The 66856-nt window shown below is 31.9% G+C and overlaps 4 protein-coding genes and 1 long non-coding RNA gene across 6 annotated transcripts; 3 read left to right on the plus strand and 2 right to left on the minus strand.

Moving 5' to 3' along the window:
* Positions 1–13360: 13360 nt before the first annotated feature.
* LOC143056541 (uncharacterized) lies at positions 13361–15064 on the minus strand. Its single transcript, XR_012972395.1, has 3 exons — positions 14788–15064; positions 14146–14236; positions 13361–13456 (listed from the first exon to the last, which is right to left on the minus strand). It is a non-coding gene; the product is annotated as an uncharacterized LOC143056541 (long non-coding RNA).
* Positions 15065–20355: 5291 nt separating this feature from the next.
* Positions 20356–25727, plus strand: LOC143056559 (uncharacterized). Its single transcript, XM_076229662.1, has 5 exons — positions 20356–20500; positions 22271–22579; positions 23191–23349; positions 24233–24886; positions 25435–25727. Exons 1-5 carry the CDS (start codon positions 20455–20457, stop codon positions 25461–25463), a joined length of 1197 nt encoding a protein of 398 aa, XP_076085777.1. The 5' UTR covers positions 20356–20454; the 3' UTR covers positions 25464–25727.
* An 11738-nt stretch (positions 25728–37465) lies between these two features.
* On the plus strand, positions 37466–50510 carry LOC143057604 (cdc42 homolog). 2 transcript variants are annotated; one of them, XM_076230936.1, is made up of 5 exons: positions 37466–37617; positions 43091–43206; positions 44080–44262; positions 45853–46050; positions 46695–50510. In XM_076230936.1, exons 2-5 carry the CDS (start codon positions 43102–43104, stop codon positions 46782–46784), a joined length of 576 nt encoding a protein of 191 aa, XP_076087051.1. In that variant the 5' UTR covers positions 37466–37617; positions 43091–43101; the 3' UTR covers positions 46785–50510. The 2 variants fall into 2 exon arrangements, with proteins under 2 accessions (XP_076087051.1, XP_076087050.1); XM_076230935.1 differs by having other exon boundaries at positions 37514–37564.
* Positions 50511–50796: 286 nt separating this feature from the next.
* On the minus strand, positions 50797–52840 carry LOC143057605 (LITAF domain-containing protein-like). The gene is made up of 3 exons (XM_076230937.1): positions 52684–52840; positions 51978–52161; positions 50797–51529 (listed from the first exon to the last, which is right to left on the minus strand). The coding sequence occupies exons 1-3, from the start codon at positions 52751–52753 to the stop codon at positions 51415–51417; spliced, it is 369 nt and encodes a 122-aa protein (XP_076087052.1). The 5' UTR covers positions 52754–52840; the 3' UTR covers positions 50797–51414.
* A 4073-nt stretch (positions 52841–56913) lies between these two features.
* Positions 56914–60745, plus strand: LOC143057606 (uncharacterized). Its single transcript, XM_076230938.1, has 2 exons — positions 56914–56947; positions 58623–60745. Exon 2 carries the CDS (start codon positions 58632–58634, stop codon positions 60681–60683), a length of 2052 nt encoding a protein of 683 aa, XP_076087053.1. The 5' UTR covers positions 56914–56947; positions 58623–58631; the 3' UTR covers positions 60684–60745.
* Positions 60746–66856: the final 6111 nt, after the last annotated feature.

Here is a 66856-nt window from a genome sequence, read left to right on the forward strand (position 1 = left end):
AGTGTAAGTCTATCTCATAGGCAAATACATGAGTACAACTGAACTGAAAGCCTGCGCAATTCAAATTTCAACTAATAAATAGACCATGTTGCCAAGACCAAAATAAAAATCAGCACATGCATATCTAATGGATTTAGTGTACAGACCACACAAACATCAACAATAAAAAAGTATACCTTCTTTTTTCCAAAGATATATGTTGTGGTATGTTATTTTTATGTATGTTTTAGTTTTAAATATTTAAATGAGGATGTCCTGAACGAAAAATCTATTAAACTCGAAGCTTTCAATTTCCTATGTATATCCGTTAAGGAAGTCATTATTTTTATTTACAAAAATCTTCTTATAAAGAAAATAATTTACGAAATTTTCTTTTCCCGAAAGTTTTTCATCAACAAAAAGATCAGTTACATAATATTTGTAATTCAGTGTTATCTTCCTTAACTAAATGACAACATTGAAAACATTGGTGGTCATAAAAAAAACCATTGTTTTGATTACCACAAATTTCTTAAAACCTCTTCTTTATGTATGTGCCTGTCCCAGTCAGGAGCCTGCAATTTAGTTGTTGGAGTTTGTTGATGTGCTACATATCTATTTATCGTTCATTTTTTGTACATAGATTAGGCCGTTAGTTTTTCTCGTTTGAATTGTTTTACATTTGTTATTTTTGGGGTCTTTTATAGCTGACTATGCAGTATGGGTGTTGCTTATTATTGAAGGCCGAACGGTGACCTACAGTTGTTAATTTCTGTGTCATTTGGTCTCTTGTGGAGAGTTGTCTCATTGGCAATCATACCACATCTTCTTTTTTTATATTTTGTTTGTTTTACACGATAGCTATCACTTAAGAGAATACTTTATAATGACTTTTTTTAACTCCGTGTTATGATTCTTCTACTCTCACCACTACTTTCCAGCATCATCCGATTGAAAAAAGTTTAAAAACTAGATCAAATAACACAATACTAAATGATAACAATATAATGAATGTAAAATGGAAACTTAAATTAAAACTGTTAAACTAGGAAATGTTCTAACACATCTAACTCTATAACAAGTCTCTAACAAGTACTACCAATTTAAATTGGTAAATTTTAAATTAACCAGACTTTTAAAAATTGTGAGGAAGTGTTTCCCGTCGGGTTTATTTTTTTCTTGAGAGGTAGTATTATTCAAACAGTTTTGTCGACCCGATGTGGCCTTTGATAATATCATGGGAATTGGTAATATATCTAGAACCGATTTCGTTAACATTTTGGATATAGTTTCTAAAACTGTTCGTAAAAACCGTTCTCACGGCCGTAGAACAAATCGCAATCAAAGAAAATTTCGGACTAATCATACCAATATTTCGGACCTAATTTCTATTTCAAAAAACAACGGAAGACATTATCTGTTAACAAAACTCTGTTCATTACCGGTTAATAAGTTAAATAAAATTTTGGAGGATTGCAACACAATTTCATATAGCAGTCCTAAGTATGAAATTGTTCAAATTATTATGGCATATTGTTATTCTAAACTAGTTCCCAAAATTGATCGCCCTGAAGATCATAAAAAACATTTTATTAAAAAAAAGTATGTCAATAAAGGTTTTGATTTTGTAAATATTGCCGGTATATTTAACGACCATTCTGTTAAAGAACAAATTCCTGGATATTTTGACAATACTGAGCTACCTCTTATTTGTTATATTTACAAGAAATCTAACCGGAAATTTGTGTTTAATTATAGTCAACTGTGTAAAGATGTTAATATCAATGAAAATACACCTACTTCATGTAATTGTAGTACCTCCGAATATATTTATGGACCCATTTCCCATGTTATAACAGGAGATCTTAACATCGTTCAAGACCGAGAGTTAAAATCATTCCTCAGTAAAGGACCTAAATATCGTCAATTAATTGGAATGAGTGTCGTAATATCATCCACGACTCACTCCATGCTTACTGTATGAAATGGATAAAACGGGAAAAAGCTGAAAAAAATCATTGGACTCTTTTTTTAATTCAGTAATGAAGACAGTTGATATACGTATTCAACATTTTAAAGAACATTTTACTATTAACAATAACCACAAAAAAACCTATTTCTCATATCAAACTTAAACTAAAAGAACTAGCCATGAAATTTCTTTTTGTCCCGGCCGATAAAGTTGCTAATAACATTATTATTGTTTGACGTAAATTTTACATTGAGCTTCTGAAAAAAGAAATCACCAATTCACCAACATTCCAACTGACTCGATTTTCAGAAAATGACATCTGTAACAAACATAAACTTTTAGCTACCGCTTTACAAGCAGAGCCAAATACAATGAAAGTCCCAACTATGTACTGGCTTCCGAAGCTACACAAAACACCTTACAAATATAGATTTATATCGTCTTCAAGCCATTGTTCCACTACTAAATTGTCTATTCTTCTTACCAGCACACTTGGTACAATTAAAAATCTGATAATAAATTATTCAAATAAGGCCTTCGAAAATAGTGGAATTAATTACTTTTGGAGTGTCAAGAACTCGGTGGAAGTACTTGATAAATTGCATGCTTATATTGATGATTTTGAATCTGTTCAAAGTTTTGATTTGTCTACCCTGTATACCACACTGCCTCACATTCTCGTTAAGAAAAAAATCACACACCTAATTAAATGGGCATTTAAAAAGTCAGAATGTGAATATATATGTTCAAACTCTTTTAGGTCATTTTTAGTAGCAATAAACAAAAAAACTATGTCAATTGGACATGCTTTGATACTTTATATGCCCTTGAATTTTTACTAGATAACATTTTTGTTCGCTTTGGGAATTCCGTATATCGTCAGATTATCGGAATTCCAATGGGGACTAACTGTGCACCACTTATTGCGGACCTGTTTTTGTATTGCTATGAGTTACAATTTATGACAAAAATAAGCAAAGACCCATCGAAACAACATCTGATAAACAAATTTAATAATACTTTTAGATATTTGGATGATATTTTGGCTCTCAATAATGACGACTTCAGTATGTATATTTAAGAAATTTATCCTGCTGAACTTACTTTAAATAAAGCTAATACTAACAATGACCACTGTCCTTTCCTCGATCTTGATATCTATATCACTAACGGAAAGCTGAATACTAAAATTTATGATAAAAGAGATGATTTTTCATTTCCTATAGTTAATTATCCATTTTTAGATGGTGACGTTCCCTTGTCACCATCTTACGGTGTTTATATATCTCAACTTGTACAATTCGCTCGTGTATGTAACAATGTTTTAGATTTTAACGAGAGAAATTTATGTATTACTGAAAAATTATTACACCAGGGTTTTCGATATCACAAACTAGTCAAAACATTTACTAAATTTTATCATCGGTATATAGCTCAACTTGCAGACTTCTTATACGTTCAGGTATTTCACATCCAATTTTTTATGGAAATATTCTTTATAAAGCACAAAGGTGTCAGTATTCACCTCAAAAACTAACAAAACCTTTGAATAGACTTATTAAATAGGGATATAGTTACGATACTGTTGTCAGGTCATTAAAGATTGCATATTTTGGCGTTAATATTGATTCACTTATAGGGTCTTTGCATCGAAACTAAACACATTTATTCAAAAACCAGTTGTTGGCATGACACGGGTTATGTTCTTCTCATATATGTTATGATGGTATGATACTAAACCCTTAACGGGAAGGATTGTGCCTGATGTTCATATGATGAAATCATAATCTTTCAGTCAGTTTAATTGAAGTCTGGAGCTGGCATGTCAGTTTACTGCTAGTAGTCTGTTGTTATTTATGTATTATTGTCATTTTGTTTATTTTCTTTGGTCACATCTTCTGACATCAGACTCGGACTTCTCTTGGACTGAATTTTAATGTGCGTATTGTTATGCGTTTACTTTTCTACATTGGCTAGAGGTATAAGGGGAGGGTTGAGATCTCACAAACATGTTTAACCCCGCCGCATTTTTGCGCCTGTCCCAAGTCAGGAGCCTCTGGCCTTTGTTAGTCTTGTATTATTTTAATTTTAGTTTCTTGTGTACAATTTGGAAATTAGTATGGCGTTCATTATCACTGCACTAGTATATATTTGTTTAGGGGCCAGCTGAAGGACGCCTCCGGGTGCGGGAATTTCTCGCTACATTGAAGACCTGTTGGTGATCTTCTGCTGTTGTTTTTTTCTATGGTCGGGTTGTTGTCTCTTTGGCACATTCCCCATTTCCATTCTCAATTTTATGATGCCCCACCTACGATAGTAGAGGGGCATTATGTTTTCTGGTCTGTGGCTCCGTTCGTCCGTCCGTCTGTGGTTCCGTTCGTGCGTCCAGGTTGAAGTTTTTGGTCAAGGTAGTTTTTGATGAAGCTGAAGTCCAATCATCTTGAAACTTAGTACACTTGTTGCTTATGAGATGATCTTTCTAATTTTTAAGCCAAATTAGACTTTTGACCCCAATTTCACGGTCCACTGAACATAGAAAATGAAAGTGGGAGTTTCAGGTTAAAGTTTTTGGTCAAGGTAGTTTTTGATGAAGCTGAAGTCCCAACAACTTGAAACTTAGTACACTTGTTGCTTATGATATGATCTTTCTAATTTTAATGCCAAATTAGATAATTACCCAATTTCACGGTCCATGGAACATGGAAAAGGATAGTGCGAGTGGGGCATCCGTGTACTTTGGACACATTCTTGTTTCCAAATTGTGTGCCGTTTCTATTTTATTGTTCAAAATAATGGTCTTCCTGTTGGAATCTGAGTGTTTTGTTCGTTGTGTATATTATTTTAACGAACTGGTCTAGGTAGGCAACAAAGGAGGTTTATATGCACACAATAAACTGGATTACCCCAATTATGTGTTGAGTCTATATATACTAAGTCTGGTTGGCTGGTCTATTTTGTTGTTGTTGGTATATCGTTTTTTCATCGGAAGAGTCAGTTTTTGATTGCTGGTTGGATCTATTGTACTATACACGGTATTTTGCGTTATTACTCTTATCGGGGTTTTTTTTACACAATTGAACCAAGAGTTACAATTAGTTAAGTCGAAGTCATTACGTAGAAACTTTTAAGGCCGCCATTTTGATTTGGCCGATATGCATTTACTTGCCACAAACATCACGAATGTTGATTGTAGGGGATAAGACAACAGAGGCAAATCCAAGGGGCAGGGGTACAATTGTATTGAAATATATATACTGTTTACAAATATCATTCGAAACGTTGACAGAGGGCAAGGGGCATCCTCGTTTTTTTTTTCTTTTTTTAAATCCTGGATGAACACCTGTCATCATGAAGCTTTACCATTCAGAAGCAATCGAATACAATCCTTTTTTATTATTATTAAGTGTTGTTCAATATTTTGTTTTCCGTATATAGCTATTTGTAGACCGCTGTTTCTCATTGTCGTTTTTCTATTATAATTATTATATAGGCCTAATTAAGTGATTCTAACCCAGTTTTGTCGTCAACATTTAGAAATTTAGTCTGAAAATAAAAGTATTTTGTCATTAATAACTTTATCAAACCTCGGCATGCAATTTTAAGAAGTTTTGACAGAAAGGATCTTTTTTGTAAAATTGCATCTGGATTATCATTATAAAAACGTGACTTTGTTTTTTTTTTTTTTTCCGTATTTAATTAACGTAAAAATGGACCTTGTCTATAACTTTGTCCAAAGTAACTAAATTTCGCAAATTGTTTAGGCTTTGACAGAAGTTGTTCGTTACTAAGATATAGCAAATCTGTCAAAGTTTGAAAATATGTGTTCGTGTTGTTCGGTCACTCGTTGAATATAACTTTTAATATTTTTTGAAGTTAGCATTTGGATACATTCACGAGGGGGGGGGGCAAGAGGGGGTCCCAATAACAGCAAAACAGCAAATTGATTTGACTCATAACAGATAACAAGGAATTAAAATGGACAAAAACAGATAACAGTAAATGAAATATTGAAATAATTCGGTCTTTGACAAATCAGTATTTCTTATTACGGATATAATCCTTTGTAATGCATTCCATTTTTTATGACTATGTTTTTAGTATTAATTTATGTATCTAGAATGTGTTTAAATTACTACTCAATAAATTATAATATTTTTTATACGCTCGTTTACGGAACGTATTATGGTATACTGTTGCCCGTCTGTTGTCAACATGTCGGACATTAACTCAAAAACTCTTTAACCATTTGCATTAAACTTTGGGAAATTGGTTATATCTATTGACGTGAGCTCCCTTTTTTTTTTTCTTTTTTTTATATAAATTTTAGATTTTAAGTTTCTGGGTAATGGGTTTTTATTCAATAAAATTGGTGGTTTTTTTTTCAGTTTTCTGATAATATCTCAAAAATGCTTTCACAAAGCAAGGAATTTTGGTGAATTGTTTATATCTTATTAACATGAGGTAACTTTCAATTTTTATAAATTTTAGATTTTACGTTTCCGATAATTACCCAATTTCACGGTCCATGGAACATGGAAAAGGATAGTGCGAGTGGGGCATCCGTGTACTTTGGTTGGAACTTTCATTGTACAATGCATTTGGTTCTGCTTTGAAAAGAATCACAGAGCTGAGTCTATGTACCATATTATATAAAAGGTTAAATGGTTGTTAGAACCTAGTCCTTAATTGAGATCCTTGTCAGATATTCCTGGCCAAATGTTTTCCTTTTTAGCTCACCTGGCCCGAAGGGCCAAGTGACCTTTTCCCATCACTTTGAGTCCGGCGTCCGTCGTCGTCCGTCGTCGTCCTGTGTTAACTTTTACAAAAATCTTCTCCTCTGAAACTACTGGGCCAAATTAAACCAAACTTGGCCACAATCATCATTGGGGTATCTAGTTTTAAAAATGTGTCCGGTGACCCCGCCAACCAACCAAAATGGCCGCCGTGGCTAAAACAGAACATAGGGGTAAAATGCAGTTTTTGGCTTATAACTCAAAAACCAAAGCATTCAGAGATAGAGATAAACTGTAAACAGCAATAATGTTCAGCAAAGTAAGATTTACAAATAAGTCAAACTGACCGAAATGGCCAGTTGACCCCTTTAGGAGTTATTGCCCTTTGTAGTCAATTTTTAACCATTTTTCGTAAATCTTAGTAATCTTTTACAAAAATCTTCTCTGAAATACTTGGCCAAATTAATCCAAACTTGGCCACAATCATCTTTGGGGTATCTAGTTTAAAAAAATGTGTCCAGTGACCCGGCCATCCAACCAAAATGGCCGCCATGGCTAAAAATAGAACATAGGGGTTAAATGCAGTTTTTGGCTTATAACTCAAAAACCAAAGCATTAAGAGCAAATATGACAAGAGTTATTTGTTTATCAGGTCAAGATCTATCTGCCCTGAAATTTTCAGATGAATCAGACAACCCGTTGTTGGGTTGCTGCCCATAAATTGGTAATTTAAAGGAAATTTTACTGTTTTTGGTTATTATCTTGAATATTATTATAGATAGAGATAAACTGTAAACAGCAATAATGTTCAGCAAAGTAAGATTTACAAATAAGTCAACTGATCGAAATGGTCTGTTGACCCCTTTAGGAGTTATTGCCCTTTATAGTCAATTTTTAACCATTTTTCGTAAATCTTAGTAATCTTTTACAAAAATCTTCTCTGAAACTACTGGGCCAAATTAATCCAAACTTGGCCACAATCATCTTTGGAGTATCTAGTTTAAAATATGTGTCCGGTGACCCGGCCTTCTAACCAAGATGGCCGCCATGGCTAAAAATAGAACGTAGGGGTAAAATGCAGTTTTTGGTTTATAACTCAAAAACCAAAGCATTAAGAGCAAATCTGACAGGATAAAATTGTTTATCAGGTCAAGATCTATCTGCCCGGAAATTTTAAGATGAATCAGACAACCCATTGTTGGGTTGATGCCCCTAAATTGGTAATTTTAAGGAAATTTTACTGTTTTTGGTTATTATCTTGAATATTATTATAGATAGAGATAAACTGTAAACAACAATAATGTTCAGCAAAGTAAGATTTACAAATAAGTCACACTGACCGAAATGGTCAGTTGACCCCTTTAGGAGTTATTGCCCTTTATAGTCAATTTTTAACCATTTTTCGTAAATCTTAGTAATCTTTTACAAAAATCTTCTCCTCTGAAACTACTGGGCCAAATTAATCCAAACTTGGCCACAATCATTTTGGGGTATCTAGTTTAAAAAATGTGTCCGGTGACCCGGCCATCCAACCAAAATGGCCGCCATGGCTAAAATAGAACATAGGGGTTAAATGCAGTTTTTGGCTTATAACTCAAAAACCAAAGCATTTAGAGCAAATCTGACAGGGTATATTTGTTTATCAGGTCAAGTTCTATCTGCCCTGAAATTTTCAGATGAATCGGACAACCCGTTGTTGGGTTGCTGCCCATACATTTGTAATTAAAAGGAAATTTTACTGTTTTTGGTTATTATCTTGAATATTATTATAGATAGAGATAAACTGTAAACAGCAATAATGTTCAGCAAAATAAGATTTACAAATAAGTCAACTGACTGAAATGGTCAGTTGAGCCCTTTAGGAGTTATTGCCCTTTATAGTCAATTTTTAACCATTTTTCGTAAATCTTAGTAATCTTTTACAAAAATCTTCTCCTCTGAAACTACTGGGCCAAATTAATCCAAACTTGGCCACAATCATCTTTGGGGTATCTAGTTTAAAAAATGTGTCCGGTGACCCGGCCATCCAACCAAGATGGCCGCCATGGCTAAAAATAGAACGTAGGGGTAAAATGCAGTTTTTGGTTTATAACTCAAAAACCAAAGCATTAAGAGCAAATCTGACGTGGGTAAAATTGTTTATCAGGTCAAGATCTATCTGCCCGGAAATTTTAAGATGAATCGGACAACCCGTTGTTGGGTTGCTGCCCCTAAATTGGTAATTTTAAGGAAATTTTACTGTTTTGGGTTATAATCTTGAATATTATTATAGATAGATATAAACTGTAAACAGCAACAATGTACAGCAAAGTAAGATTTACAAATAAGTCAACATGACTGAAATGTTCAATTGACCCCCTAAGGAGTTATTGTCCTTTACAGTCAATGTTTAACAATTTTCATAAAATTTGTAAATTTTTACTAACATTTTCCACTGAAACTACTGGGCCAAGTTCATTATAGATAGAGATAATTGTAAGCAGCAAGAATGTTCAGTAAAGTAAGATGTACAAACACATCACCATCACCAAAACACAATTTTGTCATGAATCCATCTGCTTCCTTTGTTTAATATTCACATAGACCAAGGTGAGCGACACAGGCTCTTTAGAGCCTCTAGTTGTCATATTAAGAATTGTTTTAATTTAATATGTTCGTACGGAAAACAAGGAACATTATTCTCATACAAAAAATTAAGATAATTCTAAATACACATTCATAAAAAAAAATGGAATTTATTACAAAGGATCATCATAAGATATACTTGAATTGTCCTGGACCTCACTTCTGTGATGGGTATATGTTAATGGAATCCTTCTATGAATACGGGACAAACATATTAGTAGTGGTAGACCCCAATGGCCAATGATCTTCAATTTATACCGAATATTGACTGTCAAAAAAAATGTTAACATTCCAATTTTCAATAACAGTTAACAGCAAATACATTGTCACAATAACAGATAACAAAAAAAACTAAAAGCCCAATAACAATTAACAAAGAATAAGACAATAACAGCTAACAGCAAATATATTTTCAAAATAACAGATAACAAAGAATTAAATTGCCCCATAACAGCATAACAGTTAAACCCCTTGCCCCCCCCCCCCCCCTCATTCACTAGGGATGATTTTCTTAGACATCAATAGCCTTGTCTAATTACATTCGTGGAATATTTGTTTCTTAATAATAAATAGATTTTGTTTTGTAGTAAACAATTGGAAACACTCCACGGTCATTACCCTTTAAATCTTGTCTGAAATGTCTGGAAACTTTTACAGTAGATTCTTTATAATCAAGAGATGCCATCTAGGGTAATACAAAAAATCAATTTACTTATTTTACCTATCAATGGATATTCTTTGTATGTCAAAGTCTACCTTTTCACAGATAATAGCGGATATGTTCTAATGTCGTAACTGCAATCCCGTCCCCTTTTTATGAATGTGACCTAACGAATTATACTTGTTACCGGGTGTGTAGTAACATGAGTCACATACTAGACAAATGTGCAACGTGAGCACCTGAGATCGACCCCAAGTTTTTGGTGAGGTTCGTGTTGCTTATGGTTTAGTTTTCTATGTTGTGTTTTGTGTGTATTTGGTTTTCTGTTTTCTTTTTCTTTTTTGGTGTGGTCGGTTTATTTTCGACTCTTATTAGTTCGAATGTGCCCCTGGTATCGTTCGCCTCTCTTTAAGGTAAATTAAGTCAGCAGAGTTTATAGATTTTTTTTTAACTTGAATAAATTTGTAAAACTTTGGAAAGTTTACGAAACATGGCCAGAAGTTTCATCATTATCAAGCGATAGCACCATGACCAATTTTCCATTTATGTTTTTTATCCATTTTTTGGCAATCAGAATAACAGTTGTACATGGACTAAAGCAATTGCAGGTAAGACCCAGTAATCCGCGGATCACTCTACAAGTTTCTTTTTGTTATTATTATATAGGAGTTTTGAACATCTCAAACATTAAAGCACGCCTCCAGATTCGTGATTTTCTCGCTGTATTGAAGACCCATTGGTGACATTCGGCTGTGTTCTACTCTTTGGTAGGGTTGTTGTCTCTTTGACACATTCCCCATTTCCATTCTATATTTTTTTGACCTTCAATGAATTTGTAGTCTAATCTAAATATAATAGTTTATTGTCTTACTTTTATTTCAAATAACCTTGTGACTGCTGTTATCTATTAAGTATTGTGGTCTAATAATAGCTCTCTAGATTACTTCTATATTTGGATCCGAGGTACGAATATAGAAATAGCATTATACGTTTATCGATTCCAAATTCCTTACGTCTCTTACGACAAAAGTACCAACTAAGAGTGGAATTAATGGTTTCATATTGTATGTGTTTAACTCTATATATAAATCTATATTCTGTTTATAGTAATTTGTAAATAATATGCATTCCAATTACGACCATTGCACACATGTTATATATACAAAATAGGAAATTAAAACAATTGTCATATGGAATTTATAAAATGCTAACAACTATTATTATTGTCGCAGTTGGAATGATAATCATTTCATGTTTTGCTAATCTAGGACAAGATTAGTTATGTATCCTTTACTTTAAATGTTACAATGTTCTTTCATAAACACTTTACATATATATTAAAAAAAAAGAAGATGTGGTGTGATTGCCCATGAGACAGCTCTTCACAAGAAACCAAACGACACAGAAATAAAGAGCTTTAAGTCACAGTACGGCCTTCGACAAGGGGTTAAACATGATAGCAGGATTCCAACCATCCCCTTACCTGTGACAGTGGTGTAACAGTAAAACATAAGAACGAACTATAAAAATCAGTTGAAAAAGGCTTATATCATCAGATGGATACAAATAGGGTTATAGTTTTAACGGATATTCCGATGTTTTTAACAAAAGTATCATGATACTCACTCAAAGCATCCCGATACAATGCAACTCACATTAGCTTCACGAAGGAAGTCAAAAGCATCACGTTGGAAGCCAACAGCATCACGATTGAAGGAAAAAACATCATGATGAAAGTCAATAGCATCAAGATGGAAGTCGAAAGCATCAAGCTGGAAGTCAATAGCATCAAGATGGAAGCCAAAAGCATCATGATGGAAGTCAAAAGCATAAAGATGGAAGTCAAAAGCATCAAGATGAAGGTCAATAACATCACGATGGAAGTCAAAAGCAACAAAATGGAAGTCAATAACATCACGATGCAAGTCAATAACATCACGATGGAAGTCAACAGCCTCAAGATGGAAGTCAAAAGCATAATGACGGAAGTTAAAAGCATCATGATTGAAGTCAAAAGCAGCGTGATGGAAGTTAAAAGCATAACGATGGAAGTCAATAGCATCACGATGTGAGTCAAGAGCATATCGATGAAAGTTGAAAGCATCATGATGGAACTCAAAAGAATCATGATGGAATTTTTAAAGCATAGCAATGGAAGTTAAAAGCATCGAAATGGAAGTTAAAAGCATCGTGATGAAAGTTCAAAGCATCATGATGGAAGTTAAAAGCATCATGATATCTTGATATATATGATTTCTATCCATAAAAATACTGTTATTTTTTTGTTATTGTTTTAATTTTTGACAAGTTAAGATGCTCGGTATTAGTCGAGACAACAAATCAACGACACGAAAGAAAGACAACTGTTGGTAAACACTGGAATTAAATCTTTAAATATTGTTTTTTTTTCGGTATATATATTTGATTGACTAAAACCCACCTTACTATTGTTGACATACACCTATAAACGTTCTGACAATACATACTGAACTGAGTTGTACTGTGCGTTAGTTGTGTGTTTGTTTTTTTTTTATACATTGGCTAAAGGTTTATGTTTGCGCCTGTCCCAAGTCAGGAGCTTCTGGCCTTTGTAAGTCTTGTATGATTTTTAATTTTACTTTTCTTGTGTATATTTCGGAGTTCAGTATGACGTCCATTATCACTGAACTTCAATACATTTTTGTTTATGGGTCAGCTGAAGCACGCTGTCGGGTGCTGGATTTTCTCGCTGCATTAAAGACCCATTTGTGGAATTCGGCTGTTGTCTGCTCTTGTTCTTGTTGTTGTCTTTTGACACATTCCACATTTCCATTCTCAATTTTATATATTTTGCCATTGCAAAAGAACATGTTTTACTCTGATAACGTCCTTTGAATGTTGGGTGTCAGTAATTTATATTCTAGTCTAAGATGAATGATGTTTACCAGTTGATATTGGTTTCGAACTGGCTGTCGGTACTTGATTTCGTTAGCGTTTATGTAAGAATCTTACCGCTTTGTATCAGTCTGAGGAGTTAAACAACTTGATTTTCAACTGATTTTTATAGACGTGTATTCTTGTTTTGTGCTGCAGGTTAGAGGAGTTTTTATCACCCACAAACATATTAAACCCCGCAACAATTAGCATTTGCCTGTTCGAAGTAAGGAGTCTGTAATACAGTGATTATCGTTTGTTGCTTTGTATCTTTTTTCGTCCTTTAGTTTTTTGTTTTATTTATGAATCAGGTCGTTAGTTCTCTCATTTGAACTGTTTTACATTTGTCATGTAGCTTGCTATTCGCTATGAGATTTTTTCATTCTTGAAGGCTGTATGGTGACCTATAGTTGCTAGCTTCTTTTTAAATAGAAGCAACTACTTATTCAAAGGCAAAAGTCATTAATAATCAACATATTATATACGTTTTCAAAAGTTTTATTTTCATTTTTCCCCTCCCGCCATTTTCCATGAAGTCGTCTACTGACAGGGTTATTTCTTCGTCAACATTATCTAAAAATAGAAAGTATTAATTAGTTACAAAGAAATTAAAAAATGCATTACTAAACTTTCTTTTGATAAAAAATATATAATTATATAGACGGGCTACATTTAATGTGGTTTTCCATAGAAAAATGCTTCAATCAAATAGCTGCAATTGAATGATAATTTTCCTATTTTAATGATGTATGTAACACATAAATGTAGCACAAATCCCATAAGGGGTCTTAAGAGTACCAAAAACGGTATTTTACGTTGGTATGCATAATAACTCTTAGTCTAGTTATCAATTTTGTACTTTAATTTTGATGGTCAGCTTGGAATGACCATACATACTCAATATCACGTTTGAGCTCTTAACAAAGTTTATTAAAATCATATATTATATATGAATGTGACCGAATTCCTTCTTACCTAGATATGCAAGGTTATTGGATAACTTAGTCAATAAATATTTTAAGTTTTCCATAATCGAAATATAATTTGGACATTCAACGAAACAAATTGTAAAGGTCTGGTCGTATTTTTTTTTATATATATATAAATAAATATTTATTTACTCAGTCTAAAATGATATGTATCTATTGTCATTTATTCTTTTTAATTACTTATAATTTTCTTCATAATCATACTTAGATTAAACCCCTAAACGTATTGTCATGGTGTCTAAAAGTGCTTAGCAATACCAATAATATACTTACCAGTCTAGTCAGAAATTGTGGGGTCAAATCTAACCGGCGATTCTGTTTCCAGTGAAGTTGAACAGGTTGAGGAAGTAGAGTCCACCAAGAACTGAAATTATAATAATAAATTAATATTTGTAAATTTGTATGCTTACGTGTATAGATATCTTTTTCTATGTTCGCCACGCTAGTTTAAAAAATCACGAAACTTAAAATTTTACAAGTTCTAATAGATATGTTATTTGCAGAACCAAAAAAAAATCAGTTTTAAGTATGAATGAAGAGCTTGGATGAAACAATTTCATGGCATAATCATAAAAAATGTTTTTCCTAAAAACAAAACAATAAAGTATGGAGTATAGCATTTTACAAGGGATTTTCGTCGTCTTTTTTTTTTTTTTTTATGGTTAACCAAATTATTCTTCAAATGATTCATAAGGCTATTTTGATAAAATTAGAAAAAAAAATGCTTCAAATTACACCAATTCAGTTTGTGAAAACAACATAAACATTGTTTGAGCCTCAAGAGAAAGTCTTGTTTCACATGAGAGTTCGTTATTATAAATCAATCGATAGTTTAGTTTCACGGGAAAGCTCATTTGTATAAGTAGAGAATGTGCATTATAAAAAAAGTTCTAATGTAAAATTATTAAAACTTACGATAGTTGAAAAGTTTAGCCTGTTTGACTGCTTGCTGGCTGTTGGCTGCATAAGCTGCATACTGGGCAACGTTTCTTTGTCCATATCCCATTTGTTGTCCATATCCCAGTTGTTGTCCATATCCGTATTGTTGCCCATATCCATATTGTTGCCCATATACGGATGCAATGGCAACAATGCATGGCAAGACAATAAGGAGAATAGCTTTGTTCATCTTGATGATTTTTTTTAACAAAATCTGACTTTTCACAAAATTATCTGAAAAAAATAAAAAAATAGAATTGTAATTAAATATCGGCTAGGAACTAACTGATACGTGTTTCGGATGTCCTTTTTAATCTAACCATGTCATTTAAACTTATTTGAATTTATACTACTTTTAATAATTGTTCCTGCTGTTAATTGATTTGTCACATGTCTTCGTTTACGATTTTATAATTAAATACTGGTGGTGTATTACAAGGTTGTCGTATCCGACCTCCATTGTTTTGGTAATGCAAACGAAAGTGCATGTTAGGCAGCTTTAATTGACATGATTTAACACAAAATATTATTGAGTTTTATACTTGTTGAAGTTTAGTGAAAAATACATTAATTTGCCTCTGGTTATTTTTTCAAATGTAGTTTTCAGATAAGAACATATAGCATTTCAAAATTGAAAGTTAAACTTTCCCTGAAGACTATTTTAAAGGTGATTTTTCCTCGCTTTTAACTAGCCATTAAAATTATATGCAAGATTAATTAAGAATGTTTTAATTTATAAACTATAATTTAGAAAATTTAAAATATCGGACAATTTACATTTGTACTTCGTATTATATATTATATTATAAATATCGAAAACATTAAATGCATTTATTAAAAACTAGTAATTTCAATATTTCAATATTGCATTACATTTACAAATAATAATTTCTAGTATATCCATTCACATTGGTAAAACAAGGATTTGTATAGTAAGACAAACATTACTATAAAAATCCTTGGTAAAAACTAATATTTTTTAAATTGATGCGAAAATGTATGAAAGATTTTTTAATTTTTAAGATATATGAACTTCTAATGTATTACTGTGTTTATACTCACTTACCTTGAGAGAAAGTAATGTTCCTAATTTTTTTCTCTCATTTATACTATCAACCCGATATGATTTCTAATATTGCGCAATAAAATATTACATATGACTTCCTGGGCAAGAGAACATTTTGTTAAGAAGTGTTACATATCATCATTAGAATAAAGGTAATATTATAAAATGTTTACCTTTTGGTATCGTGAACGCTTTTTTACAGGAAGTATATTTTTTTTATAATAATTTTTTTCTCTAAAAATCATTTTGAAATAAGGTAAACAGCAACACGAAAATGATATATTCAGATGACTTTTGTCAAGTTTTTCGTTGCTGATAATGTCGGGGATAATATATTTTTACTGTTGTAGCGGGGGAAAGTTTATATATCTTTATAAGAAAAAGTATATTTTTATTGGAAAAAGTATATTTTTACAAAACGATGTGTGTTTTTTTATTAAGCGTATTAATAAAAAAAAAACTGTTAGTCCCTTTCGTGTAAATGTAAACACACAAGCATCGTACTGCTTTCTTTCTATTCTCTCTAAACATGTATGCCCGCATAATTATGTACCTCATTTAACTTTAACGTACTGCATTTGTTTACCTCAACTATTGTAATTTTATTTATAGTGTATGCTTCTCTGTAAACTTGTATTTAGTTTTTAGAGAATAAATTTAAGCATCGATTTATATTTACAGTCAATTATCAATTAATTCGTTGTGTATTTATCATAATCATCATAATTATATTTGCAGAAATACTTATAGAATATGTGAATTTTTTTATTAGGATGCTTTGTCTCATGTTTCAGCGGATGGTATTGAAAAGATAACGGTCTGATTAACGCTTAAAATTGTTATTCTATTCCACAATAAGTTTAACTGAGAGAAAAGTGTTTGTTATTTGCGATATAAAAACATGAAGCTTTTATTTCTACTTTAAATTCAAATTAAATCTAATGTTTTTACTCCTTTTTTACCATACATATCCTTTTGCATTTTTTAAAGACCTAGTTGTTAATTTCTACCTTAAAAATTTAATATTGTTGAGCATTGTTGGATACACGACTTTAATACTATACTGATCATGATTAGAGCTACAAAAGAAAGAAAAAAAACGTATTACATTGATTAAGATATCTTGAAGAGAAAACAATAAGGCAATATAATTCAAATTAAACGTAGTTTCTCTGCATTTTCTATTATGTTTCAATATGCAGTTTTTAAATTAGATTAATCAATACCAGAGCCAGAGATCGGGATTCTGCGGGATGACGGTTTACTGGTGTACGTTGAGATGGGGAGGGGTTTTTCGTCTTTCTCGATACGTACAAGTTTAGTTATTTACTTTAATATTTAAGACACTTTCATATAGAGAAAAGGTTTTATGTCTAAATGATTGTAATATTTCCCCTTTAATTTCGATAGAAACAAATATTTTTTGAAGACATTAAAACAGGGGTCTGGGGCGCAAACTTTTACATTGAAATCTTCTTATATATAGGAATCCTAATAAATCCGGCTGTATTTTACATCTTCAGAGGTCGTTTACTAGGAGCGTATTTGTGTGTTATCAATAAAGGTCGTTCACTAGGAAAGCCAGAACCCAAAAGTTCCAAAATGTTAGGGTGAAGAGGTGAAATTTTACTATGTGTCATTAACTTTACGAAAGTTTCATTCCTAGGAGATATGTTCTAAAGATTGTAATGCTAGCACTAGACTTGATCCTTAAATACTCCAAACAATTATTCAGTAGAAAAAAAAAGCTTACAGGGATGAACCTAGTTATCATATACGTCGCTTTCCACACCTTCGGTTAACACTCGTAGGTCCCTTAAATATAAATACATGTATGTATTATGATCTAGTAGTTGGACAACTATCAAATCATAATATTATTGGATCAGTGAAGATTAGCCAATTTCATTGATAAATGTATTCGTTTGGCAAATGAGATAGTAAATATAGATTATCACTTTTTTAAATGTTGTTTGGTGGTGATTTTTAAGCATTTGACGAGCGATTGATGAACAGAGAAACGAACTATAATATAACAAAGGCAATGTTCCTGACTCGGTACAGCTGGTGTGGTTCAGAGACGTGTCTCGTTTTTTATATAGATTTTCCTGTTTGAATTGTTTTACACTAGTCATTTTTTTTGTGTATTTTGTGGACCTTTATAACTTGCTGTTCGGTGTGAGACAAGGCTCCGTGTTAAAGGCCGTAAAATAGACCAATTCGCAAAGTCAGATATAACTATGCTGGCCATCAATGTAACAGTATGCAAATTAGAACAAAGAATTATAATCAGGGAGTCAGAAAGAGCGACACCATATCCAAAAAATAACTCTCCCGAGTTGGTCATTTCTGCTTTTTTCCAAATTATAGTCTGCTTTGCGGAAAAAGTACCAAAAAACTTATCTAAATAGGGGTAAAACCATCGTGCATTAGAAAACCATAAGTTGATGAAAGCCCTATAAACCTATTAACTATTTATTACACGACTTTAAACTAAAAGCAGATAATATTTTCTAAACTATGCACCTGTCCTAATATAAGTAAGGAGCCTGTTGTTCAGTGGTTGTCATTTGTAAGTGTAGATCATAGTAGATTCTTGTTTTTTTTATGATAGCTTGTCCTGTTTGAATTGTTTTACACTAGTCATTTTGGTGTCCTTTATAGCTTGCTGTTCGGTGTGAGCCAATGCTCCGTGTTGAAGGCCGAACTATGACCTATAATTGTTAACTTTTTATGCACATCAGTCATTATTATATGTGATTGGAATGGAGAGTTGTCTCACTAGCACTCTTCTTATCTATATTGCCATTACAACTCTTTTTTGAGTTTGTTATTCCATCCATTTTCCCATTTTCTATTAAAAAAAACGGACAAGTAAGTAAGTAAGTAAGTAAGTAAGTAAGTAAGTAAGTAAGTAAGTAAGTAAGTAAGTAAGTAAGTAAGTAAGTAAGTAAGTAAGTATTCAGATATTTAACAACTTTTTGATCGTCACCAAGTTTGGCTAAAATTCGCAAAATGTCTTAAGGGACTTATCATTTTTTTTATCTGGGAGGTTGGGCTGGTCAAAATACAGGGGGGAATCAATGTTTTTTTCTGTATGTGGAAAAGGGAGGTTCATATTTTTTTTATGAATTCAAAGTGGGGGAATCAACATTTTTTACACATTGAAATAAGTATTTCGCATACTTCAAGAGACAAAATGTCAAGAATAACATAACAACAGTCAAATCGAAATATATCTTTAACACCATTCATATACAATTAAGTAAGACATCATTAATAGTTTGAGAGAAACCAAGTATAAATCAAAATAAAATCTACAGTGATGTGTGCAAAATTTGTCCAAAAAAACGAATCACCCCCGCATCATGAAGGAATATAGCTTATAGCATTAAATTATCAAATAAATGATTAGAATATTATTCTAATCTGCCAACAGACAGTTGAATATTGATACACAAGATGATTCTGAGATGATGAACACAACTAATGTATCTTTTTGTTTTAATTATAAGATGCCTTTGGTCCATTTTTACCTCTAACTCCCTCAAAATATTTGTACTTTTTAGGTCAATAAATCAAAAAATTTTAGGTTACTATCACACATTTATGTATAAAATGTGACAATAAATGAGTAATTGAATTGTTTTAGCGGAGAGCATGAATTATCCATATAAAAGTTAAGCGACTCAATTGAGGTTTCAATATAAAGGCCTTACGTAAAAAAAAGTTTATGCAGCGTTTAAGAAAGGGACATATAATAGATTCCTCTTAGTAAATAATGTGTTGTTACCGTTTCAAAATAATAAAAAAAAAAACAAAAAAAGCACTGGCTTGCTCTACCTTCTTATATTGATGGAAGAGCCATATTTCAAGACAATTTTCCCTCAAATATGTTTTAGGACTCAATCCACTGAGAATATTTCATTTTCAAAAATTTCGTGACATAGCATGGGGAGGGGGGTTTCGGAGGGGTCTCGATCTCGAATTCCCGAGCTTAAAAGCATGAAATCCCAAGGTACTGAATTTAAAGAATTCGAAAACCCGACATCCCGAAATTCAAAAAAAGAATTCCTGGATCCAAAAAGGATCAATCCCGAGCTTAAAAACACCTTATCCCGACGTCCTGAAAAAGGTCATGCTCCCCTCAAACATGATAAGTTTTTGCATGTTAAAAATTTGGATTGTTTAATAGAGGGGGGATCAAATTTTTCAAATGTTTTTCTTTGGGGGAATCAAATAAAAATAGTGAAATATTACAGGGGGTGGTTAAGAAATTGTTTATGCTTGATTTCAAAATGACCAGCCCCCTCGCTCCCAGGTAAAAAATGATAAGTCCCTAAAGAGGAAGATGCTTTAGAAAAAAGACGGACGACGGATGCCTTGTTATAAATAGAATTTTAGCAAAGGTCCACAAGGCCAACCTGAATCAGGTGAGGTAAATCGTTTTTGCAGTATGAAACATCGTACGATTTATTGGGTTAGATTAGATACATACATATGTAAAAGTGATCCTATGTAAAAGTGATAACCTTTATTGAAATTGTTGTTTCCGAACTGACCATATTTACGGAGACATGGAGTTTTCTATATTTTGCATTGCCAAGGTTATCTATCTTTGTGGTAAGAAATTGTATTTTTTCTATTAATAATTTCTTTGTTATCTTTATCATGATCTATAAAACTTTATAAAAAAATATCTAATATATATGATTGCAAATTATAACTTTGAATATAAGTAAAACTAAGTACGATATGGGTCACTAAATGTGTACATTCATCCAAGTGTATGCTTAACAAAATATCTCCCGCAGCGAACAACATGTTCAAAACTGTATATAATGTACTTTGGTACTATAAATGGTGCATGATCATGATGATGTTGTATGCAGTATTCTAAATTTTAAAAGTTTTAAAAAAAAATAGCAACGTAGTGTTAATAAATTGCATTGTGCATAAAAATAAATAATTTTCAAAATGTTTCATTCTGTTCCTCTTAATTAATTTTGGATATAATAAAGGCATCCGATTTTTAATTTTTGTTTACTAGTAATTTTTTGGGGTACCCTGTTAAAGCACATACCAATATAAAATTGAGTTATGCCGCTTTTTCCAACGATTATCACATTAAATGATAATCTAACAAAAATGGGGGAAAAACACAATTTTTAAATTTTAGTCGCCTCAGTCAGGAATATGACAGTAGTTGTCCATAATGGTCGTTTGATATGTTTTATTATTTGATTTTGTCATTTGATTAGGGACTTTCCGTTTTGAATTTTCCTCGGAGTTCAGTAATTTTGTGATTTTAATTTTTTTTTCAGTATATCTTTCAAAATTAATAAGACTGTTAAAATAAGATACATCATTTATCATGAACGAACGATCATTCGAACGGGATAGGAAAAACTGATTTAAGCCAAACAAAAGCACGCCAGTAAAAATAGTCAATACTGAGTATTATTGGTTGTAGACCATTTATATACAATATTGTAAATCATGGTTACGCGTTTTGGAAAAAAAAATGCATTGAAGGACATCGTTAATCAAAATGAAAAAAGATATCATGGTTGTATTTTTAAAAAAGGCTTCGGTCTTATTTATGTAGATCCATATTCGTTATCTTGCAGGGAAACTCAAAACATTTGTCAAACTTCATCAAATTTGTAGTGTGAACCATGTCTAGATATTTATCATTTTGTAACCTGATGAACAACACCATATACAGCTGTTTAATGCTCAAATAACATACACATGACGCATTGTATTGTAAATGTTTAGTAAAGATTGAAATATGTTTAGTAAAGATGGAAATATGTTTAGTAAAGATGGAAATATGTTTAGTAAATATTGAAATATGTTTAGTAAAGATGGGAATATGTTTAGTAAAGATGGGAATATGTTTAGTAAAGATGGAAATATGATTAGTAAAGATGGGAATATGTTTAGTAAAGATGGAAATATGTTTAGTAAAGATGGAAATATGTTTAGTGAAGATTGAAATATGTTTAGTAAAGATGGAAATAGGTTTAGTAAAGATGGGAATATGTTTAGTAAAGATGGGAATATGTTTAGTAAAGATGGAAATATGATTAGTAAAGATGGGAATATGTTTAGTAAAGATGGAAATATGTTTAGTAAAGATGGAAATATGTTTAGTGAAGATGGAAATATGTTTAGTAAAGATGGAAATATGTTAAGTAAAGATTGAAATATGTTTAGTAAAGATGGAAATATGTTAAGTAAAGATTGAAATATGTTTAGTAAAGATTGAAACTATAAGAAGGACCATTGAGTAATAAATTCATGTAAAATTGTCCATAACACTAAATGCGAAACGCATTATTAAAAAATAGTTATATAGTTTTGTATTATTATTATATTTTTGGGCAGGAATTTTCAAGTTATCATGGAGTATGCCCTTGTCATATTCGACATACAGCTGTCCTTCGAATATCAACACTGGCAATAGACATTTAGTATTTGAGAAAGTCTGCTACGAGTTTGTTTTGAACCGGAAGGAGTATTGGGATGGCGCGAGACATGATTGTAACAACAGAGGTGGTGATCTGGCTCTGGTAAAAAGTTACGATGTCCAATATTATCTGCAGACGACACTACAGAAATTAAATGTTGGTAAACAGGCAGTTTGGATTGGACTAAACGATAGGCACCGTGAAAAACACTTCGTATGGGTGGATGGTATGTTTTGATATATATATAAGACTTCAAAATAAAAAATAATGTATAGGCCGTTACCTTAGACTATTAGAAAGACATGGAGGCAATAAAAAAATCTAAGATGGCAAAATTGAATTAAAAAACAATCGTCAAAAAAGAGATTTAGTCGTATTTTTCTTAAAAAAAACAACCAATGTGTGCTTTTATCAAAATTTGTTTAATGTAACCCCTAATATGTAGTCTAAAAGGCCAGACTAAAAACTAAGCAAATAAAATCAGGATCCCGAATCCAAAAAATAGTAAGAAAATAGAAAAGAAATAAACTGAATTCTGAATCTGCATGTTAAATGACTTAAATAAAGATACGGAAGTTTGATTGGTGGTACAAACTGAATGACTGAAATACGTTCTCTTGCTTGGTCTATTATTTTCAAAAGAGAAAAAAACAGAATTAGTCCCAAAGATGTGATAAAATGTAAATGATAAACTAGCTATAGGTAGAAAGGCATGGGATTTTAAAATATGTATGAAAAATGCATATGGGTTGTACGGAAATAGTGTTATTATTTCAACCTTAAAATAAATGCGTTTTTCATTCCAACATAACAATTAAGTGTATGATTTTATTTTAGGATCGCCCCTATCCTACAGTCATTGGGCAGTACATGAAGGCAACGGAATCTTACACCTTACACAAGATTGTGTACAAATACACATGGGAGACCACGGCTTGTGGCATGATAGGGAATGCCACTTATGGCCTAATAAATTCTCTTACATTTGTCAGTTTCGTAAGTATTATATTAATCGTCAATGTACATTATTTATATTTGACACCTTATTTAAAAATAAATGTCACGTCTGCAAATTCTCATAAATTTGTGTCTAGTTATAATGTTATAATTGTTTAGATAAGAGCTCTCGAGTGTTCTTCCACTCGCTTTTCGCTATAAAAAACAAACAAGATTTTTTTGGTTTTCTGTGTCGCCGGGTTGCTGTCATATTGCTGTATACCCTTAACCTCCTTTATTCATGCTGCATGTGGGTTTTTTATATTAGCTTTTCCAATTGAAAAACGATCAAAAGCTCCGTTTTCATTTCATTGTTGTTTTTGTTTTGTTTCGAAAACTAGAAGTGTTTTCATTTTTCATTACATTATTGACAACAGATTAAAAAACAGTCTTTGCTTTTAGGTACGAAATAAAGTGAAAATGAAACTGCTATCTCATCTCCTACTTTTATCCATTCGGAACTTCAACCAATGACGTGACTTTCTTTCAAAACATCAGTGGAGGATCCAGAAATTTTCATACGTGGGGCCCACTGACTGACCTAAGAGGGGGCCCTCGAGTCACGATTCAGTGATTCCCTATATAAGCAACCAATTTTTTTCCCAAAAAGGGGGGGGGCGTGCCCCCTGCCCCCCCCCCCTTAAATCCGCCTCTGAACATGGGATACGAACAATGCAACTATATCAATGGTCAATGATAATCTGAATTTGTAAATACATATAGTATGAATTCAATGTCAATAATCTTTATATTATATACATTTGGGTTGCTTATTTGCACAACATTGAGGACAAAATGTCATTGTGGCGAGTAGTTTCAAAAACCAATTTTACTCTTGATATCAATATGTAAGTATAATAATTATTCGTATTTTTCATTTTAGCTACGGTAGAAACCGTACACACAGTTAAACCCAAAATGCCAACGACAACAATCCCATCGACTACTATTCCGACCAAATCATCGAGTACGACAAAACCATCGACGACAACACTTCCGCCTACGACAAAAACACTTCCGCCGACAACAACAACACTTTCGCCTACGACAACAAGACTTTCTACCACAACAACGTCAAAACCAGAAACCGAATACCCTTCTACAACAACACAACTACCCGAGAAAGAATATCCGACTACAACAGAACAATTAGCGGAACGAGAGTATCCTATAACAACAGAACATTTATCCGAGAAAGAATATCCTATTACAACACATTTGCCAGAGAGAGAATATCCTAAAACAACAACACATTTGCCAGAGAGAGAATATCCTATTACTACAACACATTTTCCTATTCTTTCAACACAATATCCAATTCCAACGACAATTTTACCCGACCGAGAATATCCTCTAACAACAACGCCAGAACCTAATCGAGAATATCCTGTTACAACAACTCATTTACCCAATCGAGAATACCCTATGACAACCAAACATGTACCCGACAGAGAATATCCTATTACAACAACACAGTTACCATCCATGCCTGATAAGGAAAACCAAACAAAAAATAGTGGGAACGGACATTTTCTCAGTAAGTTTCAAGCCAATATTCTGCCCTGATAAAAATATAAAAATAAGAAGATATTATGTCACATGACATTAAATGACAAAGACGTGTAGCAACTACAAAGATGTTTTTACAAACTTACTTTTGGAATTTCGGCCGATTTTTTGTAACAAAATGTTTTTGCCATTTTTACGTTCTAAATTGCAGGTTTGATTTCGGTTTTTAACAAATGCCTAGCGGCAAATATTTGTAGCATATTCGAGACGAGTATTCGTCTTGAAATTTTTTAATATATTCCATGTTTTTTACACGTCTTCTAGGTTTTCCATGACAGCTCGTTTTATTCAAAACTTTAGTAGACTGGAATGACCAAAAACTAATATGGAGATATATGTTATTATTAAGACCACAGATGTCTTTAAGTTTATTGTGTTGTTAAGGTTGTTGTCTCATATAACTTTCCGCTTTAACTACTTTTATTGCTTTCTATGTAGACGATTTTTTTTTATATTTATTGATTAGGTCTGTTCTTAATGAAGTAAAATAGTCTTTCTCTTATTACTCTCTTTCAGCTCCGGCACCAGAAGATGTTAATGTATAAAGTTGGATTCGGACGTGATATAGATTGTATGTTCAGAAGCAGGTCACTTTCTTGGTTTAGATCGACGCCTTCGGCTTGTAGGTGTTATAACTACTTTATTCGTCTCAACTCGGCCGATTCCGTAACCTCATTTTACGGATAGAAGGAGAGTACCGAGGATTGCCGAATGATAACTACTTTTTGATCTGTCGAATTGTATGATATTGTATATTTATTTATTATTTTAGAGCTGTTATTTCTGTATTGAATATAAATTTAAACGTATGTGTTTTGATATCTTTGACTTTCAAGAATCTACGTACTACCATGAAGATGGTTGTTTACACAATTATAAGGACTGAATGTAATATTTTTTTCTGTCTATGAAGAAATAACATCCGAACTGTAGTGCACAAAGATTATTACATTGGTTGCAATGAATTACATTGATTTCCCAGTTAAATAAAAACCGATAATTTCACACGTGAAATAAACGTGGTTATTTCACTCACTGACGTCATACAACAATAGGCGTTGGCAAGACATTGATAACGGCGTATCAAAACAAATTGTAAATGCGTAGAAAAAAGATATAGTTCCTTACATGTTTTACATTAATTTCTTTAAAAAAAAAAGACATTTGCCAATGTGATAAAAAAAAAAATAACTAATTAAAGAATTCAAATATCGAAAAATATTCAACTCGTGACCGAACAACACTGATAATTAACTCATGCGCTACGCGCATTCGTGATTTAATGTGTTGTTCGGTCACTCGTTGAATAAATTAAATAAATTGAATAAACTCGGGTATAAATTATGTTAAAGTGTGCACCACTTTTTTATGTTATTTCGAATAGACAGAAAAAATATTACAGTTATTTCTTATAATTTAATTCTAAATTCCATTTTGAAACGGAGTAAACCATGAAAAAACGTTGATGACGTCATGGTCAAATGACTAAATTATGTCTATGAGCTGATAAACAAAACAGCGTCAGCCAATCAGAAGACGCGTTACATCCACAATTAAATTATTCAACCATAGCCATAGACAAAACGACGTAAGCAATTCGAGCGAATCCCATATATCATAACAGTACGCTATTAAGGCCCTGACAGCAAATTATAGAATAATTCAAAAGAGAAACAATCGGCTTGATTTATCATTAAACAATAAACGAAAAACAAAATATGACAGAAAGCAACCAACAACAAAGACTGATTTACAGGCCCCTGACTTGAGACCGTCACATACAGAATGAGGAATAGTTAAACATGTTTGCGAGCGTTCAATCCAGTGGCGGATCAAGAATTTTTCATAATCGGGGTCCCACTGACTGCCTAAGAGGGTGCCCGCTCCGGTCATGCTTCAGTGTAAAAGCTATTAAAGGGGCTTGACTTATCAGGTCAGCCTGAAGTGCAAACAAATACTTATAAAAAGACAAACTGAGACACCAAGTACCGATAAAAAATAATGCATATTCTTAACGAGAACAAAATGAATAATAAATCAAATCATGTTGGTCAATAAACAAAGTTTGAGGGCCTAGAAAATTGATCGACTGAAATGAGGGGCAGGGCATTAACATTGAGGATAAAATTGGCTTTGCAGTAGGTCAAAGACCTTCCCTGGAAATAGTTGTTTAAACGGATTGATTAATAGTCCACATTCTGGAGTCAATTTCACAAAAATACTAAGATTGATCGAAAACATACTAAATCGTTCATGACTTACGATCAATCTTAATCGGAAAGTTTTTTTTTTGTGAAACTGACTTCTGAACTGCCGTGAATTTATACATCCAACAAGATTTTTTTTTAAGAACGGTATCCATTAGACCATATTTCTACTCTCCTATTGAAAATTACGGATTAGAATTGCATTTTCAAAAATGGCACAATTCTTATTCCATCACTTTCATTTCCTGTTTCTGCCCAAAATAAAACACAAAATAAAGACTTAGTAGAAATTACTATTCAAGGGCAGTAACTCCTATAGATTAAGGTTACTGACAATTTCTATCTTGTTGACCAATTTGTAGACACTGTCTTGAAGAACAATTAAAATTTATTTTTGTCTAAACAACAAAAAATGGTAAGCATTCGTAATTTGAAGGCTATGTTGATTTGATTTTTTTGGGGGGGGGGGAGGGGGGATCTTAATAGAAAAAACAAGGATATACAGCAAAAAAAAACACAAAGGCTTTTATTGCTGATCTTCATCTCAAAATCATAGTGAGACCTTCAACACGGAGCAAAAACAACACTCACCTCACTGCAAGATTGCAACGGCCGCTATATATAGCAACGGCATGAGCAGAATCCTTAGCAAAAATAATTTGTATATCTATACTATTAAACGAGAAGACCTCATTTTGGGTGTCGCTTCTCTTCTTTCCACAATAAAGTAATCATCATGCCTCTGTGTCCTTTAGGTACAGTGCATAGTAGTATTTGTCATCCATTTTTATGATTATTCAGATTGAGTTATTTTGGGAGAAAAACAAGAAAAAACGCATCCGGATATTGAGTCCGTCATTGGGCGAAATTTTAAGTTATATTAGACTTCCGGTTTGCGTTTTTCTGTATTTGAACATACATATACTACTAAAGTATATTTTCTATCTGCTATCTTTTTCAAGTTTACTATCCACGGCGGTCATCATCTATACTATTAAACGAGAAGACCTCATTTTGGGTGTCGCTTCTCTTCTTTCCACAATAAAGTAATCATCATGCCTCTGTGTCCTTTAGGTACAGTGCATAGTAGTATTTGTCATCCATTTTTATGATTATTCAGATTGAGTTATTTTGGGAGAAAAACAAGAAAAAACGCATCCGGATATTGAGTCCGTCATTGGGCGAAATTTTAAGTTATATTAGACTTCCGGTTTGCGTTTTTCTGTATTTGAACATACATAAACTACTAAAGTATATTTTCTATCTGCTATCTTTTTCAAGTTTACTATCCACGGCGGTCACAGAGTAAACTTAAAAGAGAGAGAGTCTGTATAATATAGAAATGACCGCCGTGGATCGATTAGTAACCTGTGAATTGAAAGTAAAAAGCAAATACACTTTATTTATAGTAATGAATGTTCATTATATACAGTTAAGCGCTAAAAGTATGCATGTGTTGTTAATGTTAATACAAATAACAAAAATGGGAACTTTTCAAAAATAAAGGAGGAGCAGGGCTAAGAAAACAATTGTCCTGTCCCAAAAGCACCTGACTTTTGATACCTTTTATGAAATTCTCCATCAATTAAATCTTTTACAAAAATTCATTATAACAACAACAAAAAAAGAAGGTGTGGTATGATTGCCAATGAGACAACTCTCCACAAGAGACCAAAATGACACAGAAATTAACAACTATAGGTCACTGTACGGCTTTCAACAATGAGCAAAGCCCATACCGCTATAAAAGGCCCCGAAACGCAATGTAAAACAATTCAAACGAGAAAACTAACAGCCTTATATATGTACAAACAAATGAACGAAATAAAAATATGTAAGGCTTAGACATAAACAAACGACAACCACTGAATCACAGGCTCCTGACTTGAATGTTCTTAATATACTAAATGTATGTTCATATTGAAATTAATAGAAAACAAAAAAAATGGGAATTTGGCAAATAAAGGAGGGATAAAAAAAAACACACATTTTCCTGTCCCCAAGTACCTATGCCTTTTGATACTTTGCCTGAAATTCTCCAGTTATTACATCTTTTGCAAAATTCTTCCTACAACACTTTACATACTTTCAACCATGCTCTGATTGCCCGCGATTTCGCGGGTGTTTTCTAGTAGACTTTGTAAAATGAAACATCACTGAATCGGGCCCATTAGAAAAATAACATACTCAAAAGAAGTACATATTTATACAACAAAATAGTTACTACGCATAGGTGTAAATCTGTTGAAAATATTTTTAGTCATTACGGTATTTTTGTCTTGTCTTGCTATTTCTTGTTGTTCTCGTTGTTTTTTTTAATTTCTATAGTTTCGCAAAAGATGGACACACATCATCATTACAGGGGTTACTTCTTTTTAGGACCGACACATAATTGGCTATGTTAACCTATAAGAGATCTTGTCTTGTAGAGGCTAAAAAATGTTAGTACGTAAATTTTTCGTAGGATTTTGGGGTGTAAGTGGTAAGGGAATTTGTGCTAGACTTACATAACTTGCATAACGATCATCTCAATGGTTTACTGGGGCAAAAAACAGGATTTTTTCTTCGCCCCTTCGGCAGTTAAACCCTTCCTACAGTCTGTTGCATTGTATGCACTTGGTGGATTAAAGCGCAGTCATGTCCGGTCAATAAATCCTATGCCTGCCAAAGGGTAGGGTGTCAAGATCTCCGTATGTTTAAAATCCCTTGCAATAATTATACGAAGCGTCCGAAGGTAGCCTATAGCATTTAAAAAGTCAGAATGTGAATATATATGTTCAAACTCTTTTAGGTCATTTTTTAGTAGCAATAAACAAAAAAACTATGTCAATTGGACATGCTTTGATACTATATCTGCTCTTGAATTTTTACTAGATAACATTTTTGTTCGCTTTGGAGATTCCGTATATCGTCAGGTTATCGGAATTCCAATGGGGACTAACTGTGCACCACTTATTGCGGACCTGTTTTTGTATTGCTATGAGTTACAATTTATGACAAAAATCAGCAAAGACCCATCGAAACAACATCTGATACACAAATTTAATAATACTTTTAGATATCTGGATGATATTTTAGCTCTCAATAATGACGACTTCAGTATGTATATTAAAGAAATTTATCCTGTTGAACTTACTTTAAATAAAGCTAATACTAACAATGACCACTGCCCTTTCCTCGATCTTGATATATATATCATAAACGGAAAGCTTAATACTAAAATGTATGATAAAAGAGATGATTTCTCATTTCCTATCGTTAATTATCCATTTTTAGATGGTGACGTTCCCTTGTCACCATCTTACGGAGTTTATATATCTCAACTTGTACGATTCTCTCGTGTATGTAACAATGTTTTAGATTTTAACGAGAGAAATTTATGTATTACTGAAAAATTATTACACCAGGGTTTTCGATATCACAAATTAGTCAAAACATTTACTAAATTTTATCATCGGTATAAGGACATCATTCGTAAATATAGCTCAACATGCAGACTTCTTATACGTTCAGGTATTTCACATCCAATATTTTATGGAAATATTCTTTATAAAGCACAAAAATGTCAGTATTCGCCTCAGAAGCTAACAAAACCTTTAAATAGACTTATTAAGAAGGGATATAGTTACGATACTGTTGTCAGGTCATTAAAGATTGCATATTTTGGCGTTAATATTGATTCACTTATAGGGTCTTTGCATCGGAACTAAACACATTTATTCTTAATAAACCAGTTGTTGGTATGACACGGGTTATGTTCTTCTCATATATGTTATGATGGTATGATACTAAACCCCTCACAGGGAGGATTGTGCCTGATATTCATATGATGAAGACATAATTTTTCAATCAGTTTAATTGAGGTCCGGAGCTGGCATTTCAGTTAACTGCTAGTAGTCTGATGTTATTTATGTATTATTGTCATTTTGTTTATTTTCTTTGGTTACATCTTCTGACATCAGACTCGGACTTCTCTTGAACTGTATTTTAATGTGCGTATTGTTATGCGTTTACTTTTCTGCATTGGCTAGAGGGTATAGGGGGAGGGTTGAGATCTCACAAACATGTTTAACCCCGCCGCATTTTTGCGTCTGTCCCAAGTCAGGAGCCTCTGGCCTTTGTTAGTCTTGTATCATTTTAACTTTTAGTTTCTTGTGTACAATTTGGAGTTTAGTATGGTGTTCATTATCACTGAACCAGTATATATTTGTTTAGGGGCCAACTGAAGGACGCCTCCGGGTGCGAGAATATCTCGTTGCATTGAAGACCTGTTGGTGACCTTCTGCTGTTGTCTGCTCTATGGTCGGGTTGTTGTCTCTTTGGCACATTCCCCATTTCCATTCTCAATTTTATTGCAAGGCAAACATTTGGCTTTATCCAACATACCCTTAATTCCAAGTTTATGGCAATCCAAATCTATATATAGCCCTTTATCCCGGTCGACCTACCTTGTTTTTTTTTTATTTGTAAATATCTGAACATGCTTGAAATAACTGCTACTGGACAATAGCCAAGCAATAAGAGAAAAAAGACCATAGTCCTATGCTGACTTATCTGTAGAAGTCAGATTCCTGCAAGATACAGCATTGAACAAAGGCGGTCAACTGATTATTCACTTCAATTGTTAATTATCTGGGTATCCTTTCTGTTATTTTTGTAATTGTTGCGTTTTAGTTGTTTTCATTGGCTTACATTTTTTCCATCTATCCATAAAAAAAATGTACTCGTCTTACATTCAACGGGAGATAACTCAAAAAAATCAATGAAAATACTTATGGTGAACTGATGCACTTCACTTCATCAGAGACATAATTTGTATTTCTATGTCTCCGACTTCATGATGGATATAATTAAAAAACAAAACAACTTATAGTAACGGATGGGATACTTAAGCAGACAACATTATGTAATACAGGGGCGGGTCCAGCCATCTTAAAAAGGGGGTTCCTAACCAAAGACAAGGGGGGCAACTACATTCAAATGCATTGAGCGTCCACAAAAAGGCATTGTCAAGAATCAGTCCGGTCGACATTGCGCATGCGTGAATTCAGATACCCTACATGGAGACAATCGTTATATAAGTTATATGGAAAATAATCTTTAACAGACGATATTCAATTTTCTTCTCAGTTCTTTTCTTAGCTGTTGTGATCACCATAATCCTTAATGTGTCATCTTTTTAATGATATAAATTATTTTAAAATAATGTTTAAACTTCATGCAACAAATTTAGATTTTTCATACGGCTTACATTTGCCGTTATTCTTACAGAAAATGTCATTTTTAGCGGGAAAAGTGGTCAGCTTTGAAAAAATAAATAAAATACTTTTACTGATGACATTCCTTAGCTGTTGTGACCAAGAGAAAGATGAAAAGTTATAGTTTAATGTGGTGTAGTTTATTTTTAAATTGGTTATTGTCTCCTTGCACCAAATTTGATTTAAAAGTAGGCGATTTTAAGTTTTTATTCTATCAATTTCTATTTGACAACAGGTTACATTGCTTGTGTAAACAGATAGTAGCCTGTTAAACAATATTGTTTATACAGTCCTGCTGAGACATAATAATTCATGTGATATAGTGTAAACGACGTTTTGTATTAACTTGGTTAATAGGGCTGAAGGAATTACAAAACAATAAATAATATGAAATTCACGTTTTTATTATTGAAGTTAATTATATATTCAAAGTTTTTGTTTGTGTTTGTTACCACGTGCTTATAACCGATATTAAATAAAGTATGAGAATGCAATCGTAATCTAAAAGTTAACGCATTGTACTAAATAGATGCACGTTCAACTGCGTGTTTTATCAATACACAATCACATTTTTTTTTAATTAATGGGATTAAATAGTTTCTTTTTATTCATATTTGGTATAAAAAAAAAAGTTCAGCAGTAGCTGTATGATTGCAGATAGCCTGGGATCCGGCCCTATCAAGCTGCGCGTATACTGACAAGATTAGCCAGGACCCCAGGCTAGATTGCAGATTGTCAATGAGACAACTCCCCAGTGACTAGTTGCATTTTAACTGGTCCTTTTGGCTCTTTTTCATAACAATACTCGTATAACCTTTTTTAAGGCTATTTTCTCACGATTTGATTACACAATCATAAAGGAGAACAATTCCATCTCGTCGCACTTTAAAACAGCATATAGAACACACCACTGAATTCGACCACTTGATACGGCAAGTTAAAATCAGATAATAGATTTTTCTTTTAAACCAAGTTTCTGTTATTAATTTCTTAAACTAAATATACGAATAATGTGTGCGCACAATACATTAGAAAGTTAGCACCTTTCAAGACACGTTTTACCATGATGATATAAATTTACATTCGCCGTCAAAAAGAAACTTGTTGATGACTAAAATAATCGTATCTAAATACAACAGTATTCTTGTATAAAATGAAAATAAACTGCTGTTTATAGAATTACCTAGTCATTTTATTTTATCCCAAGCTCTTCAACTGAATTAAAATTCATTGAACCGAAACAATATTAAATAAAAAGTCAATAATTTCTTCACAAAACGACAAGATAAAGATTGTTAGCTTTGAACAGGTACTTGTATGACAATTAACATGTCAGCTTCATGCTATATACCTGTGGATACTCGAGGTGGATATATGGTGGAAACGATGCTGGAAGCTTGTATTATTTTATTAAAAACAGGAAAGGGTCAATAAATATGACATTTCCGAGATTTTATTTTCAGACATGATTTAAGTTTGTTGTCATAACGTAGATACAAACAAAATGTAGAATCTGCTTTTGAAATTACGCTTTCTCACTATCTTCGTGCAACCGTATAAGTTACTGTATGGCTTGTATCAATTAGCTAAACCCATATCGTATAGTAGCTTTATAACTTCAATAGAATTGAGAATGGAAACGGGAAATGTGTTATAAAAAGAGACAACAACCCGACAAAAGAAAACAACCCATAGTCACCAATGGGTCTTTAACGCAAAATGGGGGGGGGGGGGGGGGATATTCAATACAATAATGTTATAACTATATATAGTTTAGCGAAAAGAACGTCACACAAAACTACGTAACATATAAATAAACCAAAATTGAAAAAAAACACACACACACATAAGACTAACAGAATTTCTGTGTCATATTTTCTCTTGTGGATAGCAAGAAACGACAACCTCATAATTACAAGTAATTTGTTCCTGACTTTATAAAACAGAACTAGAAACCGTGGCATTCGGCGGGGTTAAACATGTTTGTGAGTGCTCAAATTTACCTGTGGTATAAAAGCACAACACAAGACCAAACTGTTAAAATTAGTAGGAAAATGCTTCCCTGTACATTGGGCACGAAACTTATCTACAGAATACCAAATAATCTAAAGTACCGATTTGAGGATAAGTTATCTACCAAGACACATCGAACATACATATGAAAATTAAAAAATGTGATTGCCAATACCACTGTCCACCAAAGTTCAAACGAAAAAAAGTAAAATCACAAAAATACTGAACTCCGAGGAAAATTCAAAACGAAAAGTCCGTAATCAAATGGCAACATCAAATGATAAAACACATCAAACGAATGGATACATGTAACAACTGTCATATTCCTGACTTGGTATAGGTGGTCGTATCCGACTATAGACAACCGTACGGTCTTCAACATTGAGGAAAAACATACCGTACGTATAGTCTGATATAAAAGGCCCCAACATTAAAAAAATATGGAATTATTCAATTGAGAAAACTAACGGCATCATTTATAACAAAAGAATTTACGAAAAACAAATCAGAAATCGCGGAATTGTGCTGTTATCCTCACTCAAAAAAGTAAAAACACAAAAATACTGAACTCCGAGGAAAATTCAAAAAGGAAAATCCAAAATCAAAAGGCAAAATCAAAAGTCCAAACACATCAAACGAATGGATAACAACTGTCATATTCCTGACTTGGTATAGGCATTTTCTAATGTAGAAAATGGTGGATTGAACCTGGTTTTATAGCTAGCTAAACCTCTCACTTGTATGACAGTCGCATCAAATTCCATTACATTGTCAACGATGCATGAACAAAACAAACATACTCAAAGAGTAAAAATGTCAAAAATAGGGGTACAGCAGTCAATATTGTGTTATCATCTTAATATCACTATAAAAACAACAAATGTAACAAAGAAGCATCAAAGTGACGGTGTAAATTTAATAATTATTAACTGTCAATGAATTTTACAATTGAATTAAACGACAGAATTCCGAATTCTCGAGGAATCTGTTATATATATACACATAAGAATGATAATAAAAAAATGAATCGTAAGACAACGACCTTTCGGCCAATTGTGTTAGTTGAACTAAAATTTCAAATACATATTAGTTAGTTTGATGATCAAATCATTTTGAATAAGAAAATCTAATTTATTTATATGCATTTTTCATTTACCAATTTGGGTCAAACGTCTTGCGCCGTTTTAATGTTTCAACTAGGACTAATACACTAATTCAGTAGTCCCCGGTTTCAACAAAGATCGGAACTCCGGCCTTCAATTAATTTTACAGATTGCACCAAAATACAGAAAACATGAATCAAAATTATTTTAGCGATAACATCTGGTAACTGAAGTTATCTTTACAGACCAGCGGGTGGTCAACCCCTTAATTTTGCGTCTTATCGCACATGTCAAATTATCTAGTAACCCCATGTGGAGCGAGGATGGATTATCGTCCTTGTCGATACAAATAATTGTTATCAAATTGAGTTATCTCCCTTAAACCGGACAGATTCTTGGCAATGGGGGGTTCCGACCCCACCCCCTGGATCCGCCATTGTAATAGATTGAGTGTTTGATGCAATGAAAATCAGATCCGCTGTTAGTTTTAAGTACGATACTCTCCACCCTAACCTTAGAGGAGCGTACGTAGCGTATAACAACATTGGATAGTTTTGATATTTCCAAATTTGATAACAAAATTAAAAATAATAAAAAAAAAAGCAAGCTGTATTACGAAACTGAACACTGCTAGCGCTGTGAAGCATGCATAATTGTTTACGCTTGTAACTTTTGATCTGCATACTATTACTATACTAATATGCATTTCGGGCAAGATTCAATCATATTTTTTCATCCCGGAGCAGGCTAATTATACCTAAAACGGCCCCAAAGATCCTGCTTGGTCGCTCACCTGGCAGCTTCCTATACACTACAATGCATACCATGAATGATCTAGTGGTTATGAATGACCGAAGGGTTTCCTTTTGGTATTCATTCTCATAGTATCTATATATATATGCTCCTTGATTAGCAGCTGTGCTCGGAAACAAAAGTCTTAATTGCAACCATTTGAACCTGATGAACGGTCAAACTACCTTTTGACTAGCTAACGTAACTTGTAAAGATTCAAAGCGATTCTGAGTTTGCATGGTATATTTTTAGGGTTTGTGCCCGTTCATTATTGAAAACGTAATGACAACCTTCAATAGTCTCCTTTGTTTTATCGAAACTTAGGACCATCCGAAACTTAGGACCCTCCTAAGCATTTGACAGTGGTTAACAACAGAACATTAGAAACAACTAAACATAGGTTGAATAGGCTTTGACTCATCGAAAATCAGATAAAGCAAAACTCATCGAAAATCGAATAACTATAGCAATTACAAAAAAAAGTCACAGAGTTCTAATCTAAGACTACTCGCAGTTACTGAGGGCTAGTTGAAATCCCGATTTCCACTAATAAATGCATAAGATTTCGGGCATGTCAATCTTCATGTACACACATATAAGGGTTTAATGATATAAATTTGATTTAAAAAAAAGACATCATTCAACTGCATGTATACATGACCTTGTCATATGGCGAAAGATAAGCGAATATTTATACAGAATGTATGATTTATTTTTATACAGAATGTATGATTTATTATTTTATTTAGGCCATCGTTGATAATTAAATACACACGAGTAGACAAAAAATACGGCGGAAAATTATCCGGTCACTGAATACAGAGACATACATGTGTAATATATGTCTCTGCTGAATATTAAAAAAATATGTCTATACAATTTACACACAAACAAACAAATACGCTATCATAACTGTGTCCATATGATTTTCTGATTGATTAGTTAATAATTAATCACAGAACAATTGACTTTAAAAAGATAATAAAACGGTTTTAATCTCTGACTGTATAGATCGATCTATTCTGAAAAAAATAGTCTATATCAAAACTCTTATTCTATTTTCTTTCTCTATTAGTCCCAGTTTTATCCAAGAATAGAACCATAAAAATAGGCCAGAAATGTGATTCGTCGTTATATTTGGATTTAAACTTGGGACATATATCAGCTGAATATTTGTGTATTGCCGATCATTTGAATGTTGACAGGTGCTACGTTACTAGTGTATTTATTGGAGCTATTTTAAGAAGAAAATCACGTCATAGACGCATGCGCTGTAAGTTTTTCCGGTTAAAATTGGATTAACTGAACACCCCGGAAATTAGTATTGTAGGTATTATTTGAATGATTATCAACAAAAGATCTAAGTATGAAGTTAGATAGTTTTTGAGGCATCAATCCAAAGGACTCTTTTGGGATTTATCTGTCCCATTTAACTCTGAGATTCTTTATCCAATGAATTCTTGCTCGGAGTCTGTCAAAAATAATGGCGGCATGGCTTCCGGTGCCTGTAAATGTTAATGTTCTCCTCTTTAATCCTCGTCATTCTAACTTATAACGTTTCATTTGAAGGAAGTTTTTCCCTTGAACAGTTATCAAAGTAAACTGTGCATTTTATTTGGTAAATAAATGAATGAAAACTCGACTTTTTCAAACCAAAAAGGGGGCTTGGGAGTGCCTTGTTTATCATGTATCTCTGTACAGACACAACAGTGTACTTTGTCTCTATAATAAATACAAGAGCCTGTTAAAGTCATCCTATTTGCTGTTTTAAATGTGTGTACACTTAAAACTTAACGTAACTGAACATCTTGTTTTTGTAAACAATAAAAAAAAAAAAAGGAGAAATCAATCATCAGGGTTCAGGGGTGTGGAAATACTATCTGACTCCTACATTTGAACAACCAGACAAGTAATTATGGTTGTCTGGGTTGCCCGTCAACAAGTAAAAAAAGTTACAAGTCAAAGTTCAAATCCAACAAAATTAAAGTTAAAATGTATAGAAATGGTATAAAGATATTTAATTTATGTTAAAGAAACCAATGATCAGCAAGTAAAAATATATATTTAAGTCAAAATATCAATGTTCATGATGATAACTATTAAATAACACCGGAAATACATGTAGATTGATTCCAAAAAAATAAAAATAAGTACATTTGTATGAGAACCAGAGTCGCATAACATTGCATTGGCTTTGTCTATTGAAACAGTTGGTTTCGTTTTATCCGGTATCAGGTCTGTTCGCACCCAATACATTTTCGCACCTCACACGTTTGCACATTGGCACCCAAGGTCTGGTCGCTCCCTACACGTTCACACCCTATTTAAAATCTAATTCCAGTTAAATAATTAGAAAATCATGATTGTTAATTGTTTTAAATTGCTGTGATATATAAATACTGCATGTATTTAGTTTGGTACGAGTAAAACATTGAAGATTTTAAATGAAAACCACAAAAGATAAGTGTTTTTAACTGCTTGGCTCCTTTGATCTGAAACAATAATTTAAAACAATAAATTATAGCATTTTACTAACCAAAACATGATTAAGATTTATTCAACACAACAGTCGACGGAATCTCACTTTATTTAGAAACAATGATAATTTTTTTTCAACAATTCACTATCCAAAACATGATTAAGATTTATTCAACATGAAAAAAAACGTCTCATTTTATTTTGAGACAATGACAACACATATACTTAAAGGAATACACTTGCCAAAACTTGATTACAAAGTTATTACATACAAAACCAATAAGAATCGGGTGCGAACGTGTAGGGTGCGAAAGTGAAAGGGTTACGAACATGAATGGGTGCTAACGGACCCGGATTCGTTTTATCCATCATTCACCCGAAGTGTCATTTCTTTACATTTTGAATCAAGATTCAGATTGATAAATACTTAATATTAAATAAAACACCAGGCAAGCAAGACAAAAAGAATGACGCAGGGCTTTCCATTGAAGCCAGTAGCCGGCGGAAATCCGCCGTTTGCGGTAGATTCCAGTACCGGCTACTTCACTGACAAAAATATAAATTCAAAAAGACAAAAATATCTTTTTCAAATGTTTACAGGCAGCCGAGAGACGTCTTGTCGCAAAGTCGCGGTCACGATAAACAAGGATGAAAATCAGTGTTTACCTTGGGCTAAATATAGTTCACATGAATTCAGGTCACTGATTGGTTGTCTATTTAAAGTCAGAATGCATCGGTTCTTTTCAAAGATAACAAGAGAGACGTTCCGGTGGTCATTGAACGATAACAATAGAGACGTTCCGATGGTCATTAACTCGTTGGCTTTTTTTTTTGGCTTTTAAAACGTGAAGACAATCAGATAGGATGACAATCTTATGTTATGGAATAATAGTCAAATTAAAGAAAGTGTAGTAGATCATATTGTTCAGAATCTGGAAAACAGTATCTTTAAAAAAGTTTTGAAGTTCATTTACAAAACCCTCGTGGTGTTCAGAGAATCAAGGTCAAAAACGAAAGTAGAATATTGTCGACTCGACCTCAAATAAATAACATTTCCAAATGATTTATGTATCCGACTTATTGAACAGTATACAAAAAAAGCGAAAATCAGAGGATATATCAATTTTCTGTCAATGCTTGAGAAACAATTGTATGATTTAAATACGCGTAACAGTCTTTATAGAGAAAAGGGGGTCATTTCTTTACAAATGCACGTAGTTATGCAAAATAAATCCATCAAGATTTCTAACAAACCGAATTATTACATAAATAAAACTATAAAAGTAAATGAATTTTAAGCATACATGTGTAAGGTAATAAAATAAAAAACTATAACAAAAAAAAAAAGAAATTTCTTTGAGATTTTTTTTTTTTCTTTAATTTCATACTTAAAAAATGGTCATTTGAAAGATGAAATTAGGTGCCAGGAGATTGCGAGAATGCAGGATTTTGCTCTATTTATGCCAGAGCTTCTGGGGGCCTTGAGCGGCCCCCAGACCCCTGCCGTAAGGCACCAAGCTTACAGCTTGGTGGGCGTCCGGCTTTGCCGAACGCATGTTACAGCCGGGTATTATTTTAATTGAGCCTTCTACTTCAATTTCAATGGAAAGCCCTGACGACGAGTCAAGTAGAAAACATGAGATGCAAACAAAGAACAACAAGGGTTTAAAAAATAAATATGGAAGCGAGAATTTCAGACATGGTGAATATCAGATTGTCCCCTGGAAGGAAATTCAGAAAATAAATTATTTTTCTGTCTTATTTATAGATCAAAAGTAGTCAACCTTATTTGTTGTCTAAGTGGTAAATATAAGGGACACTTTAATTACCCATCAACTACATGTATATGGAAAAAAAAAAGCGTGTCAGTTGAGAGAAACAATGCGTTAATTTTTAATTATTTAGTTTTCCTTTCTTCACTCACCATTGCTCACTGTCCTCCAAATTAAGTATATGCTGGCTACAATTTTTATTCAAAAACTGCAAAATTGTCCTTTACATGTCATTTCATTTGGTTGGTTTGCTGTTGGGTGTCTGTTCCATTGATGTTATAAACCCATTTCCTACCTTCCTAAATTTTTACACATATAAACAAATTCATTTCATATTTTTGTGATGCAAAACAGTACTAAAAATCACATATTAGCTAACACTAAAATACTTCAATATATTTTAAGACTATCAGGGCAAGTAACTTTTAATCCGGACAAGTAAAATTTAGTTTTACTTGCCCAGAGACAAGTTCTCACAACAGATATTTCCACACCCCTGGGCCACACTTAAAAATATTTTGGTTTGCCCAAACCCTACCTAACATGGAGACAGTGGGTAGGTCGGTAGGAATTTTCTTTTCTAGGGGGGCAAAGAGAAATTTAAGTATCAGATTTATTAGTCTTCATGCCTATCTGAATAAAAAAAAATATTTTCACATCAGGACAATAAAAGATTGTGAGTAGACAGCTATTTTCTGGGTAGGTAGGGTTAGGGCAAACAAACCTATTCATTTTTATGGCCCTCAGGTTTCTGAAAAACCTTGTCGCTATTTGGAAATATGTCCTGTTTGAACTTTTTGACATCATACGATAGTCACTTTTCCATTGTGGCGTCAGATGTTTTCTATGAAGACTTCAAAATTTTATGTGAACTTTTGTGATATCCATGCCAGTAGGAACCAATCGATGGTTAATTATCGATAATATAATTTTAAGATGCATGTGAACATGTAAACAATCAGCTGTTTGTTTACATAGACATGATAGACATATTTAGTATGACTTCTTTAGCTATTTGGACAGTGGAGATCTCAGATGGTGGATTATATATAATTAGAGTTAATTTTCACAAGACTTTTTTACTTTTAATGCCTATCATGCCTATATGCAACTAATTTTGCCAGAATATCCAACATACATGTTTAATATACATTGTACATGTACATTGTAGCTTGATTTTGCTGTACAAATTTAATCAGGCTAAACAAAAAAAAGTGTGAAAACAAGAACAAAAATTATAAATTAAAAACTACTTTTCAAAAGTACAAAATGTATGTTACCAGGGTGAAATTATATATAATTACAAAATGTACCAGCTAGTTGGACAGACACAAAAAACGTATTTTAATCGATTTTGAAGATGCTTTAACATGTTTAAGCCTTTTAAAGCGAAATAAATAATGTGGTATGAGCATGAAAAGCATACGACCTCAAAAGGTTGCCAAATGTGACTTTTTAGAAGTTTTGCTGACTGTGTGCCAAATTCTGTGGATAGGTGTAAAAAAAAAACATTTTGATATTGGATAGAATTAACTAATTTTAAAATGGATGTTTTTGATTTTTGATATTCATGTATACTGTCAGTTCTATCAGATAAAGGTAAATTGGGGAAAAAACTAACGACAAATGATTAAAAATGGAAAATTAAAAGTTCAGTTACAATGACTGAATGTACATGTAGTACACGAGAACCCAAGTTATGTGTCATAACTTTAGCAAACATACACAAGTCTTGGTAATGGTTCAATCATTTTCAGATTCATACACCGAAATATTAAATATTTACTAACTGTTATTCATTTTAAAAAAAACCTACAGTATAAGCATGATAAGTAAGAAGGTGTGGAATGAGTAGCTAGTGCCAATGAGACAACTGTCAATCCAAGTTACAATGCATGTATTAAAAGTTACAAATTATCATGATTATAGGTCAAATTAGGTATGCTTTGGTTATTTATAGATTGTTGCTTATTGTCAGAAATAACATGAATAAGAGGACATAAAAAAGTCATAAATGTATGAAAATGATTCTAAGGAAGAAATGTGGTAAAAGTCATATAAACCAAGTGTGGGAAAACATTGTTTATACACATGTTACAGCATGTGGAATAGGGAAGTAAATTCCAGGGTAACTAAAGTCTAAATTTGACAATTACTACAACTCAACAAATGCTTCTATTTAATTATTATGATTATTTAAGAACATGTGTTGTAAGAATTAACAAACATTGGAAGGTAAAACTATAAATAGACAACAACATCCTGGATTACTACAAGGAAATGCTTTGTTCTGGTCTACATGTTTATGGTGGTGTCTTCAGATACAATTTAACATGGATTGGGTTTTAAACCTAGTCATTCTTTAAGACTTGTCTACAGTACATGTTTAACCTCTTATGGTAGCTTCTTCAAATACATGGGTAGGATTTAAAACATAAAATCTATACCTAGTCATTCCTTTAAGTATACATTTGATGTATAAAATCTATATACAAAAAAAATATAGAATACTTTGCTCTAGTTAATATTGTTTATTATTCTTTTTTCAGATATTTCCACCATGCAGACAATCAAGTGTGTGGTTGTGGGAGACGGTGCTGTAGGAAAGACATGTTTATTAATATCTTATACAACTAATAAATTCCCTTCAGAATATGTACCAACAGTAAGTTTATAAATTCAAAACATTTTATTTCACATTTGCAGAGCAAAATGGTATTACTTAACTTTTTAATTTGTGGTGTAAGTCCCAAATTTGCTTTGTGTACAATTAGTTAAATTTTGTATACAATGCCAATTTAATAGGACAAAAATGCTGACAATGCAAGAAAGTCAACATGATGTTGTGAATATTGTGAATCAAAATTCTATATAACTATAACAAATTTACATGATTTATATAAAACATTGATAAAAGTAAAAATGAATTTAGTGTCTTTTTCAATTTTATACAATACACAGATTTTCAATTGATTGTTATTTTGGGTGTAATTCTGCTGAGAATGACCAATATATGTTGAGTGGTCTAGCGCGCCGAATACAGTGCAGGCGATTTGGTGTCACGATATCTCAGTAGCATGAGTTCGAATCCCGGCGAGGGAAGAACAAAAAATTTGCAAAAGCAAATTTACAGATCTAACATTGTTGGGTGAATGTTTAGACAAGTTATATACATGTATATATTTATATATATAAAAGATACAGACTGTAACTCTTGAACAGTTTGTGGATAAATATATATATTATTAAAACAAGTTTTTTGCAATATTTCTGTGTACACGTACATGATGTAATTTATATTCTAAAGAAATGATTTGTAAAATATGAACATATACATGTACATGTAGATCAATAGAGAGAGATCTAGAGAGAGAAAAAAATGACTTATACTTTTGTCAACATAAATTTATATTATGTTTGACAATCACATGCTTTAGTCATTGCAAACTCACCCATCATTCATTATTATTACTCTTGGCTAAAGTTTCTTCTGAAACCAATGAAACTTGTTTTGCTAACCCACTTGTATTTTTTGCAGGTATTTGATAATTATGCAGTAACTGTTATGATAGGTGGAGAACCCTATACCTTAGGTTTATTTGATACAGCCGGACAAGAAGATTACGACAGATTACGTCCATTGAGTTATCCACAAACAGATGTCTTCCTTGTTTGTTTCTCTGTAGTCTCACCAGCATCATTTGAAAATGTGAAAGAAAAGGTAATATATAGACACATATATAGTAGTTATCAAAGGTACCAGGATTATAATTCAATACGCCAGACAAGCTTTTTGTCTACATAAGACTCATCAGTAAAGTCAGATCAAAATAGTTGTAAAGCCAAACAAGTACAAAGTTGAAGAGCATTGAGGACCCGCAATTCCAAAAAGTTGTGCCAAATAGGTCTAAGGTAATCCATTCCTGGGATAAGAAAATCCTTAGTTTTTCGAAATAAATAAATTTGTCAACAGGAAATATATATACACATGAAACACTTGTCAACATGGCCAGCAAAATACTGATATGGGGAAGGTACAATGATTTGACATAAAACAGAAGTGGAGGGACCTGTTAATGATTGAATTTCTATGAAGAATCTCCAAATAGTGGATTTTAAATTTGCATTTATTGTCAAAAAGAAATGTACTTTAAATTAATTGTGTTACAAATTGCTACATTAACTGTATCAATTATTATTTCTTATGAAGGAATGATAATTCAAATGGATAACTACAAATATATTTAGTCTAGTTTGTAAAATTTTAACAAATAATAGTACATGTTCTTCTCATTGTTTTTTTTATTTCATGAAGTATTTGATACAAACACTATTTCTACTATTCAAAACTAATTTTAAAAATGTTTTACACCAAATAACATTTTTTTTCATGCATGTGTGCATGAATTGAAAAATATTACTTTTTAAAACCCCTATAATTCATTAAAATAAGTACAGTGATATAAGAGACATACTGTATGTTTAGAAAGGAATGCATTCACATTTAATTTCCCTTGGGGAAAATAAGAAATTATTTGTCTTGAAAAAAGTAATGTCTACTATTATATGAGATTTCCATACTTTTTAACAGGTACATGTATAAACCAGTGTAAATTTGAAAATTCCTTCAGAAGCAAATCTATAATTCTATAATACTTTGAATACCCTATTCATTTTGTGTAAGGTTGATTCTTGATACTTTGGTATCAGTGATATTGTTTGCCTCAAACATCCAAATCTGGCTTTTTCCTGTAGAGAAAATTCCAAATTACTATAAAAAAAAAGGCATAAAATTCCTCCCAATAAGTTTTACATTTTCCCCAAATAGTGATGGCATTTGTAGTAATATTTGTAAATTTCATATTCATGTTTATTACGATTATTATTATTGTCAGTATTTTGATAATATGAAAGCGCTTTTAAGATCTGGATTAGAATCATAACAGTGTTTGTAACACAAGTGGTTTCAATACAATAAGTACCATTATTGTTTCTGTTTTTTTCCTTCCCCACAAGGTTGAAAATGTCTTGACAACCAAAATATATGTGAGAAATGTTAAAAATAAACAAAAACTTAAATTTCAATTGAAATTATGCATTTTTTGCCAACAAAAAACAGAATCTAGTTTTGAAAAAAGACAACAATATCACTGGGTACTTTGTCTATCTACCATACTTTAATATGAAATCTTTAACAGGTAATCAGTGTAATTTAAACAAATTCCTTCAGTATCAAATTAGCTATAATTCTCAGCTTTAATACAGTATTATTTTTTATTAAAGTTTATTTATTGATTCTTTTGTATTGTAGTGGGTACCAGAAATTACTCATCATTGTCAAAAGACACCATTTTTACTAGTTGGCACACAAGTAGATTTGAGAGATGATGCAACCACAATAGAGAAATTAGCCAAAAACAAACAAAAACCAATCACAAGTGAACAAGGAGAGAAACTTGCAAGAGAACTAAGGGCGGTAAAATATGTAGAATGCTCAGCATTGACACAGGTTAGTAGGTGTTCAAATAAACACATTTATTGCTTGTGTGCTTTTGCAATAATTTTTTATACCCCCCACTGTAGCAGATTTTATTCATGTCCATCTGTACATCAGAATGTCCCAAAATTGGTTTCTGTTCTCTGATTTTATGCTGGTCATTATCCAATCCGTATTATCTATACCAAAGTATTAAATGAATATGTTTATGTTTTGTATGAAATTCTATGGTCTTCTGTCTGCATTAATAATGCTCTTTATAAAGCTTTGGGAAGACTTTCTTTTATAGGTTTTAGACATTGGCTAAGTTGTTTAATTGGTAATATTTGTTTTAAAGAAGCAAGGAAGAAAGTAACTGTCTGCCCATTTTGAAAAGATAGTGGTTTGTTCATCTCTGTCCCTCATATAAAACATTGTGTAACACTTTTCTAAGAATTTACAATCAAGAACTGTCTATGATTTGGTATCAAGCTGTATATAAGCATGCATTGTTGTGTGAGAAATTTCGGAATTCATCTCTCATTGTTCACGAAATACTTACAACATGTTCTTTCTTCTACTGATCCATGTATAGAATCAACCTCCATTTGATTTGAGCTTGCAATTCTGTTTGATGCAATTTAATATTTTCATAATTTCCTTATATGTATTTACAGAAAGGATTAAAGAATGTATTTGATGAAGCCATACTAGCGGCCTTAGAACCTCCAGAACCACCAAAAAAGAAGAAATGTGTTTTATTGTAAAACTTTGCCAATTCTAGAACATTTTTGTAACAAGTTTTTACTATACAAAACAGTGCTCTTCAAAAGCCATCACACATGGCTTTGTAACATACATGTATTGACTTATTTATTTGAAGTAAAATTGTTAAATTTTACCATGTTTACCATAACAGATGAAAACTGTAGTTGTAAGAAAGCCAACATTTAGTACGATTTTATTAATGTTACTCTGCTGTTTTGAAGCCGTATTTTTTTGTGTAGATTTCATTTATTTACAAGGATTGGAATTTTTATTTTTTAGCACTCAAACTGATCATTGATTAAATAAATTTGTCAAAGTATAAATATATAAAATCATTAAATTTCTATCTTATTATAAATATATATAAAACACATCATAGAATCTCTAAGTTGATTTCAAAGTGATTAGACAAAGTATTTTGTTCCTTCAAATTAGGAAACTTTTGGTGCGTTTCATCTTGAAGTTTCCTCTAGCTACAGATGTTGCTCTTCAAGAACCAGGGTCAGCTACAAAGCAATTTAGTTGTTACAACAAGCTAATAGAAAACATCCATGGCCCATGTATCAACAAGCGAAGAGTAAGTTAATCAAGTTACAAAGATTTGATAATATTTATTTCTGTAAATAATATAAATATATAATTCTAGAAACCTGTTACTCTGAGAAGTATTTCATGAAATGTATTATAACTGTTACAAAATTGTCATTTCATCTAAACACATAGTGTTTCCTTCTCTTTTATGAATTGTAAACTAAATTATAATTTTATTTGGCTTTTCTGTTGTAAGCTTAGTAAATTTGGCAGAGAATGCACTTTTCAGCAGAAATCATAAATCTGTGGATGATTTATAACTTTATATCAATGGTTTAAAACAAAAAAGCAACTGATTTCGACCACCTTGCCTAATTAGCTTTTAGAGTCTAAGGCCATGCCTTAAATTTGTTTATTCAATTCACCTCATCACTTCATCTCTTTTATGGGTAATCACATTTATAGCCAATCATATTCTTTTTATAAGCCAAAAAATCTTTTAAAAAAATGCAAACAAAAACATAAAAAAAAATAAAATAAATATTATAGATTTTTGGATGGCTGAAATTTTTTAAAGATTTTGTTGAGAAAAGCAAGTTTAATTTTTTTTGGACTGGCGTTTTAAATTATTAAATAATTAGGTTACACTGACTCTTAAATTAACATGCATATTCTAGACATTCAGGTCTACGGAAAAATGTATCCATTATTTTGTGTTTGGATGTTTTCTCTATGTTGTGAATGTGATGCTTTGTGATGTCAAATTGTACATATATAGTCATTGTATATAGCTGTTTTTTCTCTGGTCATTTATTTGTTTATAAAATGCATTTATATGAAGCTTATAATGTAGAAATAGATTTGTTTTATAAAAAAAGTATAAATAATCTGGTAATTAAACGATTATTAGATAGCTTTAGACAAATCTAATTAAGATTAAACCTCCACCCTCACGCTTTTTTATGCTTGGTCGCTGCATATGAGTATAAAAAATGAGTGAGAGCAGGGAATTAATTTTAATTAGATTGACTTAAGACTGCCTCTTGATCATAATAATGGATCATATAAGGGATTTTTTATTGTATTAATCTTATTTGCAAAGTGTGAGAGAGACTTGCCCTATATATTTCTTTATAATAGAACTATGTTTAATATCAGCCTATTGCATTCAGTAATTAAAGTTCCATAAAAGTAGCGCTATACTTTTTTAAATCAATGTGCCAAGTATTTGTTGTGTATTTTACCATGCATGTTGGTAAATCTATAACCAAAATATATATCAGTATATAAATAAGGTACAATCAACCCTTGATTTCTGTTCATAACTCACACGAGACTTGTCACCAACTTTGTACATGCCCTGAAAAGTATGAAAGGTGTCGCATGCAGCGCAGAATCAGTTTTCTGAAAAACTTGTGCTTGTCTCTTGTTTATGTGGGATTCTTGCTGCTCAGTCTTAAGCTTTCTATGTAGTCTTATGTAAATTCTTGTTAGTCTTTTCTTGTTCGTTATAAAAAATTGAAACCATCAATGAAATGTTTTTTATTGAAGAAAAGATCTTCATGGGTTTGAAGATCATTTGTGTATAATGTTTGTGAATGCACTTATTCAATTTTTCGTGTGAAGTTCTATGAGCTGGGCCAATCATGTGATAAAATATGAAAACTACAAAAAGGGACTAAGTTTAGTTATTGAAGAATTAAATGCAACATTTACAAATATTTTCAATATTTATGTAAAAATTATGGCAATTATTTATGTAAGACTTCAAGAGTTGATTGTATCTTTTATGATTCATGTATTTTACCAATAAAACCAATCTTGATATTTTAGAAGGAACACTTTAAGTAATTTCAGTTTTATTCCAGTAAATTTACAAATGGAATAAAGTATAATGATATGTTTAATTTCATCTAAAGTTAAAATGAAAAATGTCTTAATTTATTGTGTTGTCAAATAACTCTTTCAAATTTTGTTTTATGTCATCCTCAGCCTTTGGTTGAATATATTCGATCTTTTTTTCTGTACCTATGAGTTTTGTTTAATATATATAAAGTTACAGTAATATTTTGAATATTTTCATTGTATACATAGCATGAATAGAAAATTATAAAATGACAAGCTTAAAATGTCCAGAAATACTTAAAAATAATGACACCTATTTAGCAGACATATATATTTTTATATTTGGTAAAAATATAGAAATGTAACATCTAGTTGTAATTAAAATTATAGTCGTGAAGTTTTTTGCTGTAGGATTTTACATTTTAAAGGAGCTTTTTGTATTTTGCCAAGTATATCATGTAAAACAAGATTATTAAAACTGGTATAGGTTAACCAATAAATGTGATTTATATTACAAGCATTTTGAATGTATTGTTCACTGTACTTTTATTAATACAATGAAAGAAACAAACCTCATTTCATACTTAAAATAAGTAAAATACCTCAAATTCATTTAAAAAAAATTAAAAATTTCGTAGATGAGTTACTGACACATTGGAATGTTAATAAGGGAGACAACTTGGCTTTGGAGTCCTGCATGATATTTTTTTTTTTCTCTTACGAATGTCAATGAAATGTTTTTAAAAAAACTAGAAATATTGCTCTAGTCGGCCATTGAGTATATTTACATAAAATATGTCAATTAATACAGTAACTCTTTCAGTGGGCTGAGAAAAGAACAGTGACACGAGCTGAACTATAATTTAATAGATAAAATTAAATTCTATTTTTAAACATATTGTATTAATACCAAAATTTTATGTGGAAATGTCCATGAATTAAACATATTTTATTTTTTTAAAACTCTAAATCATAATAGCATCTATGCATCTATGCAAGGTCAAAAACTTTAACATTATTTGGGGCCAATTTTTATCATTTTAACAATATACTCCAGGGAAAGCTCTACTTCTGCTCAAATAAAATGTAAACTGTGTTGGATTTTTTTAAGAAATAAGAAGAGATAGTGTTATGGTAAACACAATAAATTACCTAATAGTATTTTTAGATGCTTCTTAGTGAAATATAGTTTGCTCTTGGTCAATTCATAATGCTGTATAAATTATCTGATATTATTTTGTAGGAAAGCTCTTGTAACATATTTCTCTTTTTAACTGCAATTATCTTCATTTATTCTTGTATAATCTACATTCAGATGACTTATTTGAAATAAATAATTTATACACGAAGATTTTATTTGTTTTATTAGTTTATTAATAATATCATATCATATATATTGTTAATATATTGTTCATTTCACATTTTAATACCCCTACCCCCTATAACAATAGTAGAAGGGATATTTTGTATGTTCTCCAGTCTTTGCCCATCTGTCTTGTATTGGGTTGTAGTTTTGGTTTAAGGTAGTTTATGGTCACATCAAATTACAACCTTCAACACATATTCATTATGAATTGTGAATCACCTTGATTATCTGATATAATCCAATGATGTACAAAGAAAAATGTTCTGAAGTTGTTTTCAATTTTATTTATTCCATAAATCTATACATGTACATTATCGAAATTGAACAAGTTCTTGGTTATAAAGTCAAGATTGCTATTCATTATATCTGTATGGTAAAAGTAAACCAATTCCATCCAGTCTAGGTACTACAGCATGCACCATTCTTTATTCAATTGCACGGTTATAGATGTACCAAATGGAGTCAATGGCATACATGAACATGATGAAATTAACAGATTAACACAGTACTTAAAACAGCACAAGAATATAAGTCAATGACTACATGTATGTACATATGTAGTTGTTAAGTCCACTGTCCTCAGTGACCATGAAGTTTTAATAAATGGAGCAGCATACTGCAAAGCTGATTGACATGAAAGATAATTCATTATCTGTATCATCTCTTTTTGAATAGGTATTAATTTTCTGGAAAACTTCATGTCTCTTCTGAGTTTTCATTTTGAGCACATTTAAATACGAAATGTTTCTCATCATCTACTTGCGCATAGTAGTATGTCAGATATTTACATAGCCTGGATCCTTCTAGACAAATCTTATACTCAGTTTATTCAGTATCACTGTATTTGGAGCATTTGCTGTAATTTATTGTGTAAATCCAATAATGTTCTATTCTCCGATTCTAGAATACTGTCCGACGACTCTCCTACATTTAGGACATGAATGTATGACATCCTTAGCTCCTTTCATACAGAATGGAATCAAACAACAACCAAATCCTAAGCTGAAATTACAAATTAAAAATAGAAAATAATAATAGAGACAAAGTTGACTGTAAAATATTTTTGACTTAAAGGGGGAATGGATGGTGTTTACAAAACACAGAATAATTATGGTACAAACAAATTAAGAAAAAAGATTAATAACATTAACGGTACCAATTTTCCTGCACCAGATGTGCATTTCGACAATACACGTCTCTTCAGTGATGCTCAGGGCCAAAATATTTGAAATCCAAAGCTTATATAAAAGATGAAGAGCTATGATTAAAAAAACCATGAGAGTAGGATTATCTATTGAAATATATAGATAAAAACAAGATTTTACGGAATATTTTTACAAAGGTAGATTTGAAAATGATATATAGCCTTATATCAAAAATAGAGAGCTTTATTATAAATTTTGATATGTTTACAAGATGTATAAAGAATTTTCTAAATTTATTAACTTACCCAATAAAACACATGACTGCCGCGGCTAACCAAGTAGCTGTGCCATTTTTATACCGAGTAGATGTTACTATATCAGCCCCACAATGTTGGCAGACAACTCGGACTGGTTCCTCATAAAACATTTGTTGCAAAATAACAACCTGGTTTACATTGGGAGGTATTTGATTGAATGTTTCTGAATAAGCTGGAAATAAATTAAAATACAAATGAAGACAATTGTATATAAAATACAGCATTATAATTTGAAGAATTCTACAGCTTGTCAGTCATGATTTATCCAGATTTTGGATTATTTATTAATAAAATCTTTGACTTTGGTTTATAGAAACCATCAAAAAATTCATCCTCGTCTAAATTCTGGCAACTTTCCGGGAGATACACAAAACGATGTCTATCTCAATAGATATCTCAATATAATACCGTAACTTAGAATATATGTCAATCATATATATCTGGTATAGATAGCATTGTAAAAATGCAAATGAAATAACATATTCCGAATATGTTGATTTTGAGCGGCGGATTTTCTACATTAATTTTAATTAAACATGTTAAAAAAGTGAGAGATTATGTATGCCTTCGATATACATGTATAAGCTATTATTTTACCAAATTTATCAATTTTTTAAAATGATGATAATCTTCATTATTATCATTATCATTTCAAAGAAATAACAAACAAACAAGCAATTAAACAAGTACTTACGTGGAGGCTGTTCGCCGTTTATTTCCTGCTCTTTTGCTCTTTTTCTAAGGTTCTGTGAATCTGTAGACATTTTGATGGCGTGTTTTTTACTGATATGAAAAATAAAGCATATGTGTTGTTTTATATACGAAAATAGATTGCTTAATACCCCAATCACGAGACTCTGATATTGTATACCTTTTTTATCATATGACATAGATTAAGAAATACCTGGGTTTATATATAGTATTTAAATCCTCGTACCTGTGAATCATACATGCCAATATATAGGTTTAAAATCTTGTGACGTTATAATACAAGGATATATAGCATAATTGCCAATGAGACAATTTACTATCCAATACAATCCAAGTAAACCAGATTCTTCAACTATATGTTACCGATTGGTCTCAACAATGAACAAAACTCATACCATACAGTCAGTTATAGAAGTAATGTAATACATGATTGTGTACGTTCATAATCAGGGTTCAGTCATTTTTTATTCTTTATAAATACTGTGAATTCGTTTATTTTTGTGGGAACCAATTTTCGAGGATCAAGGAAAACTTTCAAGTCCGTAGATATTCTATTTATCCTATAATAAATATGTCATTAGTTGAACATTAAATTTCGCGGTTCACTTGTACCCACGAAATCCACGAAAATTGGTATCGAACGAATAATAATAAATCCACTATAAAAGACAGTGAGTTCAAATATATCACAACATTTATCTAGATATATACCAACACACTTATCAAATACAATATGCCGCGGCAGCAAACCTCCTTTTTTGGGTGAAGACAAGGGTCGACTGGAGGTAAATAAATATGGCAATTTTTATACTTCTCTATTACTCACCATAAGAAGGAAATTAATATTACAAAAAATCTTTACTTTTTTATGAAGTAGTCACTGAACCATGAAAATGAGTTCAAGGACAATGGACATATGACTGACGGAAACTTCGTAACATAAAGCATTTATATACAAAGTGTGAAGCATCCAGTTTTCCCACCTTCCACCTTTTTAAATATAAAGCTTTTAAAAAGTTAGCTAACCATGTCGCCGCTGCCGGATCACTATCACTATATAGTTACATGTCGAGCTTTCTGCGACAGAAGTTGTATGCTCGATAAAAATGAAGAAGAAAAAGAGAAGGAAACATATTTTCAAGTGCAACATATCCATGATAAAATATATACACATTTATTTCATTACAATCAGCAAATCAGGCCATAAAACTATTGAAAATAATATGTGTCTAGTTAGAATTAACATAATAATGATTAACGTGTATTCCCTACATTGTCACTTTCAGTTATTTTTATCGCTATTTCTAAATTGTGCATATCTTTCAGCTTTATTTAAATTGCTGACAGTGAGAGATTCTTTATAAAGCTTCTAGAGATATTATATAATATATTAGACTCTTTTTCTGTTTTGTATAATCAATAAGATTTATTTCAACTAGATAGTGATTGGTTGTCATGATGCAATTATTTATCCTGTAATTGCAACCACCGCAGTCTTCTTTTTAGTAAAAAAGAAAAATTGTTTAGAACTTTTGATTCTTTTTCAACACTAGACATTCACGTGACATAAAGGTCAGTAACAACCCTATATTTGAAGTACATTTATAGTGCAAATTTACTGAAGTCAAAGATATACAAAGAAAATTGATTAGAACCACCTGCCTCAGAGATACACAAAACTGGATCAACCACATATTTTAACTTTCAAGTTCAAAATGTGGAGTACACTAGGTCAATATTTACTGAAAACCTGATATACATTAGTTTTTATACGACGTCGTCGTCGTCGTCGTAGTCGTCAGCGTCGTCCGAAGACGGATGGTTTCCGGATAATAACTTTAGTATAAGTAAATAGAAATCAATAAAATTTTAACACAATGTTTATAACCACAAAAGGAAAGCTTGGGATTGATTTTGGGGGTTATGGTCCCTAAGGTTTAGAAATTAGGGGCCCAAAGGGGCCCAAAACAAGCATTTATCTAATGTCAGTACAAATAGTTGTGTATAAGTATTTCAATTGTTCTGAAATTGTACCACAATGTTTAATACCATAAGTAGAAGGTTGGGATATATTTTGTGGGTTATGGGGCAAACAGTCAAGGAATAAAGGGCCAAAAAAGGGACCAAAAACAAGCATTTTTGTAGTTTCAAGACAATAAATTGGAGTTATCTTTCTTTGTCCAGAATGGTTGTTGAATCACCTAAAACCAATGCTTTATGAAATCTTCTTTGAAAATTGGAGTTATCTTTCTTTGTCCAGAATAGTAGTTGAATCAACTTAAATCAATGCTATATACAATATACAATGCAATATTCACTTTACTACCAAATGATAAATTAAAGCAGTCTTTACCATTCAGTGATTACAAGCACTATGATTACCATTCTAGGGTTATGCCCCTTTACAAATGGAAAAGTTGAAGAATTTTTTAGTTTCTGTTCATTTAACTTAAGTTTGTCTCAACTAAATTTAATGAAATGTGTATATAATGCTTATTACCTCTAAACTCAGTTTAAGTTAAATTTTTGGCAGCTTCACTTTTACAGTTCTTGAGTTATGTCCCTTTATAACGTTATATGCTAGCGGGGGCATCATCTGTGTTCCTTTGGACACATTCCCCATTTATTTTTTTAGAAGTTACTATTAATTAATATTAATTTTAACCATGACAGTATGACATTTTATATTTTAATATTTTTTTCATGATGTATTTAAATGAGTAGTATTGTTGTAAACTCCATTAGAAATTTGAATTGAGATCATTTTTGGAATAAGGGAAAGGGGAGGTGAAAAAAAAATTTTCATTTGTTTCTCATTTCAGATTGCAGAAATAAAAAAGAAAATTTCTTCAATTCTTTTTTGAGAGGATTAATATTCAACAGCATACATAGTAAATTGCTCAAAAGCAAAAAAAAAAATAAGTTCATTAGACCACATTCATTCTGTGTCAGAAACCTATGTCAACTTTTTAATCACAATCCAATTTCAGAGCTGTATCCAGCTTGAATGTTGTGTCCATATTAGCCCCAACCGTTCAGGGTTCGACCTCTGCGGTCGTATAAAGCTGCGCCCTACGGAGCATCTGGTTTTGACTGTAATAAAGATTATATCATATATTTTTTTGTCCATGTTTATATGATACTATTAATATAAATTTTGCCTCAGGGATATACACGTTACTATATGGAGTCGACTGACAATGTTGGTCCCTTTTGCGCCTCACAGTTTACCACAAAAAAATATCCATGAAAGTTCCTTAATTGGCCTTTTACAACAAACATTTATAGTTATGGCCTGTAACAATTCCTTTTTTTTCAGCGCCATTACCTTGCTTTTTTTCACATCAACTCACTTCTGCAGAGCCGATACGTTCGTTTTCGTCTTTAATATGAAGATTCATTTCCTAATGTATGTTACTTAAGTAAATAAAAATAAATTGATATTGCACAAGAGGTACCCCTGACTTATGCGCCAATCTAAATGTATGACAGGGGGCCCCGTGGTAGTTCCAACCTAATGAAAAACATAGACGAAATAATAACTCTTTGCAGTCGTCTGTTATCAAAAAGTTGATATGCATTTCAAAATACAATAAGTATTGTTCTTTTTTTTGTATAGCTAGTAGTTTTCGTGCCATTTGTTAAAAAGCTACACATAATAGTTGCCCTCTAAAGTTATCGTTAACTTAATGTTCACTCACACCTCTTTTTATTCATAATTGAGAACACCGTTTCGAGCTTATTCTGTGTTATCTGTCATTTACAAATATTGTGGGAAACTTAAATCTGAGATGAGACGTAAGTAACAACTGCTGCTAGGTTCTCTAATTAACTCTAATGTTTTTGTCTCATTAAGGTGCACATCTTTACGTCCTTTACGTTCATTCATGTCTTTGAATACACAATAAGGAGTTGATATACACGTAAGCTCAGTAGCGATTAAAAGTACTTATGGCGCACTGAGTCTTAGTACTTTTTCGAAAATAAGGACATCAGCTCAATATTTATCAATTTGTCAGTTTGGTACAACATTATGATAAAAACTGACCACGATTTAATCCATCTGTACAACTGAATCTTGAATTTATCATTTAAGGTTACCTTTCTATCTTCGCATGTACCATAATTGACGTCGACAGGTGCCACCAAAAATCAGTATAAATGTAAATGCTCCTCAGACCATCACAAGCATTTCTTCGGAAGACATCCGAAGTAGGCCGACATTGACAGGTGATCAGCAATCCCTGGTAAGTTTTGAATTTTGCTTATTTGTAGGCGAATGTATCATGTCCCCAACGAGTTAAATTATTTTTTCATAAAAATACAAGTGTGGACACAGATCGAGTGTATAGTATGTTTCTAATGTTTGACAAAAACATGACAAATTTGCAAAGTGTACAAAAATTGCATTTAAGGAGGCTCGAGGGTACAAAAATTTAAGAAAAATTTTAAACATTTTTTTTCATTACAAATTTTATTTTTTATAAAATTAGTTGTTACTTTATGATATGGGGCAAAAAGCAACACAAAACATCGATTTGTTTTGGCCTCAGATGACTTTTGAAATGTTTATATCATTGAAAAAGCTTCAAATTATCTGCCTTTGGTACAAACATGCCATTTCTTTGGCATTTAGATTGAAACATCTTTTTTAACTCATCAGTGACCTATATTTTTTTTCAAATAAGCTGTACTTAAACTACACAATTGTTAAATTTAAACGATTTATGTAATTTAGTTCTTTTTTTTATTTCGATGTTACCCATATTTCTTCTATTAGTTCAATCGAAAAAAAGTACCTTAACAAAATCGCATGCTTCTTTCAAAGGCAGATGGTGAGCTTAAATGAACGATGACCCCATTTAAAAAAAAAATTTCTATTAAGTATAATTTTTATGATAAAGTTCATCTATAGAAAAATATAGTGTAATCCTATATTTAAAAAAAGAGTCGATTTATACCCTCGAGCATCCTAAATATGTATAATTGTTGACAACTGCGCTTAGATAATTATACAAACATAAAGCAGTAGGTATTAGCAACTTTATGGTTTATTAACAAATACAGCAGACATTATCCTTACTTCCTTTTCCTCAATAACTTGACATACAAATATTATTCCTTTATGTCTTTATCTGTATGCTAAGGGGTGATACGGATATAATCGATAAAACATCAACCCGACAACATAAAGAATCATACATATAATGGTCGTATGATGACGTGTAGTTTACTACGACCTTGTCTATGGTGTTAAATTTTCTCAATCATACACACTCATACCACACTTCATTATTTTTATAATCAACAGTAGGCAGTTGTAAAAAAAAATATCAACTAAATCGCTCCTAGTCTAGAATAGTACTAAAAAAATGACAGATACTATCAAAGCTCTTTCATCAACACACAATTCCATAATTGGCTTTTAGAAATGATAAGTCATTGAGAGGAGATTCATGACATTTTAAAAATTGATGTCCTTAACCCTTTATATTAATATACATATTTGAATAATTCGCCTTTTCAGAATCTAAAGGACTATGGGCAATCTCATTGTTCGTACACCAAAATGAAAATAACGTTACGTCATTGGCTCAATTTCCATTGTTTAGAACATTTAAAACCAATCACAACGTTTTGGTGTACGCTTGTGAAAATATTACCAAGAATGTATTAGCTTCTGAAACGGCGAATTCTTTACGAGCTATTTATTTTTCTTTTAGCAATAAAAATGTCGCAATAATTTAATGCTCTTATTTTTATCATTAATGATATGTCATTATTATTACTTAGAGGTGCTGTTCTCGCCTCGCCTTATTGAAATCCTGCGTAATTGTATAATAATATCTATGGTATCTAAAAATTTAAAACTTGTATTAAGAAGCTGTTGTTTAAAATAAAATATTTGTATCTAAATTTCAGGTATCAAAAATGAAGTGCCTATTGGTATTCACTTTGGTTGTCTCTACCGCAACGGCGGCAATAGATGAAAGCAGAATTAAACTCATCGAAAGGAAATTTGAAGACTTGGCAAGGCAATTAATGTTGACTGAACTGGCAATGGGAGAACGAGCACGATCCGACGAAGATTCTGGAATCAAGCAGATCCGAATTACAGCGGACGGCACACAATCTTACTTTGATGCAACACACACATTCAACTCAGTTTGTTCTATCCATGAGCACTCCAACTATGACAGAACTGTTGGTATGGGTGAATTCACTGCTTCCCTGAATGGTATAGAATTTAGAACAAGACACAATGACTATAGACTAAGTATGCCCCATAGAACAAAGAAGGACTTCCATTTACAAGAAAATATTCCTTTTCCAGCGGTTCCACCGTCAGTTCTTCGTAAGCCTACATTACAGGAACAAATTCAAGAAATGCACAACTATTTTAGAGCATTCTCCTTCCAAAACTTTCACTTCAGAGACTATCGTCCATATTTCAAACCTGTATTATGTTACTTAGAAGGAACATGGACCGTAAATACAAAAACTCTGAATGAACCATTTGAAAGTGATCGTCATCATATTGATGCAGCAAGCTGGTTCGACCTACAAGAAAAGATTAGGTTCACGTCGTATACTGGTGGAAAACACTACTTAGAAAACTTTTCATACTTGCCAACGACTATTATGAACATGGTAAATGGAACACCCGAGTATGCACAATGGAATTACAGAATAGCTTGTCATCCATTGAAGAAAGATTTGCCATTAGCTGCTATGAAACCTGTTGACGATATGGCGGCTAGAATTGGACACAGATGGAATATAACAAGATTTTCCCATTCGAGAGCAGCAAGATTTGTATTGGCTCCTGATTACAATGGAAACAGAAACAAATATCATTGGCAAGATGGATACGGTGCATTTCCGGATAGAAGAACTTCAATCAACAGTGTTCTTGACTGGGTCATGTCAGAGATTCCAGGCAAAGACAACTATCCAGCAAAGATGACCGATACCACATTTGGAAAAAGAATACTAGACCCAAGAGTACGAAATGCAACTGAACTTAATACTGGATATTATCACAGATACTTTCGACACGAAAGGAAAGGAGCCATGGGGACATTCAACGCCCACAGAGGATATTCAGACAGGAATCTCTTTGTTGCTCAGACGTCAAATCCAAAGGTAGCCGAGATGAAAATTAAATGGTGTGGTAAAGACGAACACACCCACAAACCTTTCTGTAAAGAAGAAGGAGTAAGATATTCATACGCCATTCCTCTGGAAATCATATACTTGAATCCTTTAATGTCGTGGAATCCTTACAATTTGGAATACATTACCGATCATAGAAAAAAATATATAGTAACTAAAAATGGTAGAAATGGCGGTTTCACGTCCGACAAAGCCTACAATGGTACAACATATGACAAGTACTACAGAACTCCGGTCGAGTTTTACCATACCAAACAAACAACTGTCGATAAAGATGCTGCAGATACTGCAAGAGGAGGGGTTGGTGTACTTGACAGACATGGCAACGTTAAAAAGGTCTTATCAGCTGGAGTTCGTATAACATTACCTGAAATTCCAGGCGTTGGAAAAATCAGAATGAGATACCCCATCATGCCAATTACTAGTGAAGGAAATCAGATTGGAAAAGAGGTAGAAGCAGTCAAAGATGTATTGAACCACTTGGAAACAATGGGAGGTTATCTTCAAGAGAGACCAAGTGCATTGTCTGGAGGCGGTAATTCTAAAGCAGATGCACATTTCCGTACGTCTGTTACTAACCAAGATCCACCAGGCCATCACTTTCACGAAATGTTCATTCCCAACGAGGACATGATCGATCTAGGTAAAGGTCATACAATCACTGTTGTGACAACAACAGATAACTCACATGACCATAAGATTGAAGTATCTTATGACCAACATACACACAAGTACATTATTCATAAATGCGATGGTCAGGATAAATGTTGGGATGGCCACACTGCTGACCTACTGAGGATTACATAGGTCTTTCTATAACGTTAATGCTAATTTGATATTAAATAAACCTTTTGTTAACTCAATTTAAAGAGTGTTATGAGTCTTATCTATAGAATATTGCTAGGAATGATTTAAACTTTTCCCAAAAAATTGAATGTTTGATCGACATGGTATTCATATTACAAACACATTCGACCTTGCGCACGATATTGGTATCCCTTCGAAAACATTCAATAGATAGCGGGTTATTTAAATTCAAGATCTTTTCCTACACAATGAATATCCATATTCTATTCATCTTTCGACAGAAAAATAAACATAATAATCGACTCATATGTATGGGTGATGTTGTGCTTTGTATATTCCGATTTATAATTCCAAATGGCGAGTCATTTAAAAAATTCCCTCTGTTACCATTTTTTTCTACGCGTCTTTAAAATCCAATTTATATTTGCAAGTTATATATGATACAACTTTGTAACAGTATTATACACCATTGACAAAAATAGCGACATAGACGTACTTAACTGTGAGTTCAGGCAGATCTTCCTGGTATTGGTCAAATCTGTACATACTTTACCGTCACACTCAAGTTCATTTTAACCTAATTAAAAATAAGGAAGAGACAAAAGATACCAATCGATCTTAAACATCATAAGTCTAAAACAAAGGAGTAGGTCCGGTAAGGACCGATTTTGGCCTCAAATTTCAGGTTCATCTGACGAAAGATTTTGACCACTTTTTAAACACTAAAGTGTCTATTTTATTTGAATTAATTAGTTTATGTGAAAGATTTTAACAGATTTAGTCATTAAAAACGATCCGATTCAAGCTCAAATATGAAAAATCTACCTAATATGCCGAAAAATGTCACTTTTCAGATTGTTTTTGGTAAAAATGAAAGTGGCCGCATCCGTGTTCATCCTCAACCTTTATATATGTTATGTATTATCATCAAATACAACTTACATTTCAATATTAAGGATGAACACGAATGCGGCCACTTTCGTTTTACACGAAAACCGTCTAAAATTTAACTAAAATGCTAGAATTATGAGGATTTCAGTAATTTAGCATGACTTAATAAATTATTAAACGTGTTGTTTTATATTTTTAATGGTGCTAGTACCGGATATATGTGCATTGTATTGTCAAAAACAGCACATATTTATGTAGCAGAAGCATTCTACTGTCCAATAAATAACTAAAGGTTTACATTTTAACAATTTTGTAAAACTGCTATATTTTGGGGCCAAAAAGGGGTCTTACTGAACCTACTCCTTTTTAATGCGATGACAAAAACGAAAAACTACGAATAGACAAACATCAGAACACAAAATAACAACATAGAAACCCAAAGACTGAGCAACACGAACACCAATAAAAACCGAAGATAATCGCCTGTGCTCCGAAGGAGCAAGCAGATCCTTCTCACTGGTGATATACGTGGTGTTCAAAGTACAAATATGGTTAAATGAAAGCCAAAGTTCTTCCGAAATGTACATATTTATGACAGCGTTTATTCATTTACCAAGGTAATTTTGGGTGTAGATCAAGATAAAAGATTAAAGTTTTCCATACTTTACCAAAATCTTATATCAAAAACATAATAAAAAGTATGAATAGTCAACCTTTTTTTGGCTAACATTTGTGAGTTATCAGATTTTGTAATGCTTATACATGAAAATAACATTTTATGTGAATTTAAAGAAAACTGAAAGAAAGAGCTTTAGATAAAAAAAAGAAAGAAAGAAAGAAAGATCGTCTGTATAAGTGCTTTCCGAAATGTAATCACTTTAACAGTTTTCTTGCTTGATCATCACAAGATAGATAAAACTGTAAAATAAAGGTAAGTGGTCAGATACGTATACCGCTGTTCGAAATTCATAAATCGATTGAGATAAAAACAAATCCGGGTTACAAACTAAAACTGAGTGAAACACATCAAATATAAGACACAACACTAAAATGTAACACACACAGAAACGAACTATAATAATATAACAATGGCACTTTTCCTCACTTGGTACAGGATATTTTTAGAAAAAAAAATGGTGATTTGCGGCTAGCCAAACCTTGCGATTTTATGGCAATGTTAAATATAACATTAAATTGACAACATTACATGACAGGACTACAGTACAAATAAATGCAATAACATTAAGGACAAAGAAAAAAACCAAATAAACATTGCAATAGGACCGTTTTGTAGCTTTACCAAAAGATAGATAAAACTAAATTCTTTTAAAAAATAAACATTTTTGGGTTATCTCCATTTTAAAATTATGTTATAAAATTTCAATCAATGAAAGTGTTTTTCTTATATTTAAAAAGATATAAGCATGGAATAAGCTCATTTTCTGTGTGTATTAATGTTCATTAATTAAACTTTATGTAAGGTCAATCCATGAAAGTGTTTTTCTTATATATGAAAAGATATAAGCATAGAATAAGCTCATTTTCTGTTTACTATTTTTTCTCATTTATATGAAACGTTCACAAATGAATTTCATTTCCATATCAAATTTGCTAATAATAGTAAAAACATATAGACTGATCATCTGCAGCTTTCTACAAAACAAAACAAAATAATTAAAACCCAGATCTTTTTGAAATATTGAAAATTGGCAATGGTAGTATGGGAACATATACTTCTATTTCAAACTACATGCATAATTAGAAACTTTGTCGTTCGTGAATAAGAAGTTCAGAACAAATATATTGCTGTTTTGATATACAATTTCCACAAATCGCGATTGATAACATGATCAGAGAATCAGACTGATATGATGATGAATATTTCTTCGAGTGAAACCCCGATGAAATGCGAAATGTAGATTATATTATAAATATAAGCCACTTGTTACGAAATATGAATATAACGGACCTTAAACAAATAAATAATTGATAATGGCTATCAAAGTTACCATGCTTGTAATTTGATACACTAGACGCGCGTTAAGTCTACACAAGAATCACCAGTGACGCTCAGATCAAAATAGTCTGAAAGCAAATCAAGTACAAAGTGGAAGAGCATTGAGGACCCGATATTCCAAAATGTTTTGCAAAATACGGCTAAGGTAATCTACGCCTGGGATAAGAAAATCCTAAGTATTTCGAATAATACATACTTTTGCAAACAGTAAATTTATAAAAATGACCATATAATTGATATTCATGTCAAGAGCGAAGTCTGATTACTGGGCTGGTGATACCATCGGGAAAAAAACGTTCACCAGCAGTGGCATCGGTCAAAAAGGAAATCAACATCTTTCAAACCATCAAACGAAGCATTTGAAGAGGTGACTTGAAAACAGAAAAATTGACGCAGAGAAATTGTAAAATTACAACAAACAAACAGAAAAGTATTAAAAAATGAGATATAAACAAGACACAAATATATCACTACACAAGCAGTCTTCGACAAAGAGAACAGTTGTTGTTAATTTTAGTGTCATTTGCCCTCTTGTAGAAGCTTGTCTTATTGGCAAACATACCACATTTTTATATTGATAAAAAAAAAGAGAAGAAACTGAAAATAAAAAAACAGCCACATATATTGTTAAAACAATGAAGAGAACATTAAGAAAATAAGATATCGAACGACATAGCAATATTGTTATATAGGTAGACATTTAATGTGATATATTGAAATCACGCTCGTCACAAGGGTAAAAAGAAAGTGTCAGGTTTTACCCTTTATTAAAAGTTTTAAAACATTCTGGAATTCTAAAATCAAAGGTGATGAATAATTTACATCTTGCATACAATTATAACTTTAAACTGTTTTCAATGCTGAAAACTAGAAATAGAAACATCGTTACACTAACCAAAAATATTTATGTCTGTCATTTGTATTCTCTGGAAGAAGACAAAACACAAATTTGCAGTAAAATTTGGTCAAATGATTAATTTCTGCCATAATGTTGTTCGAAATCTAACACACGGCTAAGATAATGAATTTTAAGAAAACATGTTTAAAAATCACGAGAACTGGATGAAATTTGCGAGAAATTATCAGATGTTGTAATGATTATACATGAAAAAATTACTTTTATGTGAATTGAAAGAACACTAGAGAAAGAGCTTTTGATAAAAAATGTAAAGAAAGATCGTCTAAAAACGCTCCCGAAATGTTATCCCTGTAACCGTTTTCTTGCTTCATCACAAGATAGATAAAACTGTAAATTCTTTTCAAAAAATAAATGGTCTGGGTTATCTCCATTTTAAAATTATGTTATAAAATTTCAATCCATGAAAGTGTTTCCCTTATATATGACAAGATGTAAGCATGGAATAAGCTCATTTTCTGTTTATTATTTGTTCTCATTTAAGGATGTTCGCTACTCTCCTGAAAAATAACAAGCTTTTTAAAAACACTGTTATAAATTGAAAGTATATAAATAAAGAAACTAAAAAAGCAGAAAAAAATGGAGGGTCCGTGTGCTTGTTTTCGAGATATAAGACGTTGAAAATTTGGCGGGAAATAATTCTCTCTAGATTTTTCTTTCACTTAACATTGTCACCTTTTTTGTTTAAAAAACTAGAAAAAATAACATGGATTTCATAAGATTTTGAAATATGGCTATTTAAATAATATGTAATAAAAATATGAAAAGAAAAGTAGGGGTTAGTGGGCAAATTATTTTAATGTTAATACATGGATAAAACCAGAGGATTTCAAAAATCTGTCAAAAATTTAAAAAGCAGAGGGGCAAACATCCTTAAATGTTACGTTCACAAATGAATTTCATTTCCTAATCAAATTTGCTAATAGTAGTAAAAATATAGACCGATCAATTGCAGATTTCTACAAAACAAAACAAAATAATCATCGGTAGATGCATTTACTGAAATTGAAAACGAATTTCTTCATTTGTCTGAACCTAATCTGAAAAACGTCTTAATAGGGGATTTTAACGCCAAGACATCTACATTACCGGATTATGTTATCCCAGATCAACATTTACTTGAAATTCTAAATACTGATGATACACAGACGATGCATTACTTTTCCGATTACAATTGGCTCTTAACAAACAATATTTCCTTGCAAAGATATAGCAAATGTGCATGTCGACCAAATACGTATGGTCACCGACTCATAGAATTGTGTAAAAAAATGAATATATATATTGCAAATTCAAGAATAGGTAATGACAAAACAGTAGGAAAAATAACTTGTAATGACGTTAGTGTCGTTGATTATCTAATACTTAGTTCTGATCTTTTTCAAATGACAAAGAATTTCGAAGTAGAAGAATTTAATCCTATCCTATCAGATGTCCACTGTAACCTTAAGTTTACTCTGGAATCACAACCATATACCAATATCAACAATGTGAAAATCGTGGAGAAGCAAGTTATAAAATGGAATAATAATAAACAAGATAAATTTGTCAAATTTGTTAAAGAAAAAAAGTCTGAAGGAATACGGGACATAGAATCTATTCTTGATAAATTAATCGATCAAAATGAAACTGTACAACAAACCGATATTGATACGGCAATGAATAAAATTTGTGAAATATTTAACAGCTCTTCCATCTCAGTGTTTGGAACAAAATGTAAAAACCAGAAATACGCAAAGCACAATGAAAAACCATGGTATAAAAAAGGATGCAAAGGCAAAAGAAATCTATTTCATCAGGCTAGACAAAGATATGGGAACTTAAAGAGTAAAGAAAATAAAAAAGCTTTCAAAGAAGCAAGTAAATCTTATAAAAAAGAACTAAATCGGAGTTATAATGATTACCAAATGAATACCGCAAAAGATCTTAGAAAACTGGCTAAATCTGACCCAAAACGGCTATGGCAAAAATTAAATAGTATAAATACCAACAAATCAAATAAAACTGATGCTGTTAAAATTGAAGACTTATATGAACATTTTAAACGTCTAAGCCAAGATGAAGTCATTGAAGACAACTCAGACATAGATTTAACAAAGGTACCACCAGAGAACATAAACAGAATTCTAAATTCTCCAATCACAGAAGAAGAAATTCTGAATATCGTCAAAAAACTTAAAAACAACAAGGCTTCCGGATATGATGGTATTGTGAATGAACATATTAAACATACAGTTAAGGAAATGTTGACCATCTATCACAAGTTATTCAACATTGTTTTAGATACTGGGAAGGTACCAGATTCATGGACAATGGGAATTATTCAACCTATCTTCAAGAATAAAGGCA

Source organism: Mytilus galloprovincialis, chromosome 13 (genome assembly GCF_965363235.1).
Source record: "Mytilus galloprovincialis chromosome 13, xbMytGall1.hap1.1, whole genome shotgun sequence".
Lineage (NCBI taxonomy): Eukaryota > Metazoa > Mollusca > Bivalvia > Mytilida > Mytilidae > Mytilus > Mytilus galloprovincialis.

Coding starts and splice junctions, on each gene's coding strand:
- LOC143057605 (XM_076230937.1), bottom strand. CDS start 52,753: ATGTCTACAGATTCACAGAACCTTAGAAAAAGAGCAAAAGAGCAGGAA. Junction 52,162..52,683: donor AAACGGCGAACAGCCTCCAC/GTAAGTACTTGT, acceptor ATTTATTTCCAG/CTTATTCAGAAACATTCAAT. Junction 51,530..51,977: donor GCAGTCATGTGTTTTATTGG/GTAAGTTAATAA, acceptor TTGTAATTTCAG/CTTAGGATTTGGTTGTTGTT.
- LOC143057606 (XM_076230938.1), top strand. CDS start 58,632: ATGAAGTGCCTATTGGTATTCACTTTGGTTGTCTCTACCGCAACGGCG.
- LOC143056559 (XM_076229662.1), top strand. CDS start 20,455: ATGGAGTTTTCTATATTTTGCATTGCCAAGGTTATCTATCTTTGTG. Junction 23,350..24,232: donor CTCTTACATTTGTCAGTTTC/GTAAGTATTATA, acceptor TTTTCATTTTAG/CTACGGTAGAAACCGTACAC. Junction 24,887..25,434: donor TGGGAACGGACATTTTCTCA/GTAAGTTTCAAG, acceptor ACTCTCTTTCAG/CTCCGGCACCAGAAGATGTT.
- LOC143057604 (XM_076230935.1), top strand. Junction 43,207..44,079: donor CTTCAGAATATGTACCAACA/GTAAGTTTATAA, acceptor TATTTTTTGCAG/GTATTTGATAATTATGCAGT. Junction 46,051..46,694: donor AATGCTCAGCATTGACACAG/GTTAGTAGGTGT, acceptor ATGTATTTACAG/AAAGGATTAAAGAATGTATT.